This window comes from Delphinapterus leucas, chromosome 15, assembly GCF_059928025.1.
Source record: "Delphinapterus leucas isolate spDelLeu-1000000601 "Yukka" chromosome 15, BTC_Dleu_Yukka2, whole genome shotgun sequence".
Taxonomy (NCBI): Eukaryota; Metazoa; Chordata; class Mammalia; order Artiodactyla; family Monodontidae; genus Delphinapterus; species Delphinapterus leucas.
The window spans coordinates 7,369,327-7,426,187 of NC_143143.1; the positions used below are offsets into that span (position 1 = coordinate 7,369,327).

General features: G+C 54.3%; 4 protein-coding genes and 1 pseudogene across 7 annotated transcripts; 2 read left to right on the plus strand and 3 right to left on the minus strand.

The window, feature by feature from the left end:
- The first annotated feature begins 11,039 nt into the window (after positions 1-11,039).
- On the plus strand, positions 11,040-20,644 carry SERPINE1 (serpin family E member 1). 4 transcript variants are annotated; one of them, XM_089895739.1, is made up of 8 exons: positions 11,040-14,191; positions 14,838-15,130; positions 15,775-16,008; positions 16,544-16,738; positions 17,351-17,549; positions 18,997-19,097; positions 19,214-19,300; positions 19,832-20,644. In XM_089895739.1, exons 2-8 carry the CDS (start codon positions 14,860-14,862, stop codon positions 20,026-20,028), a joined length of 1,284 nt encoding a protein of 427 aa, XP_089751865.1. In that variant the 5' UTR covers positions 11,040-14,191; positions 14,838-14,859; the 3' UTR covers positions 20,029-20,644. The 4 variants fall into 4 exon arrangements, with proteins under 4 accessions (XP_089751865.1, XP_089751866.1, XP_089751867.1 ...); XM_089895740.1 differs by having other exon boundaries at positions 14,859-15,130; XM_089895741.1 differs by having other exon boundaries at positions 11,042-15,130; positions 19,832-19,915; positions 20,241-20,644.
- A 10,792-nt stretch (positions 20,645-31,436) lies between these two features.
- On the plus strand, positions 31,437-37,597 carry AP1S1 (adaptor related protein complex 1 subunit sigma 1). Its single transcript, XM_022587978.3, has 5 exons — positions 31,437-31,540; positions 33,376-33,554; positions 34,197-34,305; positions 35,292-35,429; positions 36,688-37,597. Exons 1-5 carry the CDS (start codon positions 31,538-31,540, stop codon positions 36,733-36,735), a joined length of 477 nt encoding a protein of 158 aa, XP_022443686.1. The 5' UTR covers positions 31,437-31,537; the 3' UTR covers positions 36,736-37,597.
- Positions 37,598-38,427: 830 nt separating this feature from the next.
- VGF (VGF nerve growth factor inducible) lies at positions 38,428-41,553 on the minus strand. The gene is made up of 2 exons (XM_022587973.3): positions 41,317-41,553; positions 38,428-40,810 (listed from the first exon to the last, which is right to left on the minus strand). Exon 2 carries the CDS (start codon positions 40,788-40,790, stop codon positions 38,940-38,942), a length of 1,851 nt encoding a protein of 616 aa, XP_022443681.2. The 5' UTR covers positions 40,791-40,810; positions 41,317-41,553; the 3' UTR covers positions 38,428-38,939.
- A 3,233-nt stretch (positions 41,554-44,786) lies between these two features.
- Positions 44,787-46,608, minus strand: LOC149747380 (uncharacterized; annotated as a pseudogene).
- A 1,255-nt stretch (positions 46,609-47,863) lies between these two features.
- NAT16 (N-acetyltransferase 16 (putative)) lies at positions 47,864-49,610 on the minus strand (the record flags this gene model as incomplete). The annotated part of the gene is given in 3 exon segments (XM_089895819.1): positions 47,864-48,515; positions 48,518-48,658; positions 49,284-49,610. Coding segments are annotated over 3 exon segments (900 nt in total), but the record flags the coding sequence as incomplete, so codon positions are not given.
- Positions 49,611-56,861: the final 7,251 nt, after the last annotated feature.

Genomic DNA, 56,861 nt, shown 5'->3' on the forward strand with positions numbered 1-56,861 from the left:
ATGCTGGGTGTGGGCGAGGAGCAGAGCCCTCCAGGAGTGCCTCCATGCCCTGTTCACCTCTCCGCCCAGAGGCCTGTCTCCTAACACAGAAGCACATGTGCCTCCCCTCTTGGATTCTTCCTCCCTCTCCTTCAAGAAAGGGAGTCACAGGGAAGAGATCCACATTTAGTCCCAGCTCTGCCACTCCCTGTGCAGAGGTTCACTTCACCTCTCTGAACCTCCGTTCCTCATCTGTACAAAAGATGCAGTAAGACAGCACAGTGGTTCCCAGATGAATAAACAAGATGGAGAACACAAACACACTCAGTGCCTGGCACATGGAGGTGTTCGGTCCATGGCCACCCATTCACTCCTCCCCTCACCCAGCCCTTGGGACCACGGGCCTTCTCTCCATCCTTTTAGAGGCAAAACACCCCATGCATCCATCACTCACTTCGCCATGCAGCAGGTATTTACTGGACCCTGCCCCTAAATAACCAGCGCAAACAGCAAGTGCAAGAATGTCCAGGGGGAGCTCCCCTGGTGGTGCAGTGGTTGAGAATCCGCCTGTCAACGCAGGGGACGCAGATTCGATCCCTGGCCCGGGAAGATCCCACACGCCTCGGAGCAACTAAGCCTGCGCGCCGCAACTACTGAGCCTGCGCTCTAGAGCCTACGAGCCACGACTACTGAGCCTGCACACCACAACTACTGAAGCCCATGCACCTAGAGCCCATGCTCTGCAACAAGAGAAGCCACCGCCATGAGAAGCCCGCGCTCGATGCAACTAGAGAAGGCCCGCACGCAACAGTGAAGACACAACACAGGCAAAAACAAAATAAATTAATTTTTAAAAAAAGTGTCCAGGGACGACATGGCCGGGGCGGAAGGTGGCCGGTCTCCCAGACAAGGCAGCTTTATCATGGTGCTTCATCACAGCCCAGCACCTCCTTCTCGGCTACATGTGCACACCTTGGACAAAGCAATCTCAGGTCCAATCAACATGAACCGGACGCAGGAAGAATAGCTTACAGACCCCAAATGCTGGCTTATTAATTTACAAACAGAGTCACATCCCCAGGCACCTGGACACATCTCTCCTGGGGGCCTCGGAATGTGGCTTTAGTGTGGAATCAGAACAAAGTCGGGACATTGGATGATCTTAATGGCAGGATGATAGCCTGAGGCATCCTCTACACCTCCGGACACACCCATCCTTGGTCCTATAGCCACTGAAATTTGCGGGACGGGACACCGATTGTCCGGCACAGCCTGGAACCCCAACACCAAGTTGGGTCTCCTTGGATCCCCCTTTATGATGAAGAGGAACTTTCCCCTCGCCTGGGCATTTTCCCTCGGGCAGAAGACAATGCAGTTACTTTGCTGAAATGCAATCACAATCTTATCTGCTCCTCTATGTCTCCTTAATTGGATTTGGGATATCCACAGACAGACAGTCTCCTAGGTAATTTCTACAGAGGGCTAATATCCTCTCCTAAACTGAGTTTCTTCTTAATTGAATTCTCAGAAGGCAATGTTAACTTCAAGGTACTTGGCTGTCAGACCCAAGTCCCGCCCACGTGGGGCAGTATTAAGGGACACAGGAAGAAAGTTTACACCCAAACAGTTCCTACCTCTAAACGATGTACAACCCAGGAAAACAAAATAAACACATACAATGCAGTCGACGAATAATCCAGTGCTGAACGTGTGATTGTGTGGGTCTGATCATAAGAGGGATCAAGTTCAAAGGACAGACAGCTCAGGATGGCCTGGAGGAGGCTGGGAAGGCTTTGGGGAAGAGGCAGAGCTAAGGCATCTTGGGAGGCTCTGTGGACAGCTGACTTACCTAAGAAAAGCAGGGGAGGGGGAACATTCCAAAGGCAAAAAATGGGTGGGAAAAATGGAAATCAGATGGTCTAGATGGAAGGGGGCAGATGTGACCAATTCACATCCCGCCCCTGTGATGAATGGCTTCCCGGTTCCCTCTTTCACCCCGACTACTTCTGTTCCTCTTCCCCGTGCATGAGCTGGGCTTGCGGAGGAAGTCAGGGACGCCCATCTCCCCCACCCTCCCCAACATACACAAACACACGCGTGTCCAGACGCAGCAGGACTAACGGTCTGCTGGACAGGAAAGCCCTGTCGGAGTGCAGGGAACCTCCACCCCAGGCCAGGAGGGACAGCCCTGGGCTTTCCACCTGATTCAGCCTGAAAACCAGCCCCAGGTGCTAGACACAACATGACCTCTTCCCCTTTCCTACCAGCTCCTTGGGATTCTCAGAAGTGATAACAGGGAGTTCCCGAGTCAGGGGCTTTCCATCCGGGCTCTGCTGCTGGCTCCCACCTCCACCCCCATTTCCCTGAGTAAGCTACCAGCACAGGCAGATAAGGGCAAGATGGAGTTTGGCATGCCATTTCCAGAAAGAGGGAGGACTGGAGGAGAAACCCCCTCAGAGCCCCATTCTGGTGGCTTAGGTTCAGGACCAGACCCTTGAGACACCCAGAGCAGAATGGTTTCCATTAGTGCTGGTCTAAAGCAGGAGCTCAGAATGAGAAGGGGTGACCCGCAATTTCCTGGTGTCCCCTCTGAAGGAGCTAGACCCTGGAAACCAGACAATGGCCCCTCTGCTTCCCCAGACAGCCTGGCCCTTAGACAGAGCTGGCCAGTGTGGAGCTGAGGACTCAGGAGGGCGAGGTCTCTGCCTGCGAGGCCCGCAGCTCCTGCCAACCCTGGCATGACTGAGGCTGTCTGCGTCTGGGACCAGCCTCACAGAATGGTGAGCTGGCAGGCTGGGCTACACCCTGGGGAAGAGGGAGTGGGCCCCAGAGAGCCAGTTGTTGGTCTAGGCTGTGAATAACAGAGGCCTCATGAGAGCCCCAGAGCCACGGGGCAGAAGCACCCAGCACAGGGACTGACTAAGAGCAGGTCCGGGCGGGTGGACGATGACAGGTGAGTCGGGAGGCTCTGTCAGGCTACACACACACACACACACACTCTCACACACAGACACACACTCTCACACACACACACACACACACACACACACGAGCAAATCTCCCGGCCTGCTCTTTGGGGTCCTTCATTTCCAGGCCCTTCTACCCACACAGGCTGACTCATCCTCCCTGAACGCCCCTTTGCCCTATCCCAAAGGTTGGGGCCCTGGACTTCTCCCCACCTGCCCCAGGCCTTGGCTGTATGCCTGATTTCATGTGTCATTCAAGAGGCACTTGGCCCAACCTTCCTTGGAACTGCTTATCTTTAGAAATGCCTGTTTCTCCGGAACAGAGCCCTGAGTCCCTCCAGGGCTGGAGCCAGATCTCCAGCCCCAGCACTTTTATATGCCCAGCGGGCAGAAAACACAATGAAAGCAGCTCTGCAGGAATGCCAGGAGATGACAATTAGGATAGTGACCTTCATTCTTCACAGGCCATGCCCCACAGGGAGCCTTCCCGAGCGGTTCACAGCGAGCAGTTCACAGCCGAGCAGTTCACAGCGTGGCTCTTTCAAGGCATTCGAGGCATGTTCTGGCTCCTCCAGCCCTGAACCAGCTTCTCATCTCCTCTCTCCCTCTCCACCCATCTCAGAGTTGAGCCTGAAGTCCAAGGTCAGCAGAAAACCAGCTCACAGACATGAACAGGGCAGGAAAAGGGCTCACGGAGCAACTGGGTCAAAGTTCAGCACACCCATCCTCCTCCCCAGCTCATCGCCAGAGGCTGCAGCTCCCTGTCGCCAGGTGACCCAGCCTCCAGGCCTAGGGCAACACTGACCAGCTGTCAGGTGTGATAAGGGGGCTCTGCTTCCAACAGCCTCCCCAGGGCCGCAAGTGCCTGACATTTCACATCACTGGCTCACGGGGTCTAAGGTCATAGTCTCAATCCTAGAAGCACCCGAAGAGCTAGTGAAAACAAAACAAACCCCAGTGTCCCAGGATTCCAGTTCAAGATTCCAATCATCAGGGTTGAGTCTGGGTCTCAGGACTTTTCAAAAGCTCTTGGCGGGGGTGGGGGATGAATTTGGAGATTGGGATTGAAACATACACACTACTATATATACAATAGATAACTAATAAGAACCTGCCGTACAGCACAGGGAACTCTACTCAATTCTCTGTAATGACCTATATGGGAACAGAAGCTTAAAAAAAAAAAGAGTAGATATATGTATATGTATAACTGATTCACTTTGCTGTACACCTGAAATTAGCACAACATTGTAAATCAACTATACTTCAATCAAAATTTTTTTTAAACTTTAAACAAAACAAATGCTCCTGGGTGAGCCTCGGGTGCAGTGGGGGGCTGAGAACCACTGGATCAAGGCACAGAATGTCATAATTCCAAAGTGAGTGTGACTCGGGAGGGTTTAAAACAGTGAATCCTTAAGACCTGAGTTGGAATCAGTTCCTTGCTGGGCAGCAGATCTCGGGGGGTGCGGGGAGGGGAGAGGGGATGAGACCAGGGTCAGAAGAGTTCTGAAGGAAAGAGTCAAGGGTGGTGGGAAGGGGGCAGTGGGACATGCAGTGAGGGAGGGGCATGGACCCATCCTGGGTTGGGAGGTTAGGGGGGACAGCTGTGCAGGGGACAGCTGTGTGGACAGGTGAGGCACTGAAAAACAGAATGGAGTTAAGAGCTGGGGGCTCTGGAGCCAGCTCCTCTCATTAGCTGAGTGAGCTTGAGCAAGAAATCCGACTCCTTTGTGTGTCGGTTTCCTCATCTGTAGAATGGGGACATCGCCACTCCCCGACTCTGAGCCACAGGAGAACGAACTAAGGTGATGAGTACCAAAGAGGGTCTGGCAGATGGCAACCACTCAGCATACCTTAGCCATCATTACTGCTGTAGTTTGGGGAAGAGAGCAACTCCTGAAACCCTAAAGAAAAGGCATGCAGACCCCAACACCTTAGAAAAGAATGGATTTGCAGATCAGAGGCTGCCTCAACACACCAACAGGGGCAGTCACAGATCCAGGCTGTCTGGCACGAGTTTTCAGAGGCTCAGGATCCATCCTTCCTCCAGGCTTACCAGCATGGGAGTCCGGGAGGCTAGGGGCCCTGCAGCCCTGACATGGGGGTTGCTTCTCCTCTAGCTCTGGGATTTGCCACACTCTTTCTAAAGGCCCTGAAAGAGGATGGAACTCTCCCCTCTGGTATTGCACACAGTGGGGGACCCCGGGCAGGCCTCCACCCTGTCCCGGCCATGACCTCATTCATCTCTAATGAAGTTCCTGCAGGTTCCAGCTTCTGCAAATCCTGCCCTAGAACCTAGAATTGTCTTACTTGATTTCCAACAGCCAACTGGCCATCTGGGGGCTGTGACGGTCCCAGCATAGATGGTCTTCTTTACCAGATGCTCCTTCGGTTCTCCCGGGATCCGCCTGACCTTGGCAGGGGACCCTGTTTTCCCCCCTAGGAGCTCATCTGCCTAAGAAGGCCAGCAAAGGGGGCGGGGACCATTTCTCCCAGTCACTACACAGCGTGACTCAGACCTCCAACCTTCCACTCCAGTGCGCATACCTGGAAGCCAGTTCACGCTGGGGCATCCCCAGGGTTGTTTACCTGACTGGAGCAGGAAGGCCCAGTCTCTTTCCTTTCCCCCTTCTTCCCTGGAAGGTGACTCTGTCCCTCGTGCATTGTTTTCTTTCCGGTGGAATTTCTGCTCTTGAAGACCCAGCATTCTGCGTTCCTCCCACCGCTGCTGTTCCTCACATCCTGATTTCCTCCTGTCCAGACAGCGCTGGCCATCGGCCAGGACCTCGGCCATTCGTGGAGAGGACAAGGGCTGAGGACAGCAAAGGGTGGAGGCGGGAAGTGGGAAGCTGATCATTCCTCCTTCATTGGAGCCTCAGGCCTCTTCTGCAGGGCCTGTGGTGGTCCTCCATGGGCAGTGTGTCAACAGTGGGTGGCATGTCCACTATGGGTGGCGTGTCCACCATGGGCGGTGTGTCCACTGTGGGTGGCATGTCCACTATGGGTGGCGTGTCCACAGTGGGTGGCGTGCCCACTGTGGGGGGCATGTCCACAATGGGCGGTGTGTCCACCATGGGCAGTGTGTGCACAGTGGGTGGTGTGTCCACCATGCACAGGCAACCCCTGCCCCCTGCAGTGGGCAGAGAGGCCCAGAGAGCAAGCCTGGGGTGGACACATGGAGAGGTTCTACACGGACGGGGACAGACCTTGGACTTCCCACTCCCAAATTAGTTCCTCCCTGGATTGGGTACAAGACCCACCTGGCACTAAGGCAGGCAGGGAGCCCAGACGGTCAGGCCAAGATTGAGGCTAATCTCCAGTGTGGTCTCAGGACAGGGGTTAGGGGTGGGCGCAGCGGGGTGGCAGGCAGTACCGCCCAACTTGTGCCAACTCGCCTGCCCATGGCGCTCCCTGTGGGGTTGTGGAAGGTGCTTGAGACAGGGTGGTGCATGCTTCCCCTCTCCTGACCTGGACCCCAGCCCACAGGCCAGTTCCAGGAAAGGGCCCAGGTCTGATTCCTGGGTGTTAAATGCAGCCCAGGTCAACCTGCCCTTCCAGCCATGAAGCAGAAGGAGCCCCAGACTTTGTCAGGTCTGGGCCGCCTCACGTCTGCCGCCTCAGCTCCCCTCCCTCCAGCAGCCCAGCCCCTCCTCCACCCCGTCCCCCCAGGCAGAGCTGCGATGGGAATGACGGTTACGCGTTTGCCTGCATCACCCTTTAATCACACAGCCCTGTTAGTTCCTGACACTGATGGGAGTAGGGGCCACAGCGAGGCACCACCAGGCAAGGGACTCAGGACAAAGTCACGTTATAATTCTGGGTCCTGGGGACAGGCGGGACGGCAGGCGTTGCCAGCTCCGAGCACCTGCTTTAGGTCGAACTTCCTAACTTGGTAAAATGATGTCTTTTTCAAGCATCTGCGGGAAGCCTGGTCCTGCCCTGCCAGTGCCAGACATGGGCCTTCCTTCCCAGTGCCCCGGCCCCACCTGCTGAATTTCTGGGGTTCCTTACCTGAGGACCTGATTCTCTAATCCCTTCTATCACAGGAGTCTTGGTCTCTACCCTCTACCCTCAGGAAAGCAATGGGCTCAAGAGAGGACACACACACACACACACACGCACACGCACACGCACACACACACACACGCACACACATTTTTTAAAGTCAGCTGAAGGCTACTGATTGCTTTCTTCCTATGGATAGATAAACTTGGTCATTTCATTCAAGCCATCTTTTGAAACCCTACCTAACAAGATAGTTCTGGAAGTGGCATCATTCTCCCCATTTTGCAGAAGAGAAAAGTAAGGCTGTGGGGAGTAAAAAAGTTACCCAGAGTCTCCTGCTAGTCCTCAGGCCACATCTGCCTCTTTCTACAGAAGACATCTTGTTCATGCCCATGGTGTCTGTCTAGAGAGACTGAAGCATTAGGAAGGGAAAATGATTTGCTCACGACCATGTGGATAACTGGAGCCAGAATGTCTGGTCACAGTGATGACCACCGGAGAATCCTGACGTGTTGAGAGCAAACACACGTGGCTCAGTAAGCGGGTCTGATTGAATACAGTCTTCCCTCGGTATCTGCAGATTGGTTCCAGGAACCCCGCAGGTACCAAAATCCACAAATACTCTAGACCCTTATATAAAATGGTATAGTATACTCTGTCCTCCGTATTCACAGCTTCTGTATCCACAAATCCTGCATCAGGGGATTCAACCGACTGCAGATATGATCGGTTGGTTGCATCCACGGGTATGAACCCGCAGATATGGAGGGCTGACAAGAAGGGAAGGGGAAACTTCTGGTCGTGGGTCTCCTTGGGATGCCTTTCCTAATCAGGGTGGGGTCTCTGAGGTCAGGAAGAGGCAGCCACGGGGATCCAGGAGAGAAAAAGCAGGTCTCCGAGGATAACGTAAGGGACAGGAGCAGTTGCAAGGAAGAGCTGGGTGCTCTGGAGAAGGGAGTGGGCCCAGGAAGCCAGGAATCGGGAGGCGGGTGTGGACGGAGTCGGGACAGTGTTTCTATGTGGCCTCCAGCCTGCAGCGAGTAGAGGGTGCTACTTAGGGCAGCGACTGCGGTGCAGTGTCTGAAGGCATCTCTGAATGTCACATCAAGCCCATCCCAGAAGAGATTCAGAGAAGCTCCTTTCTGAACACCTGAGCTGGAGGATGAGGGGAAGGCAGCCGTCCTGTGACTCCCCTGATCAAGCTGAGGTCGTCCTGTTGCCTTTCCTTCAAACGCTGCACTGCTCTCCCCAGCCCTTTCAGCCGCCGCACGACGTGGAGGGGCACAGGAAGGGTTCTGGGTCCCCCACGGATCCAAGCAAGCCAGCAAGATAGACGCCGACTGCCTTCCTGCTCACCAAGCCAGCTGAGGCAGCCCGGGGTGACTCAGATAGACAGACATGCAGAGAAGGCCTGCTTCCATATGGCGACGAAGTAAGAGAGAAGGAATGGTCAGTGACTCGGGACGTCCCTGGCTCCCCACTGGCAAATTCCATCTGTGCTGCATCACCAGGCTGCTTCGTTCCTGGGACCTGTGATACCCACAAGTTCCCCACTGACCCAGGGTCACCACCACCATCAGAAGGTTCCCCTTCCCTTCTTGTCAGCCCTCCATATCTGCGGGTTCGAACCCGTGGTTGTTTATCTGGGCGTCTGCCCAGCTCAGTAAACTGGTTGCGTCCAGAGCCAGGATGCAGACTAGAGCAGGAGCCTCTACTTCAAGCACCTGGGAAGAGGTTGCAGTAAGAGCAGACCTAGAACACGGCCCATTAAGAGAGCAAGACGGAGATGGGATGCCTCAGGTAGAAAGGGTTGCTGCCCAGAGATGGAGACAGGTGGAGAGAGGATGAGAGCATTGTCTCCCCTCCCTGTCCTGGGATCTGTGACCCGCCCCCCGCTCCCCCGCCCCATCCAAGCTGCCCTCTGCTTCTCCCTTGCAACCCAGCATCAGTACCTCTTCCTCCGGGAAGACTTCCGTCCACATTTGGGCCTACACCCTGATAGCCTGAGTCTTACAACTTTGTATACAGAGTTTGACAGATGGTTTTAATCTAATCATTGCATGATGTTAATCTTCTGTCCCAGGACGTGTGTCTGTGCCTTCGGAGAAGGGAGAAGCTTATGTTTCTCTGAATCACACCATTGGGCATTGATTGTCAATAACAATTTGGCCATTTGGGGGAAGATTCACACAACAGCCAGGGTAAAATGAAAGATGTATCCAGAGAAAGTGATTAAAGGAGATTCAGGAACGCTGGGAATGAGGAACAAGTTCTGGTAAACAGGAAAGAAGTGAATCAGAGTTAGACAATCTATGTACGTGGAGAGAGAAGTGGAAGCAGGGTTAGGATCTGACTGGGGTAGACCCAGTGGGAGTGGGAGGCTCCCAGGCCTGCACTACCTCATTCTGGCTGCCACCGGCAGGCTCTGCGGTCACACCAACCCCAGGAATCACACATGCCATCTGCCCCATACATCTCCCTGTGGCCACACTGGGCCCCCTTCTCTCCCTCTGCCTCTTTCTTCCAAGAGAACAGGCTCTTTCTTGCCTGGGGTCTGTGGGGGGTCTCTGGTGCTCACTGAACACTGACATTATGAGAGGCCACCCCCAAGGGAATACTGCCCCCCAACGCCCCTCCAAGAAATAAGGACACACAAGACATGGCGACGGACACAGTAAAGTGAAGGATAAGCACAGAAGTGACTGTAAGAGAAGGGGATGTTTGTAAAAGTGGTTCAACTGTTAGGGGGTGTTATAGGGGAATCAACAGGACGTAGGGGATGTGGGTGGCAGAGAAGGGGACAAAAGGGCCAAGACCAGAAGAGTAGGTCAAAGTCTACTCCACTTTCACCTGCTGAGAAAACAAGCCTCCGTCCTTCCTGGTATGCTGGAGGGTTCAAGACACGTGCCAAATGTCAGTGGCGTCCACATGTGACCCCACAGCTCAGAGAGGAAAATCTTCCCAGGATCTAAAGTCTGTGAAGTCGGCCAGTGGGAGCATGTCAGGCTCAGGGTGAAACCAAGAGGACCTGGCCTGAAATGGACAGAGGGGCTGGCAGCCATTCTCGTGGGTGACCAGCCAGTCCGCTTCCCAAGGCATTTCATCCACTCTGCTAATCACCGAGAGACATCAAAATATATAACAAGGCGCTTGCCTTATGTCAAAGTTAACAGCTCAAGCTGCCTGGGTTCCTGTCCTGGTTCTGCCCCAACCGAGAGTGGCTGCCACTTAGTGAGAGCCTGGAATATGTCAGACGCTTACAATATTTCATTTAATCCTCACAAAAACCCTGAAGGGTGGGAATGAGTGTCCATCTACATACCTACCTCACATACAAAAACTGAGACCCACAAAGTTCGGTTTTGCCCAAAGACACATAAGTAGCTAAGTGTCAGAGCCCTGACCAGGCCGGCTCAATGGGCACTGTTCTCCCATTTATGGTATGTCGCTGTGTGTTCTCAAACACATCCCACGGCCTCTCTGGGCCTCAGGTCTCTTACCTGAAAATTCAAAGGACCGGGCCAGATGGTTCTTAGAGCCCTCCGCTCTGAAACCCTAGGACATGATTGGAGAAAAAAGCATCCCACGTTGGGGGATGCAGGTTTTACTGTCACGGGAATTTAAGGCGAGATGGCTGGAGGTGGCGGCTGGAGAAAGCGTAAAGGAGAGGGGCTTATGGTGGCAGATGAGGGGCGAGTCAGGCTTGGCGGCAGTGTGAGGAGGGACCTTGGACAGGCCGAGGTGGCCCATGTCTGTCGGGCTGTCCCAGGGCCGTGATCTTCAATGAGAAAAAGCTGACACACAGCCCAGGCCTCGGCTCACTCCTACAAGATGGGGCCGAGAGCCCAGCCCAAACACCAGCTATTTTGGGTGTTGTATTCTTTGGAAAACCACCAGGCCAGAAATAGCACTGTGAGTTAGTAGGACCCCGGCCTTCTGCCACCCCCGGCTCTCCCAGTGAAATTACCAAGAGTCAGGAGGCCGGCTCTTGACATTCCAGGGAGCCTGTGTAACTGATAGGAGGCAGCCTCTTCTTCCCACAGGAAGGCCTGGAGCAGAGCATTTGACTGTAAAAGGGATTCTGCACAAGGAGAGGAGAGGGAAAGAGGGATTGAGTCACGGAGAGCAGAAAAGAGAGAGGGGGAAAACGGGGAGAGAGCTCACATGGCTGAGACTAGAGGAGACGGGCGGGAGGGGATGGAGATTCCCAGTGGATGGAGGGATGAGTAGAAGCGATAAGAAGAGGGAGTCTCAGAGGGAGAAAAGGAAAGAGAAAAAGAGGGTGGGTACCTGGGGCTTGGAGAGCAAAGGGGAAGCAAAGCGGAAGAGCAGAGAGCTAGAGGGCAACTGCGGGGCAGGAGGTAAAGCGTTGGAGGGAAGACCAGCATAGCGGAGGCCCCAGTGGAAGCAGGGCTACTGGGGGGTGGGATGGGGACAGGGTAGGGGGACAGTCACGGAAAGTGTGAGTCTGATCTCGTCACGAAACACCTGTTCAGAGCAGATGAAAACATCTTTCCCAGTTGGCTAGAACCGGAACTTTCCCCAGAAATCCACAGCCCTGTAACTCATCCTCTTACCTCTGACCCGCCAGGAGTCAGAGATCCAGTTATCTCAACAGTAGGGACTTTTGACCCCTTAAGAAAGAGCCAATGCTTGAAAGAGGTGACGGGGTCAAGGCTGTTTGGTGTTCAGGGAAAGTGACAGCTCCTTGAGTCAGGCTGGATTCTGAGAAGGACGTTGCAGGGAGGTCTGCTTTGGGGCAGCGGGCGATTGGACTGCACCCTGGTGTGGAGAAGATCCCCTGAGGGCAGACCGGGGGAGGCAAGGTCGTTTCACGGAGAGGAGAGGCAGGGACCACGATCAAGTCTGGGTTTAGATCCTCTGGCGGCCCCAAGTGATCAGAAAGTCAAAGGGAGGGTCAGAAAACCCAGCATGGCACAGTTACACTAGGCTTTGCCTCAGTTTCTAATCCACACCCACTAGACACCTACAAGTCTCCTCCAGTTTGGGAAAAGACCCCTCAGTAAGTCAGCCCTTTCTGTTTCCAAGGTAAAGCGTACCCCTTCTCTCTCCAACAGGACATAGAGCTGCTCCCAGGTGCTCCTGTGCCCAGGGACAGAGGGGCTTTTCTGGAACGGCAACAGGATCATTCAGGTCCAGGGGTGGGGACAGAAATGGTCACTGCCCTGGCAGGACCCAGGCGGTCCCAGAAAACAAAAGGGCTTTTATGGCTGAGGCTGGGCGAGGAGAGAGACAACAGCTTCTGGAATAGCCCATGGAGGAAGGCATGAGGCTCAGCTGAAGTGGCTGGAGAGGCCAGACAGCGGGGCACCTGGAGGGCAGGTCCAGCTGCCTCTTTTTTTTTTTTTTTTTTTTTTTTTTGCGGTACGCGGGCCTCTCACTGTCGTGGCCTCTCCCGTTGCGGAGCACAGGCTCAGCGGCCATGGCTCACAGGCCCAGCCGCTCCACGCGGCATGTGGGATCTTCCCGGACCAGGGCACGAACCCACGTCCCCTGCATCGGCAGGCGGACTCTCAACCACTGCGCCACCAGGGAAGCCCCCAGCCGCCTCTTGACCCACTGCTCTTCCAACTTGGGGCTTGGCACTCCCAACACAGACTCCCAGGTCCCTGTCCCCCTGTGGCCCCCAAGGGTGAAGGGCAAGGCATTGGGGCCTTTCTGGGGTTAGGAGATGGCTTGGAGGCTTCCCCTTCTCTTCGTGCCACCCCACATCCCCACCTGGTTCCCAGGGGCAACAGGGAAAACAAAGGTGGAGGCAGAGTGAAAATGGGAAAGTCCTCCAGCTGCAGTTGCCCTTGGTATCTGTTTACTTAAAAAATCCAAAACAAACATCCCGACACATCCACCCACTTAAACTTCCTGTGATTCTGCTACCGGCTGTCTCCATGGATACTCCCAGTTGAACCCCAACACCTACACAAAACATGACAGTGTGTGGACTCCGCCACCCAAGTCAAGGGCTCCATCCCCCCCAGGACCCCTCTGGAACTACCCTGTCCACAACATCAGGCTACACAGCCAAGGGTGCCACCAGACCCCTAAATGCACCAGCCCAGTCCTACAAACTGGCCTCTAGCCAACGTCCACCGTCTATAGAATTCTTTGGCCACTTTGCCACCCCTAATCCCAGTGTCCTAGAAGCACACCCCGTAAACCCGCCATGAATTGACGCCCTTAGTTCCATCCCTACCGCCGCCACTCCAGCCCTCCAAATGTTTGCATCTGGAGGAAAAGGATAAGACGTAATCCTCCCCAGTCACAGCGGGTGGCTCAGAAAAATGAAACCTACACACTGGGCTCCTAATTTCCCACCAAGGCTTTACCCCTTTACCCCGGTTACCCACCACCCCACCCAGCACACCTCAAATCCCAGCCATACAGGACTGTTGACACAAAGAGAGCCCTGGGGACACCACCAGAGTCTGGACACGTGGGGGAGTCAGCCACACATCACCCGATGGACGGGCTGGCAGGCGCTTGGCAGGGAAGACGGAAAGGGGGGAGGGAGTTCTCCACCAGGCTCATGTTCTAGACAGTCAAAACCCAGACAATCACATGGCACGCTCCGGGCCCTCTGGCTGCTGGGATGTAGTCAGGAAGAGGGAGGGGTGTTCTTCCCAGTTTGGCCAGTGCATGGAGCTGGTGGACAAAAGTCTGCAGGATCTTTAGTTTCTTTGATAACTCTGCAGCGATCTGTTTCTCCAAAGGAAAAGGAGGAAGTGTAAATCATTTCCCTACACTGAGCACTGGGGAAAGTGAGCACTGGGTGCCAGGGATCAAGCTGGCATAACATCCCGAGGCAGAGGGCAGCAGAATCAAGGGAGGCCCTGGGGTCAAGGCAAACAGGATTTGCTCAATTGTTCCAAGCCCTCTCTCTCACATGTACACACACAGGGCAGCACGCACACACACACAGATGCCTCAGCAAGTCCCACAGAGGGAGGTGCTGAGGGGGCCCGGCTGCTGTTCAGACAGACTTCCAGAGCCAGAAAGTGGGCGGGGCCGGGCCATGAGTTAATCTACTTCCGGCCCACATCTGGTATAAAGGGAAGCCGCAGCCTCCAGAGGAGCACAGCTGCATCTGGCTGAAAGACCAAGAGCACTGTCCAAAGAGCCACACCCCCTCCCCAGCAGAGGAGTAGCCACCACGGTCAACACCCGAAGCCCCAGCAGCAGCAGGACAAACTGACCGTCACAAGGCACCTTGAGAATTTCAGGTAAGAGAAAAGCAAACTCTCTCCATCTCCGGACCTCGGGCTAAGGCAGGGAGCACCCCTCTGCAGACGATCCCCAGTGTTCCTCTTTCTTTCCCCGGAGACCTGCAGCCCTGAGATGATCCCGTCATATCAGTGATCACAGGAGAGCGGGGAAGATGCGCAGGACCCCCCAACAATCCCACCACCCAGAAGCAAGGGCCTCACTTCTCTTGGACCCTCTCCATTGAGACATTCCCCCTTCCCAGCGCAGGAAAGGGGTTTTTCATGCCTGCCAGCTTGAATGAAGCCATGATTGTGAAAGCATCACAAGAGAATTAAAAAGCATCGTGTAAATCACAGATGTTATGATCATTTCATCTTTCAGCCTCCTGGAAGGGAAAGGAGATCTCTTGGAGGGTGGAGCCAGCGGGTTCCAAGATTCCCACAGGTGAAAGCGCACTTAAGACTCCCTGGGAAAAAAAAAAAAAAAGACTCCCTGGGGCTGAGACAGAGGGGAAAAGACTCAGGATCTGAACCCGCCGCAGTTTCTGTCTTGCCCCCCCATTCACGTATCTTCTGCTAGCGGCAAGCGTGGGGAGCCCGGCCGTGGCTGGGGTCCCACCACCCCTCCCTACTCACCATCCTTCCGGAACTACTCCCTCGTCAGATCCTTCTCCACTGGCTCTAGGATGCCGAGGTCTCCTGTCTTTGCCTGCCTCGCACTGGGCGTGGCCCTCATCTTCGGTGAAGGGTCTGCCTCCTACCATCACCAGTCTCCGGCGGCCCACCTCGCCGCAGACTTTGGAGTGAAAGTGTTTCAGCAGGTGGTGCAGGCCTCCAAGGACCTCAACATGGTTTTCTCACCCTGTGGGGTAGCCTCAGTCATGGCCATGTTACAGCTGACCACAGGAGGAGAAACACAGCGGCAGATCCAAGAGGCGATGCAATTCAAGGTGGATGGTGAGAGATGGGGCAGAGTGGGAGGCGGGCATTCACGTGGTCTTCCCAGGACAGGGGTGTAACCGACCAGAGGCAGAGGAAGGGCTGACCCCAGCTTAGCTGAGCCAACTCCTGTCCTCCCATGCCACAGGGATGGACCACTGCATCTTCTTCTCACCACACCCTGTGTCACTTGGTTATTGGACAGTCACAAGGTGTACGGGCCAGTGGATCTGGTATAAAACAGCCCTGCCTCACCACTCATATACTGTGTGACCTTAACCCCTCCGAACCTCAGTGTCCTCATCTCCAAAATGGGGACAATAAAAGTATCCACCACATGGGGCTGTTGTAAGGGCCAGCTAGAACGATGCACGTGAAGTGCCTGACAGCTACTGTTATTATTAAAAGAAAAAATTAGGGTTTATAACTTAAAAACAGAGAAAAATATTCCAAGCCAAAGAAAAGGGTTAGGACCTAAGATTTTTGAAGAAAAGAGGGAGATGCAGGAAAGATTAAGGTTTGGAATGAAATCTCCATCCAGAGACCTCCGGGGGAGCAGAAGAGTCCTGTGCATGTGGGCAGGGTTAGGGGAAGTTAGCCCCACTGGGAGCCCTGGGTTTGAGATGACCTTAATGTGTCCTTTCCTCCCCGCTTTGGCCCAGAGAAGGGCATGGCCCCTGCCCTCCATCAACTGTACAAGGAGCTCATGGGACCATGGAATAAGGATGAGATCAGCACGGCTGATGCCATCTTTGTGCAGCGGGATCTGAAGCTGGTCCAGGGTTTCATGCCCCACTTCTTCAGGCTGTTCCGCACCACAGTCAAGCAGGTGGACTTCTCAGAGACAGAGAGAGCCAGGTTCATCGTCAACGACTGGGTGAAAAGACACACAAAAGGTGAGCAGGCAGGGAAAGGAGGCCAGTTCCCAAGGGCCTGCAGAGAAAAGGGATTCAAATCCCAAGTGTCCTGACCTCTCCCTTCCCGCATCTTCTGCTCTGTAGACAGGTCAAGTGCTTTAAGAATCAAAGCATCATGTTTTTCCATAATTAGGCTTTCCCCGTGAACCAACTCTAAAGTCATCCCTAAAAAGTATTGCGAGGTGTTATAAGAACAGTAATAACCATGACAAGGGTCACGCACAACCCGTCAAGACTGCAGCTTAGGGAGCAAAGTAAGGGGAGACATATTTCCAGGTCTGATCCTGGACAGGATCCCAAGACCACGAAAGTGTGGTGAGCTGGAAGCCTTTCTGAGACTCTTAGGAAGATGAAAGGGGTTGAAAGCAACTAGATAGGTTCACTAAACCTTACCCAGCCTGTCTTCTGACGGAATCCCTTCTGACACATATCCATTGGAGGACTGGGCGCTAAAGAGGACCATCTAAAAGGATTTAAAAATATCTAGCCTCCTGATCGCCTCGATTTCCCACAGGCATGATCAGCGACCTACTTGGCGAAGGGGCTGTGGACCAGCTGACACGCCTGGTACTGGTAAACGCCCTCTACTTCAACGGCCAGTGGAAGATGCCTTTTCTAGAGTCGAGCACCCACCACCGCCTCTTCCACAAGTCCGATGGCAGCACTGTCTCTGTGCCCATGATGGCTCAGACCAACAAGTTCAACTACAGTAAGTGCAAGACCCTCCCTTCCCCAAGTCCCACAGTGACTGCACCTCATCCCTGGGGGGCATCCCCTCTAAGGGAGGAGAAACCCTAGAATACACCCCAGCTGTGACAAAGACTCCCCAGGTAGGAGACACTGGGATTATCAGAGCAGCAGAAAGTAGCTTTTACCTTGTGCAAGATGAAGCTGAAATCCAGAAATTCCCTCAGGCCCATATTTGACCACTTTGACCCCATCTCTCATCTTCATGTGGTTCTAGTGTGATAACCTGGGGTTCACAGATCCTTCTGGGGAAGAGTGATGTGAAAGTTGAGATTAAGGAGATGGGGATTGGAATGAATTAGTAGCTGGGTACTGGGGAGAAGGCTGTGAAGGTGAAGAAGGCCAACAGGAGACAGAGAACCCAGAAGACACTGTGATTTAGCAGAAGAGAAGGGAAATGGGAATAAAGGCATTGAACAGGGGAGTGGTGGGGTGGGGGAGCCTCAAAAGCTAGTATGGAGAGCTGGCTTCCAAAGAGTGGAGGGGACAGGAGGACCAGTTGAAAAGCCAGTGCTGGGTTAGAACCAACAAGAGCTGGAGCCATTGCCAATGCGCCATCTTGGTGTCTTCACAGCTGAGTTCTCCACCCCCGACGGCCATTACTACGACGTCCTGGAATTGCCCTACCATGGGAACACACTCAGCATGTTCATTGCTGCCCCCTACGAAAAAGAGGTGCCTCTCTCTGCCCTCACCAGCATTCTGGACGCCCAGCTCATCAGCCAGTGGAGAGGGAACATGACCAGACTGACCCGCCTCCTGGTCCTGCCCAAGTAAGCCACCCTTTGCTCTTGCCACACTTGCCAATGCTCTAGTCCCCTCTGCCTACCCCCTCCCCTCTACCCTGGTTCCCTGAAAGTGCCACCTCCATGTGGAGTTTCCCAAACGTGACATCTGCAGGGTAGGGACAGGGACATGTGTGGGTGGCTGATGGGAAACACTCCGGCCTGGGTTTGATTAAGATTCCTCTCATCATCCCTCTTCTGCTGGAGGGCAGCGGGGGAGTTTTCTAGACCATGTCCCACATTTACCACCCTCTGAATACCCAGCAAAAGCTAGCCAAAGGAAGAGCCAGAGAGATAGATGATGCAGGGTTGGGGTGGAGGGGAATACGTTGATCTACACTCTTTTAGGAATGCCCCTCACTCCCACCCCCATCTCTTCAAGTTAGCATCTAAACAATGGAGACAAAAGGAATCACTTCTGCAGATGAAACAGCCAGAACTACAGCTTCTAGCTGGCTTCCAACGAAGCAGAGTTTTAAAAATCCTTCTGCAGAAGCAAAGAGGGTGCCGGAGGCTGAGGCTGGATAATTCCAGAATTGTGGGGAAGCTTCCCACCATGCTTACCCCAAATTCCCAGATGCCATAATGCCAGGCTTAGGGAAAGAGGATCATTTAGTTGGTTAGCACACACTCTCTCTCTCTCTCAAAAAAAAAAAAAAAAAATAGAGGTAATTAGCTGTGCCCTGATGGGAAGCAGAGCGAGAGCCCCAAAGCCTCGCTGCTGGAGTCCTCCTCAGGCTCAGCTCTCAGAACACAATCTACAGACAAGGTTTTTGTTCAAATATCCTTGCAGAAGAATTTGCCCTGCCCCCTCCCTCCCCAGTCAGGCTGAGTATAATTGTGCTCAAACTACTGCCTTATTTGAGGAAAGTAATTAGTCATAGGTTCAAGGGGGTGGGGAGATTGCAGGAAAATGTTCATTAGTACTAGAATCTCCCAGCAAGGAAGAGACCTTGCAAACGGATTTGAAAAAACAAGCTTCCCACTTCTACTTTCTTTTTTTTTTTTTAAATCAATTTATTTATTTATTTATTTATTTTGGCTGTGTTGGGTCTTCGTTGCTGCGTGCGGGCTTTCTCTAGTTGCGGCCAGTGGGGGCTACTCTTCGTTGCGGTGCACAGGCTTCTCAGAGAAGCTGCGGAGCACGGGCTCTAGGCGCGTGGGCTCAGTAGTTGTGGCTCGCGGGCTCTAGAGCTCAGGCTCAGTAGTCGTGGCACATGGGCTTAGTTGCTCTGTGGTATGTGGGATCTTCCCGGATCAGGGCTCGAACCCATGTCCCCTGCATTGGCAGGAGGATGCTTAACCACTGCACCACCAGGGAAGCCCCCACTTCTACTTTCACATCAGTCCCCATCCTGTTGGTCTGTGGGGACGGAGATACTTGGTGGGGTTAGAGGTGGCCTGAGCTTGAGCTGTGTCCTGCTCCTGTCTGCAGGTTCTCCCTGGAGAGTGAAGTTGACCTCAGGAGGCCCCTGGAGAACTTGGGAATGACCGACATGTTTAGGCCAAACCAGGCAGACTTCTCAAGACTTTCAGGTAAGAGGTTTTCCTTTCACTTTCTTCCCCTGGTGGACAGTGGGTCCTTAAGAGGACTAAGGAGCTTCTCACTGAGAACCAAAGCTGATGTGTTTTGGTATCCACCTCTGTTTCAGATCAAGAGCTTCTGTACGTGTCGCAGGCGCTACAGAAAGTGAAGATTGAGGTGAATGAGAGCGGCACGGTGGCGTCCTCCTCCACAGGTGAGTCAGGCTCAGGTGAGGTCTGGCAAGTCTCAGCCCCAGGCTTCCAGGAGGGGCCGCGGTCTGGCACCCAGACCCTGGGTGAACCGGGAAGACCCCACTGCCCACGTCAACCAGGTCTCTCCTGGTAGAGCTTCGCTTCCTGTGTGGAGCGCATCACCCCGATCCCACTAGAATACAGGCCTGCTTTCCCCGGCACCCCGCCCCCTCCCCACTGGCTCTGAGGTCCTCTGACTGTGAGGTCCTGGCTTTGCTCTCAGTGGTCAGTCACGAGGCACTTGCTTCCAATACGCCCTAAAAGGGTTTAGATAAACGTGCCTGCGAGTGACTACCTGAGAGATCTCTACCCAATTCCTGGAGGAAACCAGGCCTCAGAGGACATCCCAACACTTTTAGGGTTCACATCCAGGAAATAACTGAGCCTCCTAAAACGCCCCCATCCCAGTGCCACTGTCACTGGATCACCTGTGAACAATCCAGGCTTCCGTGCCCACGTCCCTCCGCTCTAAGACGTGGTCCCTTCTTTTCCAGCCCTTACAGTCTCAGCCCGAATGGCCCCCGAGGAGATCATCATGGACAGACCCTTCCTCTTCGTGGTGCGGCATAACCCCACAGGTGAGCCGGGGGCCCGGGAGACACCCCCCCCGCTCTCCTGGACTCGGGCACTAGTCCGGGCAGGTGTAGACACCCCCACTCCCCCCAAGAGGACTCCAGGCAAGGAATCATAGCTCTGTTCCCCTTACCCTCCTCGGAGGCAGTGCTCTCTCCAGACGGGGTGCTCAGTCTGTCCCCCAGTCCCAGCTTAGTCACTAGAGCAGCTGTGCCTCCAGGCACTCACTCATCTCCCTGTATCTCAGTTCATCCGTAAACACCCAGCTGGGTGAGCTGTGCTGTTCCCCTTCCCCCCCCTTCTCATCTCCCATGATTCTTCCGTCCTCAGGAACTGTCCTTTTCATGGGCCAAGTGATGGAACCCTGACCATGGGAAATGCAGCCCTCATCTGGGACGGAACTGGAGATGTCCAAGAAGAAGAAACTCCAGAGCAAAGAATTTTTATTTTAATTCATTTTTCTGGAGAAAGAGAAGATATTTATCTTTTTTTTTTTTTTTTAATGGTAAATCTTTCGAATCTGTCTCTTAGACCTCCGGCTCTCCCAGGAGGGGGAAAGAGGACCTTTGAGTTAAACTCCCCAGCGGAGACCCTGGGAGAGACTTCGGAAGCACAATGCCCCGAAGGTCTCCCAACAAGACTGCAGAACTCCCAGGATCATTTACGCGGCTGCTTCAGCCCATCGCTCTGCCTGTTCGGGTCTTCGGACCTGGATCCCACTGAGGCCCTGGCAGGATGGCACCACAAGGCTTACAGGAAGGAGCTTTTGTGTGTTTGCTAGAAATAATTTGTGTTCCGGTCACGTTGCCGTCACTCTTGCACTGTCTGCTACTGCTGAGAAAGCTGGCTGCAGGCCAAAGAAGGCCAATGGGAGAAACACTCTTTCATGTCAAGGTCTGTCCTCCCCCAGCTCAGAGGCACGAGACCCACCCAGGCCTGGCTGCTCCCTCCCCAGAAACAGTGTGCATATATTATTTTGGAGTGTAGGTGACTTGTTTACTCAGAGAAGCAGCTTTCTGCTTCCCACAAACTTTATGTTGCAGAAATAGAGGGAGAGAGATGAGATTTATGCCTCGTTCTTGGCGCCAATATCCTGGTGGGGAGGGTGGGATGCCAGGGGTGTCCTTGAGCATTTATCACATCCTTGTCCTTGTGTGCTTGTGAGAGAGAAAGGACTATGGAGAAAACATATTATTTAAACTTGTTCATAGTGTTCCTTTGTGGTCTGTGTCATGGCACCTCAGGAGTGGCCACTTGCCTGTCATTCCCCTCCTGGCAGCGGGAGTGATAGGGCCCACACTGCCACCTGGTGGCTGCCCGAATCCCATCGCTCCTCTCCTGGCCTTTCCACTCCGTGGAGCAGGACCCCTGCCAGGACTGTCCAACTTCAGCCCACTTTAGGGACCAAAAGGATGTGGTAGGTGAAGGCAGACAGAGCTGTTGTTTCAAAATTTTCCAATATACTTAGGAGCAGGAGTGCAAGGGGCTACACGACCTAGCAGGACAGAACTTTCCCCAATTACATGGTGACTCACAGCCGCATTGGTGACTCACTTCAGTGTGTCATTTCCGGCTGCTGTGTGTGAGCTGTGGACACGTGAGAGAGAGAGAGAGAGAGAGAGAGAGACAGAGAGAGAGAGAATGAGAGAGACAGCAAGAAGCTCGGGCTCAATTACCCCCGTTAGATAATCCTTCTGAAAGCCAACTAGCTGGTGGGTAAGGCATGAAGACCAATTTATTGAAGAAGTGCACATAGGCGTCGAACGAATGCAACCTCATAGAACCCTAATCATCCCACTGCGCCCCTCAGTGAAAAATCTTCGTTCTTTGTGTGTTTTTGTTCTTTTTTCATGATGCACTGGACAATGAGAGCCACACACAGTACCCTCAAGGATGCCCAAATGTGGGGTCCAACGTTCCTGAAAGTGTGTTGAATTCTATGCTTTTTCACTTTTGATATAGAAGCAGCTAAAAAATGTTTTTTTAAATAATAAATAAATAAAAATACTCCAAAATCGTCCCTGGCCTTGACTTTCCATGTTTCACACGGTACAAAATCCAAACCCTGTCAGTTCACAGACCTCTCGGGTGAAAGGGATCTTTATGAAACACACACCCACAAGCTCAAGGCTCACTGTCCCGTCATGGGTGAATCCACAGGGCTGGCCACCGGGCTCTGCAAGAAGACCCCCAGGGATATACTGTGCAGGACATGATTCTCCCTTTGGGCATCATCCTCAACAAGGAAAGAGGGTTCCCCAAACACCTGCCACCTGCCCAGACACACCTGCTCACTGCCCCTGTCACTTCCCATCTCTGTTCATGCCATTTCCTTCCCCACCAAATGTTCCCACCCTCCCCCATGCCTACCCCACTCCCCATTTCTCAAAACCCAGACCAGATCCATTTCCCCCACCATGGATAGCCCATGGATCCAGTCGACGTCATCGGTCTCTGCTTGGCATGTGCCCATCTTTCTTTCTCCTGGTGTGTAACAGTGCGTGCATGTGTGTATGCTCTTTGAGTGTGCATGTTATCCTCCCCACCCCCACTGACATAGCAGGTTCCTTGAGAACAAGGCTCTTTTGTTACACAGATTCTTTTTTTTAACATCTTTATTGGAGTACAATTGCTTTACAATGGTGTGTTAGTTTCTGCTGTATAACAAAGTGAATCAGCTATACCTATACATATATCATCCCCATATCCCCTCCGTCTTGCGTCTCCCTCCCACCCTCCCTATCCCACCCCTCTAGGTGGTCACAAAGCACCAAGCTGATCTCCCTGTGTTATGTGGCTGCTTCCCACTAGCTAGCTATTTTACATTTGGTAGTATATATATGTCCATGCCACTCTCTCACTTCGTCCCAGCTTACCCTTCCCCCCTCCCCGTGTCCTCAAGTCCATTTTCTATGTCTGCATCTTTATTCCTGTCCTGCCCCTAGGTTACATAGATTCTTTTTTTTTTTTGGTTGCGTTGGGTCTTTGTTGCTGCACACAGGCTTTCTCTAGTTGTGGCGAGCGGGGTCTGCTCTTTGTTGCAGTGCGCAGGCTTCTCATTGCAATGGCTTCTCTTGTTGCGGAGCACAGGTTCTAGGTGCACAGGCTCAGTAATTGTGGCTCGTGGGCTCTAGAGCGCAGGCTCAGTAGTTGTGGCACATGGGTTTAGTCGCTCCGCAGCATGTGGGATCTTCCCAGACCAGGGCTCAAACCTGTGTCCCCTGCATTGGCAGGCAGATCCTTAACCACTGTGCCACGAGGGAAGCCCCTACATAGATTCTTAATATCCTCCTTAAAATGTTATCCTGAACAGTCCTTTATTGTCTTCTTCCAGTATCTTGAAGGCTTTTGCCAGAGGACATACTTCCCCCAATTATTTTCCATTCGTATATTCAAAAATAATTTTTAAATGGAAAAAATACCAAGAACTAGCTGTCAAAATTGCATGCTATCCAGCTCCAGAGCCCTGAAGATGGAATTGATAGACCCAGACCCCCCCCCGCCCCGGAAACCTAGATCATGTCTTAATAGGCACTAATTATTGTCCAGAGGCTCTTGATCAAAACATTGTCTGATAGTTAAGCGGTAGTGAGTTCTCCATCACTGGAAGTGTTCAAGCACAGCCAGGATGACCTCTTGGTGGGGATGAGTCAGCAGTCAGGGTAGAGGTGATTTTTTTAAATGACAAGGAACACCTGCTCATACTAAGACATTCAAACTGTTTGAAAGGGTAAAAGTGGATCACTGATTGACATTTTGGTTGTTTCGTGGCTTTTTTAAAAAATGTCATTGTTATTACCAACAATGCTGAGACGGACATCCTTACACATTTATCCCAGTGCACACATGCTCGTATATGCATAAGATAACTTCCTAGCAATGGGACTAAGTATCTTTTAAGAATCTCCTAATCCCGCAAGAATGTGATTATGTTGGTGACACCAACATTTTCAAATGGTACAAAACAATCAAAGGTGATCCTCTTGCCTGGTAAGAATCCTACGTTTTCTGAAGCTTAAAAAAGCCTTCACAACTTTCCTGAATAACCCCACTGCCATGAATAAAGATAGATTTTTAGACCTTGAACTGAAAGAAGCTTCACATTATAATTTTCCCTAATATTATGTTAGACTTCTTTGGAGCAAATTTTGATTATAATGTTTTGGAGAGTAAATCTAGAAAAGGTCTCCATTCACTGACTCCCTCCTCAGTCATTCAACACGTACTAAGGCCTTCTCACTGCCCTTCCGCTCCTGTATCCCTCTCAAGGGTCAGTCCAGGGGCATTCTTGGGGCCTCCAACACAATGCACTAGGATGTTCCAAGGAGATGCGGTTGTTACACCTCCTCCTCATGGTTTCCTCTCTTTACATTCAGGATTTCTTGTCTCGCACGAGGCTGTTGTAGTAAGAGAGGCCCCAGAGTGCAATCAAGCCTGGAAGGAAGGTCTTCCTCTCCCCTTAGAAAGCCAGTGGGAACAAGGGCAAGACCCAGAGGAACGAGGCCTAGAATGAGTAGCTCTCCAAAGCTACTCTCAGCTTTAGAGAGAGATGCTCTCCTTTAACCTCAATGACTTCTCCGTCTTTCCTTTCCTATTCTCACTGTGCAACTGGCAAGCCTTGAAGGACTAAGATATGGTTGTAGAACTACAGGGAAAAAGGCCAGAGAGGCCACTTTGCCTCTTCCTAGCCTTACAGCCCAGCCCGTACACAAAAACTAGATGTAGCCTGAGCCAGTTCACAAGACACTTCTACGCTGAGGTTTATGGCCAAAACTTCAGCTGGGGCTAAAGGATTCCTCTCCCTGCAGGAATACTTCCTTCCTCTCATACAGATCCCGATTCAGGCTCATAAAGGCTCATGAAGGCCAAGAATTTAGGACACCAGGATCCAGATTTATCTTTTGTCCTCCTTATACCCTGAAAATATGACCAATGCCAGGCACTGGGCTAGTTGTTGAGGAGCTACCCATCTGTGACAGATTTGCTTAGAGACCAAAAGAGCCTCCTTTTTGCACAAGATGCTTCCAAAAGCAGAACACATTAGAGCCTTAATTCTGCAGAATGTAATTCAAACACTGTCCATACATGCTGAGAAGGCTCAGAAGAAAAGAGTTCTTCAGAAGGTCTCTTCGCCACCAAGGGAGTTTGCCCCAGGAAGTGCCCCATTTAACAGTACCTTCTGTTCTTCTCAGATATTTTGAGGACAAAGACGGTGATGCAGCCTCACAGTGTGGAGCCCACCCAGTCCTCCTTGGCCACTCTTCCTCTGTCTATTTCTAGGGATGAAAATTCCACAAGATCTGTCTGCATCTATCATAACTGCAGATTTCTTGTTCACCTCACCCATTGGAGTTATGTATCTGCCCAGGTGTGGGCAATGAGTATGGATTTTGTAAATCCCTCAAGGGTAAAAAGATTCTATCAGAATGAAGCTTGTCAAGGAGACACCGTTTTCCAAATCATTTCTTTTTCCAGGCGGTTCCTCAAGTAAGTTTCATTGTACTAATCATGGCGTGCACTTCTGTAGAGATGAGGAAGGTAAGACACAGGAAGGTTGAATCACTTGGCCCAGCCATGCCTGTGCTCCTGGCCACTGCACTGTACCGCCCTCTCCGTGGCATTTGTGAACACAGATCTCCCTGAACACAGAGGAGGGCTCAGACGCAGTCAGGAGCAAAGGTGCTGCCCTCGCGGGCCTGTCACCAGGGCATCCTGTGTGCACACCTGTGCCTTACCAGCTGGAACACCAGCGTCCTGAATGTAGCCTTTTCTCCCCTGGCCACCAGAGGTCGCTTTGGCGCCAGTGGAAAGCTTCTGAAGCAAAGCAGCTATGGCTTCAACCGAAATCTTGCCAAGTCTGAACTCCAATTTAACAAGTTTTTCTTTAAACGTGTAACTGTATACTGGGGGCGGTGAAGGACTTTTAAAACAGAGTAAGTGAGGGACTTCCCTGGCGGTCCAGTGGTTATTAAGACTCTGCAGAGGGAGCGGGTTCCATCTCTGGTCAGGGAACTAAGATCCCTCATGCTGCTCAGCGCAGGCCAAAAAAACAACAATGATGTAAGTGATTGATGTTTCTTACTCTCAAGTACAGGCATACCTCGGAGATACACTTACTTTATAAATACTTTATTGCTAAAAAATGCTAACCATCATCTGAGCCCGTAATTGTAATCTTTTGCTGGTGGAGGGTCCTGTCTTGATGGATGGCTGCTGACTGATAAGGGTCATGCTTGCTGAAGGTTGCGATGGCTGTGTCAATTTCTTAAAATAAGACAACAGTGATTGACTGCATTGATTGACTCCTCCTTTCACAAACAATTTCTCTGTAGCCTGCAATGCTGTTTGATAGCATTTTACCCAGAGTAGAACTTCTTTCAAAATCGGAGTCAACTCCCTCAAATCCTGCCGCTGCTTTATCAACTAAGTTTATGTAATACTCTCATTCCTTTCCTGTCATTTCAACAGTCTTCACAGCATCTTCACCAGGAGTAGATCCCATCTCAAGAAACCACTTTCTTTGCTCATCCAGAAGAAACAACTCCTCACCATGAAAGTTTTATTGTGAGATTGCAGCAGTTCAGTCACATCTTCAGGCTCCACTTCTAATTCTAGTTCTCTTGCCATTTCTACCACATCTGCAGTTACCACAGTGGTAACAAAGATCACTGATCACAGGTCACCATAACAAAGATAATAATAATGAAAAAGTTTGAAATATTGCAAGCATTACCAAATGTGACACAGAGGCATGAAGTGAACAAATGCTGTTGGAAAAATGGCGCCAGTAGACTTGCTCAGTGCAGGGTTGCTACAGTACAAACCTTCAATTTGTAAAATACTCAGTATCTGAGAAGCACAGTAAAGCAGACCGCAGTTAAATGAGGTCTGCCAGCATCTACGGAGAATACTCACCAAAATGCTGAAATGTTACGGGAATCACTGCAAAAATGGTTGAAAGAAACATTCTAGAAATGATCACTGGAGTGTAAAGGGTCATCAGGACCGGCTGCTTTGTTCCATCTTAAAGGATGAATAAGGTGGATTTGGGTCTGTGGGGAGGGAATGGCAGGGCATTCCAGAAAACAATATGAACAAAATCACAAAGGAAAAATAATAGCAAGGCAGGTTCCAGGGACGTGCCTGAGAATGAAGTCGCAAGTCATCAAGTTGGTTTTCAGACTGCTGCCTCCCTCCTCTGATAACCCAGCCCGTCTCCCCTTTTTCCATACGCTCTCCTAGTCTATCAGGCAGGTCTGATCTATGTCCCTTGAATAAGCCATGCTTTTTGTGATCCTTCATGTCCCAGGCTGATAGTCTGCAAACTTAGGAAAAGGCGGCGATGTTGACCACAATGGGAAACCAAGAAATGGGATGGTTTCAGGGGAAGGCGGAAGGAAGTTACTCATTTGGGGCAAGTGAAGGTTGAGATGACAATGAAATTTTCCAGTGGAGGATCCAGTGTACCTTTCTTCAACAACTCTTGGGTACCTGCTGTGTGCTGGGCACTGTGCTAGGCACAGGAGAAACAGCAAAAGAAGGCAGTCTATCCTCTAGCAGGAATAATAGATATTAAATATGTACTAATATATAGAAAATTAGAATTTAGCATATTTGGGGTGAGATGTAAGATTTAAATATCTCGATTAGGTAACCATGTATACCAATCATAATTGAAGCCAATCAACAGGCACTGTGCTAGGTGCTGTAAAGAAATAAAACATGAGTAAGACACTGTCCCAAGAGGAGCTTACAACTCACATGTTTCATCAACAGACAGTGTGGCATGATTACCTAGTTTACCAGTCAGAGTCCTTTTTACCAGGAACTGAAACCAACTCTGGCTAAATGAAGCAGAAAAGGAAACTGGGGAGCTCAGGGAATTGCCAGGAGGGCCAGAGAACCAGCAGGAGGTCTCACATTAGAGACAGAGCCCCAAATTATAAATCACCAGGTACCCCCACCCTACCTCTTACTGGTACGGGACACTGCCATTGGCGCCACTCCACCTGCGCCCTAGGTTTTGTCCTCTGACCCTCTGCCAGAGTCTTACCTATCCTTATCACCCCATCCCCCCTCATTCCTTCCTGGACCAAAGTCCAGGTGAGAGTAAAGATTGGTCGAGTCCAGCAGACATGCCCATGCTGTGGGCACAAAGAGGGCTGCCAAAGGGAATATCTGGGAAATTCAAATGCTACACTGGGAGGTTGCTCTATCTCCCCCTAGACTCGTAAGGTGGGGATTCTGAAACCCTAGGAAGGGGGTTTAGAGCCAGGGAAGTGAAAAAAATGGCAAACATCTACCACAGAAAGTATTCAGGACCCTTAGGAATAGCGTATGATAAGGTCCCAACTGCTTAGTTAAAAACAAGAAGTTAAAAAAAAAAACCCAGAGATGAGTGCAAATGACATCATCAGGGAACAATGAGTACTTAAAGAATACACCAAAAATGGTGGCGGGGGCTTCCCGGGGGCTTCCCCGGTGGCGCAGTGGTTGGGAATCCGCCTGCCGATGCAGGGGACACGGGTTCAAGCACTGGTCCGGGCGGATCCCACATGCTGCGGAGCAGCTGGGCCCGTGCGCCACAGCTGCTGAGCCTGCACTCTGGAGCCCGCGAGCCACAACTACTGAGCCTGCGTGCTGCGGCTGCTGGAGCCCGTGTCTGACAACGGGAGAGGCCACCAAATGAGAAGCCCGCCCACCGCCGCGAGGGGTAGCGCCGGCTCGCTGCGCTAGAGAGGGCCCGCGCGCAGCAACGAAGACCCAATGCAGCCAAAAATAAATAAGTGAATAATAAATTTTTTAAAAAGGTGGCAGGGAGCATCATCACAAGAGAGAGAAACACAGATCATAGACTCAGAAATGAAAGGCTTTGAGGCCACGTGGATCACCCTTCCACCCACCGCAGGAACCACCACTCCAACCAGATGAGGGAAGAGGGAAGGCTTGGGGAGGTGTCAGCATGGGCTTCGCAAGATAACAATAAAAACACCATCCATACTAATGAGGGAGAATCTCACCTCTTCTATTTTTCCATTTATACAAATGGCACCACTAATTCTCCAGACTCATCTTTGATTCTTCTTCCTTCTCTACTTAGATGAGTTCTAAATTCAGGTGACTGGCCCATTACAGGTATCTCTCCAATTTGTCCCTCTCCATTTCATTTTTGTGCCTAGATTCCCAAAACTGCTTCCTAGATGATCTTCCAGCCTTCCATCTGTCCTTTCAAATCATCCCCCATATTACTATAAGATTAACTTTTTCAAAGCTGTTTTCACCAAGCAGCTCAGACAACTATAATGACTCCCAGCCGCCCACTGCATCAAATCCGAACTCATCTGCAGACACAAGCTCATTGGACCCCCTGACTCACAGATTCTCTACGTGTATCATTCACTAACCACGAAGAGATAAATGAGGTCCATCATCTTCTAGTTAGTTCAAACCACTTGAGTCTATGATTCTACGTGAGCAAAACCCCTATTTCTCACCATTCTCTCATGGATCTTATCTTCCCTGCAGCTAGGCATGGCATGTTGAGACAAGGAATTCTAGAAAGTGTCATCTTTCCAAGGAGTGTAGGAATTTACATCTCTAGATCTTCTACACTTCCTCAGGCTGTTGCCCAGATCTCTGCTTTACATCTTTTTTTTTTTTTTTTTGCGGTACGCAGGCCTCTCACTGCTGTGGCCTCTCCTGTTGCGGAGCACAGGCTCCGGGCGTGCAGGCTCAGCGGCTATGGCTCACGGGTCCAGCCGCTCCGCGGCATGTGGGATCTTCCTGGACCGGGGCATGAACCCGTGTCCCCTGCATCGGCAGGCGAACTCTCAACCACTGCACCACCAGGGAAGCCCTCTGCTTTACATCTTTACCTCACTGCTCATCACTTCTTTATATACAACCTTCTCCTCTCCCCTATGAGCACATTTTATTATTTTGCCTTCTGCCCTTCTCACACACTCCCACTCCTTTTCACTCCATGATGACAACTTGCTTTATTGATATGATTCTTGACCTAAAAAATAACACCAAGATAGTTCAGCCAATGTCTATGCCATTGGCAAGCCTATGATATAGGCAGAGGAAAAAGGGAGATGAAAAAGAAAGGAGGAAGGGCTTCCCTGGTGGCGCAGTGGTCGAGAGTCCGCCTGCCGATGCAGGGGACACGGGTTCGTGCCCCGGTCCGGGAGGATCCCACATGCCGCGGAGTGGCTAGGCCCATGAGCCATGGCCGCTGAGCCTGCGCGTCCAGAGCCTGTGCTCTGCAACAGGAGAGGCCACATGAGTGAGAGGTCCGCGTACCGCCAAAAAAAAAAAAAAGGAAGAAGAAAAAGTAGTAGACCAAAGAAGTTGGGAAAGGCAAATAGTAGTAATCGCTACCAATATCAAGTGTTTACAGTGTGTCAGATACTTTCTATACAGCCTCAAATCGGACTTGCAAGGTAGGTATCTTCATTTTTTAAATGAGTAAACGGAGGGTTAAAGGACCCACCTGAGACTATACATCAAGTAGAGAGCAGAGACCAGATTGCATCCCAGGTGATTAGGCCCACCCCCTTGCAACTAAAGCATATGACCTCCATAACAAAGAGTAAGAAGAAAAGAATGCAAAGTGGAGACAGGTAGAGCCTTACCAACTTTTGCTTCAAGTGCTACTCAAAAACAATAGCATCATTAGTTACCAACAATTATCTAGAAATGTGCCATTAAGTTTTCGGCATGACAAAATTTAAGATTTTCCTCTTATCCATTTATATGCAAACTCCTTTACTACGTGGACACACACACACAAATATACACACTCACACATGCACATCCTCAGTCAAAAAGCTTGTATTACAATTTACATCCTTCTCATCTTTACACTTGTGTCTGGGTTACGACTGTCCCTTTTTAGCTTTAACCCATGCCAACTTTTTAAGATTCTCTTTACTTCTTTCTCTTTCGCCTTAATCATGCTTCTCCCCCTCTTCCTAACATCACTTTTCTATCAGCCCCTCCTTTTCTCTTTTTATTTCTCGTCTGCCTCATTACCTACACCTTTCTCTTACTTTGACTGTTGCTGCATCTAGCAGGTTCCCAGTAGATGTCTATTCTGAGCTCCATACTTCTCTCATGCCTGCCCCACCACCACCCTTTGTCTTTGCCTTCCTCGTCATTCCTCCTTCCCTACAGACAATTCCCACCCTGCTCCCTCTCAATCGCCCACGCCCCTTCCATTAAACCACCCTACTTCCTCACAAACTCCAGCGGTCACCTTATCCACCTCTCACCCCTTTACCCGCCTTTCTCCCCCAAGGTTCCAAAGCGCGAGGACCTCATTGTCCTCCTCCCCCATCCTCCAACCAGCCCACAAGACAGCCTTGTTACCATGACGACAGGGCTACTCAAAGCTGAAGTCAAGGACCTGGTTGCCATGGCTTCCGCTTCTCCACCTCCAGCCCCGCCCGCGCGCTCCGCAGCGTTGGCGCCTGCGCAGTACGCAAAGCCTTGGTTCTCTGAACCTCGGCGGACGGGGCGGGGCTTCAAGAGAGAGGGAGGGAAGGAGGCAAAAGGATAAGAACGGGAGTGGAGCTGGCGCCTACGGTGGCCGAAGAGGCACGCGCAGGGCCAGAGGCTGCAGGATGGTAGGCTGTGCAAAGAGGGAGGGGAGGGGGAACCGAGGGGCGTGGGCTGCACCTGCAGGGGTCCTTGGGGCCGACCTCGGTGTGAGCCGCTCTTTCTCCCTCCGGTCCTCAGAGGCCCTCACTTACCTGGGCGGGTGGGCTAGCCGGCCTCGGAAGGAAGACCAGCTGGAAATGGCTTTAGGGAGAAGGCGCGGAGAGGGGGCGCATTTGTGGGGAGAGAGGGAGGTGACTAGGGGGCGGTGGGACCGTCCGGAGCCACGGGGAGCGCGCGGGTCGCGATCCAAGGAGTCCCAACCACTGCCGCAGGGAAGTCGCCCGAGGAATGGGGGCTCCGGGGCCTGTTGGCGGAGGGAGGCAGCGGGGGTCGCAAGTCACCAAGACCCTCTGTCCACGTGCAGCCCAGAGCAGCGGCGGCCGGCGGGAAGGGCGGTGTGTGCGAGGGGATAGTTTCCGGGTCCGAGGAGTGGACGTCCTGCCTCACCTAGGGGGTGAGGTGGGGAAGCCAAGTGGGCTCGAGGTTTTGCTCTCGGGGACCCAGGCTTTGGCTTCCCGGTTCCGGTGCTCTTGGCTCTCCGGCCCCCACCCCATCCTCTTTCCGGAACTCGGGCCTTCCGTCTTCCTGCTCCCGGCCCACCCCCCATCGTAGCCGCACACGGCTCTCTTGTGTCCCTCTGTTGACCACCCACCACGCTAGAAGCGCTTCCCCTTCCCCGCCACCAAAAAAACCCCAGTTCTCTCGAATTCTGATCCTTAGCCGTCTAAACTAGTGCTGTTCCGCACACCCAGGACTCCGGCCCTCGTAATGTACACGGAGAGAAGAGCTCCAGGGAGAGGGATATGACTTCAGGATGTGGCCCGGACCCGCCCACCCCCCCGAACTGGGAAGCTGTGGTTGCACGGGGTAGTGAGGGCTCTGCACTCCCCAGTCCACCCCCCTGGGCTTGTTCCACAAACATTCCCTAGGCGAGCCACCCTGAATGGCTGTGTCCAAACTGAGGGACCGAAAGGGAAATTGGTCACCTGGTATCTGGGGAGGTGTGGGCATTCAGCAGGAGGCACCCTAAAAGGAGTAAAAGAGGAATATGTCTGGCCAAATGCCTGGAGGGCCGAGGAGAGCAGAGGGTGGAATCCGGGGCTCCCAATACCATGTGCTAACGTGAAGAATACCCCTGAGCACAGGACTGGCACTGGAGGGCAGTGTGCTGGGGACATCAGCAAGGGTGTATGGCTAGGATGGGGTGGAGGATTGAGGTAGCTTCTTGAGAACAAAATACCTGATTTCAGCGTGGTGGTGGATAGAAAGAGCAGGAAAGAAAGCAGATGTCTCTGACATCAGCTATGGGCTTCTTGTCACCGTGATAGCATTTTACCCACCTTTGGAAAACAGGATTAGGAAACAGGAGGTCAGGAAATAATAATAATGATACCTAATGTGTTATAGTGCTTCCTACGTGTCAGGCACTGTTTCACGTATCAACTCCTTCAATCCCACCTAACAACTTGGGAAAGTAGGTACTTTTATTATTTCCATCTTACACACCAAGAAACTGAAGCCCAGAGACATAAAGTAATTGCCCAAGGCAAATTACTCAACTACTAGAGCCAGGATTTGAACCCAAATGACAGACTCAGAAGCTCTGACACCCCCTACAAGGAAAGGCACCTGCTGGTGGGAGTAGCCAGTGTTGACAGCAAGGGCTGATGTTTTGAAGAAAGTAGGAGCCGTGAGTAGAGAAGAGGTAGATGGGATGGGTTTGGGGCTGTGTATTTCTGGAGGAAACCAGCTCGGAGAACCACATCTCTGACCCTTGGCTCTGACTCCCCCCCACCCCCAGATGCGATTTATGCTGCTGTTCAGCCGGCAGGGGAAGCTGCGGCTACAAAAATGGTACCTGGCCACCTCAGACAAGGAGCGAAAGAAGATGGTTCGGGAGCTTATGCAGGTCGTTCTGGCTCGCAAGCCCAAGATGTGCAGCTTCCTGGAGTGGAGGGACCTCAAAGTTGTCTATAAGAGGTGACTCCCCACCTACTTTCAGACCTGCCTGGATCCTGCTTGATTGGGGTCTGGGATGGGTTCACCTGGCCAAGAAATAGGCAGTCCCTTAGGTCAGGAAGAGCTAAGGACATCCGGAGGGCAGCGATGAACTCCAGCCGCCTTTACTTTCCAAATTCACCTTGAAGAAATTCTTGTTCCCTTTTGGCTTTGCTCAAGCCTGACACCTACTTCATGCACCTACCTCTGTCCCAAAGGCCCCATCTTGTCTATTGCACATGTCCCTGGCAGCCTCATTCAACAATCATAGATCCTGCACCACGTTCCTAACGCGTGCGCACACACACACATACACACACACACACACACACACACGTGCACCAACCCTTTCCAGTTCCTCCTCTGAGCAGGTGAATTCGTGGCTCAGGTTTTTGCTGAGTCAAACTGAACAGGTCAGAGGTCGAGAGGGAAAGAGCTTGCGTCTGTGAGAGGCACTAAGGCAGAGTGAGTTACTGTTTGCATACCCTGGGGCCACCCCGCCTGTGTCCAGTAGGGGCACAGACTGGGAATGGGGGAAAATGAGAGGTTTGGGCACAAAATGCTTGGGTCCCAAAGCAGCCCCAGGAGCCATCCCAGCCATCCCTCCCGTGCCCCTGTCCTCAGATATGCCAGCCTCTACTTCTGCTGTGCCATCGAGGGCCAAGACAATGAGCTTATCACGCTGGAGCTGATCCACCGGTACGTGGAGCTCCTGGACAAATACTTCGGCAGCGTAAGTCTCCCCATCCACCATTTCTATACGCAGCAATCCCCTCTTTTTACCAAACTCTGGGGTCCTTCCGGTCTCTGCCCTGGAAGACTCAGGAGAGGGGAAGCTGGAACGGTGAGAACAGTAGTTAATCTCCCTCTTTAAGCCTTAAGCCTATTAGCCATGCCCCTTAATCAGCCCCGGGGGTGGGGAGCGGAGGAGGGGGGGGACCAGAATCTGCCACTTAGTCAATCCATCTAGAGCTCAGCTCAAACTGCTCACACAAGGACAGAGGCCATGTTCAGATTTTTATCAGTGGTTCCTGACCTTGACTTTGCTTTGGAATCTTCTGGAGAGGTTTTTTTTTAAAAAAATAGCGATGCCTATGTCTCACCCCTGGAGATTCTGAATTAACTGATCTGGGCTATAGTCTGGGCACTGGCAGTGAGCTCAGATCTTAGGTGGGGAATAGTAATAACTCCATAATTTGTATTCCACTTAATAATTCACACAGTGCTTTCAGGTTCTCCTGATTGCTCCTCATTCCGTCCTATGAGTAGGTGTTGGTGTCTCCATTTTCAGATGAGAAAACTGAGACTCAGAGAAATTAAATGACATGTAGAGTTAGCTGGTTAGTGTCACAGTGCTGCTTGGAACCGAAGTCATTTACCCCATGATCCAGAATCTCCTTCCCTGCCCTGTCACTGTGCCTAGGGAGGGAAGCTAGCCCAGCCTCTGGTAGGAACTGTGTCACAGATCTGGGGGGAAGGCAACAGGAGTCAAGGGTAGACTAGAGCAACTAATGTCTCATGATCACAGAGAAAGAGGCAAGAGAAGGAGAAGGAAAAGCCGAACCAAGGACTAAGGCCTAGGGGTTGGGAGGACATAGACCTGGGGCAAGAACCCAAGGTGGGCAGGAGTGGTCACGAAGGCCATGGAACCGTGATGAGAAAAAAGTGGGGTGGAGATGCACCTTGACACTCAGCTCTGCCTCCCCCCCCTCCTCCCAGGTTTGCGAGCTGGACATCATCTTCAACTTTGAGAAGGCCTACTTCATCTTGGATGAGTTTCTGATGGGGGGTGACGTCCAGGACACCTCCAAGAAGAGTGTGCTGAAGGCTATCGAGCAGGCGGACCTGCTGCAGGAGGTACGGGCCGGGACGGTGAGGGGTAGGAGGAAGAGGACCAAGGCCAAGGGCACCCTCCCTGCTCTGGACACCTTGCCTGCGGGCCCCAGCTGCCCCTTCCCACCCTCCCTGTGACGTCTGGCCCCCAAGGCGCCTGGTTGGCCGGCCAGCTGGCCCTCAAGCCCTAACTGCTCGGGGTGGGAGGTAGTGGGGGTGGCGGACGGCCGCCTGTGCCAGTTCCCCCCTCCTTCTCCCAAGACCCAGGGTATCTCATCCCAGCCAAATCGCCTTTGTCCCACGCTACTCTTGGCATTTAGGGTTGCTTAGAGAATTGGAGAAGGGGCACATGATAGGTCATTCTTTCTTTCTTTTTTTTAAACACACACATACTCAAAGCCTCTGCTTCTCAGAAGCAAAATTTTGCCATGGGGATTTGGGGGTTGGGGTTGAGGGCGCCTGGTTGTTGATTCTCCCTTCTATCCGGCACCCCCGCCCTCACGCCATTACTGCCTGCCCCCTCTCTGCTGTGCCACTGCTGAGCCTTGGTGCAGGGAGATGAGTCACCGGAACCTGCAATGATGAGCAAGCCGGCCTGAGCTGGCTCTGAGGAGGGGGAGAGATGGGGGGCGGGGAGGGGGGGGCTCATCCCTGCAGAAGGAGAAAGGGCAGAATCCAACTTGCCATCTCACTGGTTCAGCTCCCCCATCACACACACACATGCACACACACATGCACACTCATGCACACGTGCCCTGGCACTCGCACACCCACCCTGTTGCTACTGCTCTGCTCAGACCCTGATGGCTCATCTCTCTGCAGTCTGGTCCACCTTTCCTCGGGGACCTGATGCCAGCTTCTTACTCCCTCCCCGCACCCAACCATCTGCCGCCCCCAGCCCTGGGAAAGCCAGTTTCCCAGCCCCCAGTCCCAGCTTTACGCCCTCCCCTTCGGATACTAAGGCCGAGGCCCTTGCTTGCCAGGCTCCTGGCTTTGGGTTCTCTGGGTGGCGGTGGACTCAACCTGGATCCACTCCTTGCCATGGTTGGCTCTGGGGGGTGCACCTGGGAGGTGCTCCTGGAGGCTGGAGAGCTCCCCTGAAGGGTCCCCAGCTGTTCCAGCCTTGGGCTCACGTTGGCTTCTCTCTTCCCTCGCCGTGTCTGTCTGTGCTTCCCCCTCCTCTGTCTGTCCTTACGATTGCTGTCTTGCCCACCCTCCACTCCCTCACCCTGTCTGCCTCTCCTGGCGTCTCCACATCACCCTCTGTCTGTCTCTGCCTTAGGAGGATGAGTCGCCACGCAGTGTGCTGGAGGAGATGGGTCTGGCCTAGCCTCCGCCCGGGGCCACGTGGAGATGTGGGGAGCTGGTGGAGAGGCAGGGCATCGGTGGCCCTTTTCTTGGTGGGACCCAGCTGCCCCTCCTCTGCTGCCTCACCTTCTTTTGCCGTGAGCTGCGGGCTCAGGACCCTCAAACATTCCCTCCCTCCACCCCCTACCTCCTGTTTCCCCTTTTCCCACTGGAGGTTTTAGGAGCTAGGAGGCAGGAAAATGTGACCAAGTTGGGGGTGCTATTTGGCTTTCATCCCCTGCCTTTGAAGAACTAATGTCACCCCAAACTCCCCCCCCACCCTTATAACTGTAAATATATAAATATGTCAGGTTAAAGGGAAAAGGTTTTCAGGGCTCTTCTCTTCTCCCTGCCCCATAACCTACCTCCAGCCCTCCCCGCAGCCAGCCAGGGCAGCTTCTCTGCCTGGGAGGGGGACCTCCGTGTCTCCAGAGGGAAGTCCTTTTCCCTCATCTGTCTCCTCCCCTTCCTTCTTGGCTGCAGTGGGGCCTCCGTTCAGTTCCAGGGGAGGAGCAACATAGTTAATTTTTTTCTAACCTTGCTACTTTGAGGAAAGGGAGGGCTGGGGGAAGGGTAGGCTTTACAGAAGACTGGGCCCTGTCCCTCCTTCACTCCGAGTTCCCAGTGAGGCAGGAGCTAAGTGGGTGGGGTGGGGAAAGTGTCTGATTTTTTTTTCTTTTCCTCTAAAATAAAAGGAAAAGCATTTCTGGACTTTGCCTGGCTTAGGCTCTGTGAAGGAGGGCTGCTGCGATCAGTCAGGACGGGAAAGCAACACTGCCCGTTCCACTCATCCCTGGAACTAGGGTTGCCAGATTTAAGGCCAAAAAAAAAAAAAAAAATGAAGATACCCAGTTCAATTTGTTATGATAATGAATAATGTTTTTAGGATAAGTGTGTCCTGTGCAAATGTATTCATTGTTTATCTGAAATGCAAATTTGACTGAGTGTCCTGTATTTTACCTGGCACCACCCTCCCTCCAAACAGATTTGTGAGCTCAGTGTCTCTCTGACCTCAGTGACTGCTGACCAAGGTGCCTCCAGCTCCCTGAGCTGCCTTCAGACAGGGAGGAGCAACTCCTGGGGACATGGTTTCACTCCTCTGAAGTTTCTTTGTGGTCATTCACCTGGTTTAGTTTCATTTGGGGAGGAGACTCAAGAGTTCAAGGATGTATCCCAGCCTCTATGCTTAGAAAAGGCTTGAGAAGAAGTTAAAAGCAGGATGTTTCCGTGGCCGCCAACCCCTCCTCCCCATATGTCTTGTGAGGTACATAGGACCAGGGAATTTAGGGAGCAGTTAAGGGAGGTGGGTGGGTAAGGTAGAGCAGGGGTGGTGGGAGCCACCAGCACTGCCTAGGTGGCCCTGAGATCGTGCAAAGAAGGATTTACTAGGTGGCTCAGAGCTGTGGCACCGTATTCGCTCTGCATCTCTCTGCCACGGCCTGGGGACCTGTGACTTTAACCCCCAAGCTGGAAGTGGAATTTAGGGTTTCCTAAAGGATGTGAGCCTATTCTACGCCCCCTCCCCCACGCCGAATACGGTTGAAAGAGGTTCTGTCACTCAGCCTTCGCTGTTGAGCAGGAGATGGGTGTTGTGGATGGCGCTTCCCTCACCGCCCCTTGGGAAGGACCACGCAGGCCCAAGGGGACGGGTGAATAACCGAGAACAAAGTCCTAATAAAATAGTCACTTTTATTTCTTAGCAAAACTATTTCCTCCGTGAGGGGTATTTACAACAGAGTAGGGAAAGAAGGGGTAAATTCACAGCGATCCGGAGAGGGTGGAGAGGCTCTTGGGAGGCCCAAAGGACGGGAGACAGACACTTCTTCACACAGTTAACTGGAAATCCTTTTTCCGGTTTCAGACCGGGACATCCCGAGAGGGACTAGGTGGGGACGGGGCCCCGCGGGGGCAGGGAACTCGCACAAACTACCCGCCCCCCGTGCTGGCCCCGAGACACCCGTGAGTGAGTTTGGGATTTCGGGCTTCCGACCGACGCACGAAGAGGTCTGACAGGTCCCGGCGTAGCCCGGGGGCGGGGCGGCCCGCGGGCGGAGGGGTGGACGGGGGCGGGGCTGGGCGGCGGCCGAGGGCGGGGCCGGGCGCATGCAAACACTGAGAGGGGAAAGGAGCGACACGGAGGGGGGTGGCGGCGCGCGCGGCGGCGCGCGGGGGCGGGGCCGGGGCCGGTCACGGGCGCCTGAGCAGCACGTGCTCGATGTAATTCTCCAGCTCCTCCTGCTCCTGCAGCCGGCGCTCCTCTGCCTCTGCCTGCTCCTGAGCGCGCCGCGCCTGGGCCTCCCTGTCGGGATAGTGGCTCGAAGGCGGCAGGGCGTGGTGGTAGTGGCGGCGGCGCGAGGCAGCGGGTGGCTGCAGTGTTCGCGGCCGGATGTAGTTGGGAAAAGGGTGGTAGGGCCCCGGGGGAAACACCTCGTCCTCCTCCCGATCCCAGGGCGGGAGCACCTCGTTCCAGTCGGGCAGCTCGTCCCGAGCCGGGGCGGGGGAGAGGGGCTGGGGCTGCGGGGAGCGGGCGTGAGTGGGGACGGGGGCGGCCCGGGGGGGCGGCACAGGCTCGGGAGGGGCGTTCTTCTTCCGCTTCCGCTTCTCTTCCACCTCCTCGATGATGCTGACCACGTCGTCCGCTGGCAGGTGGAGTTTGGTGGACAGCTCAATGAGGCTATCGATTGTCTGCGGGTCCATCTCTTCGTCGTCGTCGTCCTCCTCCCCGCCCTCCTCTGCCCCTTCGGCCTCCTTTCGTCGGTGGCCGGGCGTCTCCTCCTGGGAGCGCTTGTCTTCGGCTCCGGCTTCCCCGTCCTCCTCCTCGGCGAACAGTAGCGCGTTCTGTCGCGCCCTCTCCGCCTCCTCCGCCTCCGCCTCCGCCTCCGCCGCCTCCTCATCCTCTTCCCCCGCCCTCTCCTCCCCGCCGCGTCTCTCCTGCTCCGCCGCCTCCTGCCCCCTCTCGGTCTCTCGCTCCTCCTCCTGCTGCAGCCCCCGACCCCCCAGGCCGCGCTGCCGAGCCCCGCCCTGCAGCAAATACTGGAGCAGCAGGTCGGAGGCGAGGTCGGCCAGCCGCTCTTCCTGGGCCGCGGCCTGCCGTGTGGCCTCCGCCTGCCGCCGCCCGGCTTCCACCTGCGCCAGCCCTTGCTGTAGAAGGCGCTCTCCCGCCTCAGAGCCGCCCAGGAGTGAGGTCTCCGGCCGGCGCGCCTTGGTAAAGGGAGCGCCCAGGCCTTGGTACGCCTTGGACAAGGGTGCCAGTGCCTCACCTAGGTGTGTTTTGGGGGAGGACACTCCTTCCCCGAACTGGTGGGCTTCGGGAAGGGGCCCGCTCTCGGGCATACGCGCCTGGAATTGCGGGGGAGCAGGCGGCGGCAGGGCCGCGCGCTCCGGGACGCGCGCCTGGAACTCTCCCCAGGAAGCCCGCCACACGCGCTCCGGCCCGGGGCTCTCCAGGTTGACTCGGGTCAGCGTGTGCGTGCGGGTTTCCGTCTCTGCTGCCGCCGTCTCTTGCTGGCGCTTGGCACTGCTCGGACTGAAATCTCGCAGTTCCTGAAGCAGGGAAGCTAGCGCCTCGAGCTCCTCGGAGGGGTCGGCCGCCTCGGGACCATTCTCCTGAGTCTGAGGGCGAGGCGGGGCCGCGGGCGCCTGGGTCTCTGGCGCTGGGAGACTGTGGGTCTGGCTGCGCACGGTCTCGGTCAGCAGAGCTTCTGCTGCTTCTTCCTCTGGCCGCTGCTGGGAACCGCCAGGCGCTGGGGGCGAGGCCGGGCGGTCGAGTGTCTGCAGCAGCACCGCGGCCAGCGCCCGGGGATCCACGCCCTGGAAAAGCTCTCCCTTGTCCTGCGGCTCTGAATTCCTAGCGGCTCGGACCTCTGGGGCGCTAACATCCTTCGGCCCGAGCACTGCGTCCCCGGCTACCGGCTCTTTATGCTCAGAGCTGGGGGGAGGTGGCTGAGCCTCAGGGTGCCCCGGGGGCGCTGCTCCCAACCCCTTGGTCAGTAGAAGGAAGCAGAGGAGGACAGGAGCCGGCAACCTGAGCGATTTCATGACCGAAGGGCTGCCGGAGACTGTGAAAAAATAGAAGTGACCAAAGAAAGAGAGGGTTTCTGTAAGAATTTTCCGCTCTCTGATTTTATATTCCCTTCCCCCACCTTTAATCAGGAAAGCCGGGGCTTCCCTTATCCCCCTAACCTTACCCTGAAAAGGGACGTTTAGGAGCAAAGGAGGAAGATGTGCCGATCTCTGGAGTCGTGTAAATGGGAAAACGCCTGCAACCCTTGCTCCCCCGGTGCCTCCTCGCCCCCCTTCCCTGAGCCAGCTCACTGGCAGCGCCCACGTACTAAGCAGCAAGGATACGGGGGAAAAAAAAATCTCTGCTCCCTCCCCACAGGACTCCCCGGATGGTGCGTGGGCGACTTCAGCAGCAAGAGAAGAGCGGCGACTCCCCCATTTACCAGGGACCCTTCCCGGGGGCTCCCCGCTGTGTTTTCAACACTCCCAACTGGGGGAGAGAGAACCCTCCCTCACGCCCACGGCTGCTGAGGGTTTGAGGGACGGACAGCAGAGTATTTACCAGCTGGTGCCACGACGCGGGAGGTGGAGAGGAGGGTCGGGGCGGGGTGGGGACAGGGGAAGATCGGGACTCGTCCGCCTCGGCTCCGAGCGGTGGCTAGGATACGAGCGATGGTCGAGGTCTGGCGTCCAGTGGGCTGGGCTCAGCTGGGTCCGCGCGGCTCCGGGAGACTCGCTCGCTCAGGCTTCAGCACGCTGGACAGCGCCCGCGCCGCTACCGCCTTATAAAGAGGAGCGCGCGGGGTCACGTGGGAATCGCCCCGCCCCATTGACGTCAATGTTCATTCATGGGGAAGCGGGCGGGCGCCTAGAGGCGGGAGGCCGCCCAGCGATTGGAGGATGCGTGCCTCTCCCGGCCCGCGCCTGCGCGCTGCAGGCCTCTTTGGAGGGGTGTGCGCTATCCTGACACCGGGGAAATGAATGAATGAAGGAATGAATGAATGAAATGCTGAGGCGGGCGGGGCAGGGGGGCTATGAATGAATGAAGGAGGGACGAGGAGAAAAGGATGAATGAATGAATGGCAGAATGAATGGAAGGGTGGATTCAGAGACGCTGCAAGGCGGGAGGGTGGGTTACAGAGCAACTTGCAGCGGCGGGAGCCCGACGAGCGGAATAGGGTGGGGGCTCTCCCAGCGTCTGACTGGGCCCCATAGGAGATCCACACTGGGAAGGGGGAAGAGAAGGATTCCAAAACTGAGGAGGGGGCCAGACTCCCCATTCCCCGACTGCACGGTGCGTGGGGAACACGCCCAAGGACGGCGTGAACCTGAGAGAGGAGGGATGGTTCTGCGCGCCTGCGGGCGCTGTCCGCGGATCTGCGGTGCGGGATGCGGGCCCTGGGCCGGGGCACATGGGTGGATCTTGAGGCTTGGGTATGCTGTCGGAAAGGATCCGAGTTGGAAGAGATAGGGAAAAGATTGAGGATGTGTGTGCCTCTGTGTCGTGTCTGTTCATGGTCTGTGCGTGTCTCGAGAAAAAAATGTGTGTCTGTCCTGTCCAGCTGACTCTGTTGGCCCCTTTTCAGACCACCTCTCCCCACCACCCTCCTGCTTCTTCCCCTCTCGCTGCTACCCCCCAAAGGACGTTTGGAGGACGAGAGCAGACCAGGTGGGGAGGGGGGTGCGCAGGTGGGGGGTGACTCAACTCCATCTCTCTCCATTGCTTAAAGGGAAGATTTAAACGCGATGGAGGGGGGCGTGGAGGGTGGGAGTGCAACGTCAGAGATCGCCGCTCTCTGCCACCAGACCCCTCGTCCGCATCTCCTGTCAGAGGGGTTGGGATTGGGGGCTTGGACAGTTAGAGGTTCCGGGGGGATGGGGGGCGATGACGCACAGATTGCGCAAAGAGAATCCATCAGCGAGCCGGGTCCAGTGAAGGGAGACCAGCCGTGGGCGGGGGTGGGGGAGGACGGAAATGAGGAGGGGGGCAGGGGAGAGGGGAGGGAGGCAAGGGGAGCAGCCACTGCAGAAATGAACGGGAGGGAGGGAGGCTGGAGGGGGGCTGCGGTGCAGGGAGAGAGCTGTGCGGGGGCGTGGGCAGGGAAAGGGGGGGGAGTGGAATGACACATGCCAGACACACAAGGACTGCGGACACGGGTGCCTGTGGGCACACACAGGGCACCCGCGCCCTAAGACTCTGGAAACCGGGATCAGAGCTGTATGTTAGGAGCTCAGAGACTCTTTCAGAGCCAGTCCTCAACCCCTTCCTCATCTCTTCCTAGCACTGACCCTCATCCTCTCCTCTCTCTCTCTCTCTCAAACTCTCTCTCTCTCTCACACACACACACACACGCTCACACACACACACACACACACACGCTCACGTGCTTTCCCTCTATAGCCAGCAGTGGCTTCTCGGTTCCATCAGTGACTCCACTTTCCCAGAAGAAAACCCATCAGCTCTGTGGGGAAAGAGGTGGGGAGAAGTAGAGAGAGAGGAAAGAGAGAAGAGATGGGGGCAGGAGAGGGAGGCAGGCAGGCAGGCATCTGGAACAGGTAAAGCATCAGACTACAGAGAAAAAAAATAGGAGAACCAAGGTGACTGTGAAGATGCCAAAGAAGGAGAGGAGGGGGCAACAGACCTGAGACTGTGCCTCATCCCCTCCCCAGACTATCTAGGACATCCCTCTGCCCCTATGGGTTCCCCTCATTCGTCTTCCTCCTCAACCCACTCCCCTTTATCCTCCCTGCCTGGTTACCGAGAGCAGTGGAATGGGGGGGGTCACGTTACCTTCCTGAGGAGGATGAATCAGAGAGAGATGGCTCAGACATCTGTTGGGGGGAGGGGAAGCCATCCAAGAGAGAAGGAAAGAGGGAGGGAGGGAGGCGAGGTGGGGGGGGGGTAGCCTGAGAGGCTGTTGGGGCTAAGAGACCAAGTATGAGATGACAGAGATGGGCATCTAAAGAAATTGTTTGTGTTCCTGTGGGCTTGTATATGTGCACATGCATGTACATACGTGTGCATTGCGTTTGTGTGTGTCCCGAGATTAGTGAAACATAGGGGGAAAGAAAAAGAAATGGAAAATGGGGGGACCAATTGTGTATTTAATCAGCTAGAGAGTGGATGGGCATGGTAGTGTTCCAATTTAAATATGTAATTTTCTCTTCCAATCTGCGGAGCTGTGTTTTTGCCTGTTTCCAGGTGTCTCTGTAAGTGTGGGTGTGTGTAGGTCCTGATCCCTCTGAGTGCCTGTATGCCTGTGCGGTTGGGAGTTTGAGTGCATCCAGTCTGGGTATCTGCTGGTGTCTGAAAATTGTGCCTGGCTTGGTGTGTCAATAATACGTGTGTCTTTGTGCACTTATCTGGGTCCTTCCATGTCAGTTGATATATGTTACAGGTTATGTGGACTGCTATGTGCTTTTGATCTTTCCTGCCCCTCCCCCACTTACCTTCACCTCTAGATTTCTGTGCAGAAAAGCCTCAGTATCCTAGCCACTCATCTGCAGCCCCCAAGTTCAAGTCTTGCCCCGCGTTTTTTAGAGTGTTCCCTCATTCCTGCATTCTTCCCCAATGCTTTCCTCCTCCACTCCTCCCAGAAGTCCAGGGGAGCTTCTCAGAAATCGACATCCCAAGAGCCTCAGTCATTATGACACGGGGGAGGGGGCAGTGAGATGGAAGCCAGGGCAACAGATTTGGTGATTCCACAATCTGGATTGTGTCTGCATGGACTCTGAATCTCTGGGTCTGTTTCTGCCTCTCTCTATCCCAGTTCCCTGCCTGGGTCAGCTCGTTCACACGCACCCCACCTCTCAAAAATGTGCTATGCCCTTCACACCTGGCTGCCTCTAGGGGCTTCTGGAAAAGAGCTGGACTGGGGACAGGTTCCTGAAGTTTGGGAGAGGAGGGAGATGGCAGGAAAGAAAGAGGGATGAGAGACAGAGCTGGGAAAGGCAAAGCTGAGAAGGGGACCAGGAGGGGATGCCTGGTGTTTGCTCTGAGATGTTTGTGTAAATCCGTCTCTTTATCTTTGTTTCTGAATCTCTCATACTCTCCAGGAGGGTAGTAAGAGAAGATGGGCTCCAACCAAGTAATGATCCAAGCTGAAGATTTGGAAAACCCAGGGAGGGGGTAGAGCACTGGGTCTTTTCCCTGAGAAGGTTTGGGAAAGAAAAAGAGGGCAGGGGCTTGGGGGTCCCCGCAGCTCACCTCCCCTCTCTTCCTCCCTTCCCCGCAACTGGTGACTCACCTCTGCAGCCTTTCAATGCGTCAGCTATGGGGGGGGACAGGCAGGGAGGGGCACTTTATGAGAAAGGCAGGGGTCTCCACCTTGAATTGAAAGAAAGTGCTGAAGAACCCCGTGGAAATGACCCCATTAGAACACATCATTGCCTATCCCCTGCCCACCCCAGTTCAGGAGGGTGGGGAGTCCTGGGAAGGGGACTGGGAGAGGGCTACGGGCCACTGGTGGGTCTGGGAATGATGAGTAATAAAGGGGTGCTCACCCTGATTTTTACTCCCAGGGTCCCATTCCTTCATACCCCCACCCACTCCTGGGTGGGGGAGGGGAGACCCAGCAAGCTGGGGGAGGGCAAAGCCGCAGAGATGAGTCACCAAGAAAGGAAAAGAGAAAGAGGGAAAGAGACAGAGATGAGGAGAGACACAGAGACAGCCACTGGAAAGACTGAGAAAGGAACACACACACACACACACACACACACACACACACACACACACACACACCTGAAGGTGGTATCCACAAGCTAACAGGAGAAAGGAAATTTTGTACTTCCATAATCCTGAACCAGCCTCCTCCAGCATCCACCTGTCACACAAACACACACACAACAGTATCATTCAGAGTTACACTGATATCCTGAGACACACCCACTTACACAAACACAATGTCACACCTAGTCCAGCAGAGTCACCTGTCCAGGCACATGCTGAAGATGTGGCCAGTGCAATGGAGGCTCAGGTTGAGAGCCCTCGATTCCTTTTACACAGGATGGTGGGAGGGCATAAAAGCCCTAAAGGAATATAACTTCAAAAATCCAAGACTCACAGGCTATGCCTTGCATACGCGACGATACACACAGTCCCCTGCTTCCCCATCCACACGTACATAGTAACCTATCAAGAGCCTCCTCGTCAAGAAGCCACTTGAAGTACCTGATTTTGGGGTACGCCAGGCCCGTAGCCCCGAATATATCCCACCCAGACACCCCCTGATTCGTACACACATGTACAGAAACACAGACACACAAAGACGCCCATGGACACACTCACACGGATGGAAACCACCTTGCGCTGCCTTGCCCGCGTCCGCACACGTCCTGGCGCCCCCGCGTGGTACTTTTCGGGATCGCAGTCTCCGCCGCTTCGGAGCTCTGCTCCCGCGGGGCGGCGCCCAGGCTCCCTCCACCTCTTCCCACTCCGTGCGGTGCCCACCCAGGAATGGGGAGAAAGCAAGGGCGCTGGCCGCGAGAGAGCCGAGAGCTGGGAGTTAGATGCCTGGATCGTGGGAATGAGGCAGGCTGGTTCTGGATGCCAAGGGGAACTTGCGAGAGAGCAAGAATTTGGAGCAGCAGCAGACTCCCAGGTCCAGGGGAAAGCGAGGCCGGGGGCTAGTCCAAGCGCCGTGCCGCTGCCCGCCTCGGCTCTGAGCAATCAATTCTTTCTGCCGCTTGGCTGGTGTGGGGGGTAGGGGCGCGCAACGGCCAGCAGCCCTCCCCAGCTCCCCTCCAGGAAGTCATTAGCCCCAGTGCCACAGGGCTTAGAGATCCTCTCTGATACAGGCTGCTGGGGAAGGGGGAGAGGACAATGCAGCTCATCCCTCCCCACCGAGAAGAAGTGAAACAGACACAGAAGGTGGGCCAAGGGCCCGTTTTATTGCAATACAGCCATGGTTGAAGTGACAGGGAGGCGGGCAGCTTGGTCAGGTGCAGGAGGCAGCCAAGCAAGGCACAGCAGCACAGCCGGAACGGGGGGAAAGAGGGGAGCAGCGGCTGTCTGCTTTGTCCACCTTCTTCCACCTCCTGGCGCCCTCCTCTGTCCATGTCTTTGATTCCATCCCCAGCGAACCCAGTGCTCACTGTCCATTGTCCAACAAGAAGTTCCAGCTACAGTGAGGTTCTGAGGTATACTCTGGGCTGGGGACACCTGGTTTCTAGTCTCTGCCAGGCTACCAGCTATTGTGAGCCACTTGGAAGGCACTTGAGTCTGAGCCTCTCTCTCCTCCCTCTGCGGGAGATGTGAGGATCCCGTGTAGGAGACATCGCTGTGCAAATGCAGCTGTTACTACTTGCATTTAAATAGAAGACTGTCAAAGTCCACAAAAAGCATAAAGGAACAAGAGGATGGGAGGGGTGTCCAGAAATATCTGGAGGAGGGGGTTCCAGTCACGCTAGGAGGCAGCCCGGGTAGAAGCAGGAGACAGACTCGCACCAGGCTGAGCGACCTGCCCTCCACTACACCAGGCTCTCCACCCAGAACCCTCTGGTTCACGGGCCTGCTTCGGGCCCCTGGTTGGGGGCATAGGGAAGGGAGTCTGCAAAATAGCACCATTGTGCAAAGTTGGAGGAAACCCCAGTCAGAGGAGGCAGCCTCAGAAAAGTGCATCACCAGAGCGTAAGCAGGGGCCAAATGGGGGTGGGGCATTATAAATCTATTTCCTTTACAGGTCCTTCTCCATATTACACACAGGGCGGGCGATGAAGAGACCATGGAGAAGGGGAATGGAGGGGCAGACAAATGGACAGCGGAGAACTAAGAGAGGTCCAGGCACGGGAGACTGAGAGGACGGTGAAGAGAGGAGCAGAGGGCAAGCTCTGGGGGCCTGAGAAAGATCGGGAGCAAGAAAAGTAATACGTATTGGGCAACTGTGCTCCTGGCCGGGTACTGGGCATTGCACACACTCTGCCAGCTTCCATCCACGACGGGGCAGGAGGGAGAAGCCACAAAGGGCAGAGTACTCTCCCAGGCTGGGGCACGGACAGGGAAAGGCTCTGAAGCTGTGAAGGAACCCATTCTTTGGCAGGGAAAGGGAATGGGTGGACAACAGAAGCGCGAGTGGCTTCCCCAAACCCGGCGGTTCAGATCAGGGTGTGGGCAACTGCGTTTGGGGGCGCTAGAGTCAAGATGGCAGACAGAGATGTAAGGGGAAAAGGGAAGGGAAGGATGGACTGCGGGTAAGTGTAGGCGGCAGAGCCGATGACAGAGGGCAGGGGGAGGGGGCGGAGCTTGAAAAGAGCAGGGGCGGGGCTTTCGGGGGATACGAGGAAGGAGGTGGGTCTAAAGTGCATCTTCTCTCCCCTCCGACTGGAGAGGCCTTAGATGTCGGCCTCCAGCAGGTATTGTTCGGTATAACCCTTGACCAGCTCGAGCCCCAAGCCAGCCTGGCAGAAATCAGCCAGCTGTAACCACAGCTGGGGCGCCAGGAAGAGCTGGCACATGACGTTGAGGTGGACGAGACGCGGGGCCTGGCGCTGCAGATGCCACAGAAGCTGGCTCTGAACCTGCGCGCCTTCGCTGACGAAGGTGTAGATGTTGACGTAGCGGCACGTGCCGTTGCCGCCAGGTGGGATGGGGAAGGGGCGCGTGCACAGCGTGAGCACGCGCGGGCGCGCGCGGTTGTTCACGCGCCACTCCAGGCCCTTGGCCGCCAGCAGGCTCAAGTTACTCTCGCTCGGCCGGTAGGGCTGCCAGTCCTGGATGATGGTCCCGCCCGGAAGCACGTCGCGCTGCACAGAGGGCGACAGCAGGGGAGGCGTGCCACGACGCCGCCAGCCTCCGACACGGCCTCCGTGGGCAGCGGCGAGAAGGTGCCGGAGGCCCGCAGAGCCGCCAGCCGCGCGCCCAGCCCCTCCAGCAGGGCCGACACGTTGAACTGGACCAAAAGGATGTACTGGCGGGGGGGGGGGGTGGCACGAGTGATCGCGGGGCGGGCGGCGGGAGGGCTGCGAGCCCGGCTCCTCTTGGCACCGTCACTCCCACATTCACACCCACGGGCTCCCACCTGGGCCCCTCGAGGGCCGACCGTGCGGGGCCGGGTGGAGTGGGGTATGCGAGAGCATGCAGGAACCAGGGGCAAGGCCTCCGAAAACCTGGATCCCCAATGAGAGTGGAGATCAATGTGGAGTAGTCAGGGTCGTGGGGATGTGGACCCCAAGAGTGGAAGTGAGGGAAGCTGATCAGTCAGTAGGATGCGGGAGACGGAGGGGAAGGACAAAGGCTCAGATTAGGATGTTTGGGTCCCTGAAGAGAGGCGGGGACACCAAGTCGGGACGCCTGGGCTCCAGCCTCCTGGAGTAAGGATGGAGGATTTAAAGACGGGAAGTCGGGAGCTGTTTGACTTTCCCTGGGCAAAAGGGCCTGGGTAAGGACTGGGAGTCCCAGGGCAGGGCTCATGGGCGCCCCCACTCGGCAGAGCCGGGAGCGAAGGAAAGCCGGCAACTGGCTGCATATAGGGTGATAAAGCCCGGAGGCTTCGGGGACAGGCCCGCCCATCCGAGCTCCTTTGTCCTTCTCACCTGCTTGGCGATTAGGTGGTATTGCTTCAGCTCCTGGGACCCCATCTGGTCGTCCCGGGTGAGTCGTGCCACTTTGATCCCCGGGTGCCTTCGCTTGACCAGTTGCGAGCAGAAGCGCTGCAGCATCCCAGCCACACCCTTGCCGCACTCCCAGGGCGCCGCGCGCAGCCACTCCACCAGAGCCGTCTCCCCAGCGTCGATCACGTGCACCGACCCCAGGGCGATCTGCGGGCCAAGGCCGTTAGGGGGCCCCCACCCCGCCTTCTCCCCTGCCAGGGCTCTCCGTTCAAAGGGCTCGCCTCTTCCCACACGCTGAGCACTCCGTCGTCACCACCCCGAGCGCTGGGCCAGACCCGGGGCCTGCCCAGGGAGCTCTCCTCAGCACTTGGGTCTTGGATTCAAGAGCCCGCGGAAAGATCATTCGCGGGCGTCTCTTCCACCTCTTGAGATGCTCCATACCCCTGAGCATCAGGTCCTTGCCCACTCGCCACGCCCCCTTTCTTTGGCTCCACTCCCAGGAGCCTGCTACTCCCAGCTTCCTGTTAGCTCCGCCCCGGAGCCCATCTCTTAGCTACTCCTGCATTCAGGCCATCTTGTGCGAGAGTTCAGTCTACTCAGGGGTCCAGACCCCATTCTAGCTGCTCCCAACCCCAGACTACCCCCTCTTCTCTGCTCCCCTCTTTCTGTGCTCGGAATTCTAAATTACAGAGGCTGTCAGGTTCCTCCGCTATTCCGAGTTCTACACATCTGCCACGCACCCTCACTGGCTGGGCCCCTGGATCCACACGCCCTTCTCTCTCTCTTCTTTTCTTCTTTTTGGGAAATTTCTTCCTGTAATCCTTGCTTCATCTCCCACTCAGGCTACCCCTGCTCTTCCCATTCCTCAGAGTTTCCTTTTTGGGTCAATGGCCTGTGGATCTGGTACCCCCTTGGCATCCAGCTCTTCTTTTTCCCCTGCCCAGAGACAGGACGAAAGAGAAAGGCCCATCCCCAAGTCCGGATGACTCCTCATTTCCAGATCTCTCTCCTCCAGACCAACCAAATCAACCAATCAAATCCCCTCTTCTCTCTTTCAGCCAATTAGAATTGTCCACTCACATAACCTACATAAGCCTCAGTAACCAACATCCCAGGGGACACACATACCAGCTACTTTGAGGAGGGTGATTTGGGGATGATTAGACTTTTTTTTTTTTTTACAAGAACATGACCTAGGTTTAGGAGATGGGACCAGCAGGGGCACCAAGGGGTGGGTTAGGGATAATTTTAGCTTCCATATCACAAACATGGCTTATGTAAGCACAGTGTGGTTCCAATACAAACAAGCTTCAAAACCAGGGCTCCATCTCCCGCTTTCTTTTCAGTCTAATTCTTAGGCTTAAGGCTCTCCCAGGTAAGCTGGGGTGAGGTAAGACAGCTCAGGCCAGTATCATCAGAGGGCAGGGAGAAGCACAGGCTCAGAGGATCTTAGAGCCCCTGCTTTGGCCACTAGGGACCGTCAGGTTCAACCCATTCCTTTCACAGAGAGGAAATCAATCAAGGCCCAAGATGGTTAAGATCTTGCCTAAGGTGAGTCAGCTTGGACAAAGCTGGGCTAAAAGTTAAATTTTCCTGGATCTCAGGCCAGTGGGGAGATCTCCGACCCCAGCCTGAAGAGCAAGGATAGGCATGACTGGGTCCTTGGCAGGAGTCAAAGTTTCCAAGTGCTAAGGGTTAAGCTGACTCAGAAGCAGAGATGAGATTGCGGGAGGAACACACACTGCCCTCTCCCCTCGGTCAATAATTTCTATGCCAAAAATGAGCTCAGTCAGATTACTTGCGCCAGGTTCTGGGGATGATGAGTCCCAGAGAGGAGCATGTTAGCTTGTGGATCCCATCTGGATCTCCAGACAATCTCATCAGCTGTTCATGGGTCCCTGGAACATACAAGCTGGTACTTCAGGGATATTCCTGCAATTCCCCACTGCCCCCGTAAGGGGGCAGAATGTGAGCAACTTGTAGACCGGAACACATCCTACTAGGTGCAAACATTAGGCTCCATTTTCCCTCTTACTTTCAAGATGGGGAGACTATTGCCAAAGAGTGTCTGCATCTCAGATAAAGATGTGTGTAAGGGGAGGGGATTCCCAGGGTCACAGGAAAGAACGGGGAACTTGCTAATTCACCCTGCATCTTTTCTTCCCCGGCACTCTACTCCTATTCCCTTTGTGGGAGATGCAAAAGTTCTAAGGTCCTTCAACCCTGGAGGAGGTGGGAGCTGGGAACAAAGCAGGTCAGGGGTAACAGGCCAAGTGAAAGCAGCCAGCTGGCCCCACAGCCCTTGCTCCACACTCTGATCCCTTCCCACCCTCCAATGTGGCTCCTTGAATTCTAACTCCCATTAGGTGTCTAGGCAGAGACAGAGGCAGCCCTGTGCCCCTGGGCACTATGGGAAATGTAGTCCAAGCACCCCCTGGACCAAGCTCCAGGAAAGGGGGCAGCATTTCCTTATCATCCTTGTATCCTTTCTCTCAATCTCATAAATATGAATGATCCACTCTGGCGAGAGGATGATTGGAGTCGTCGCTGGGCATGCCGGGAGCCCATCCCCCACCCCATCTCTCTCCCACCAAACACACCTGAAATATTGATGGCCCTGAGGTCGCAGCTTCTCTGAGCTGGAACACGGAGCAGAGGAAGCAGAGAGAGGAGAGGCGGAGTCAAAGAGACCGCAGCTACACAAAGCGCCCAAAGAAGAGAGCGAAAAGGACTGGAGCCGAGGCAGAAAGGAGACCAAGGCAACCTGGAGACGATGGGGGGTGGGGGAGAGGCACGGATACCAAGTCACAGACATGACACCTCGTGACACAGGGCACAGCAGACGCCAAACAAGTCCTAGCACGCGCCCCCTCCCCAAGGAGACCAGAAATAGAAAGCAGCTTGACACACCCCCTTCTCCCCGTGGTGTGTGGTGGGGAAAGGGGTCACGGGGAGGAGAAAATCAGCAGAGGCTGGAAGAGAACAGAGACTTGAGAGCAGAGGCAGGGGAGACAAGATGAAGTGAGGCAGGGGCAGGGGATGAGGAAGATGGACCAACGAACTGGGGAGAGGGGGTGCCTCAGAGGGCCACGATCATGGAGAAGGGGAGGCTGTATTGGAGGGTGGTCCCCGGTCTTTTGGGGAAGCAGGCGGGAGGGAGATCCCGAAGGAAGCTGTCTTCTAGGCAGGGGTCCCCCTGGGCGCCAGTCCCACCAGACTGGGACAGGTGGGAGCCAAATGATGATGGGAGGCGGAGGGAAAGCGCCTCTGAACACCTGGGCGAAGTCGGGTCTCAAGTTATCTGGGACGCGGGGCTGGGATGGTTTGGGCGGTAGGGGGCGCAGAGGCCCTCTTCCCCTGAGGGGCGTGGCTTTCTGCTGCCCCCATTCCGCGGGGGAGGAGCATGCCAGCCCCCCGCCCCCAGGCCTGGCTGCCCCCCTACCTCTCTCAAGCCAGGGCCAGGGACTGGCTGCTGAGAAGCCGATCGGGGCCGGCCGCGCAGACAGCGAACGGTACCTAGAGCGGGGTCACCTCGGAGCTCCGAGGGTCAAATTCCGATGACGCGCGGGGACCCGGCCGCCGCCGTCCGGTCCCGACTCGGAGTTCCGATGCGAAGGCCGAGTCTGCTCAGTCCTGCACGCGGGGTCGGGCGCCCAGAGCTTCGGGATTCGGGCGGTACGCGCGGTCGCTGCTCTGCTCGGGCTCGGCCGAGGGGAGGAAACCCCAGTGATGCAGAGGAAACGTGGCGCGGATCTGGAGCGGACTAGGTTGCCACCGGGGGCTGGCGGGCGCTGGGGGCAGGCGGTGGGGTGGCGGGGCGCCTGGGAAAGCGGAGTGGCCCCTGGGCGGCGAGGTGGGCGCTGCTGGGTGGCCTCTAGCCTTGCAGACGAGAATCCGCCCCTTGTCCCGGTGGGGGGCGGGACTGAGGGTGGGGAGGCATCTTGAGCGTCGGTGGAGGGGCCTGATTGCTGTCTTAGTTATGGCCCCATGCCCGCAGCATCTCTATGTTGAGTCCGGGAATACCCCCCACGCCCAGTCCCCCTTCTCCGGGAGCCACGCCCCTACCTCCCGCAACGTCAGCCCCATTCTCTGACCTCCGGCTGCTAGACAAGTAACAGCGGCTGGAAAGGGGACGCGGACCCCAACACCCTGGGGACCTGGTCGGAGAAACTGATAGAGGAAATTGGAAACCCATGAAGATCAGGAAGGGTAGAGGCACCAAGTGGCAGAAGCCAAGAGCTGAAAGGGGCAGAGCAAGGCCAAGACGGGTCAGCCGGGCCACCACTGCCCGGGGGTCGCCGAGCAGCCTCACGCCCCCCTCCCAGGCCTCCGCACTGGCAGGCTCAGCTCCACTCAACCGCGGACATCTCAGCCGCGGGCATCTCACCTGCCATCAGGCAGCAAGGCCCCCGCGGGGCAGCACGCAGAGAGAAAGACTTCAATGTACAGCTGGGGACACCCGAGTACAAGAACACAGACCTCTGTGCACACGGCTGGGCACACGTGCTAACCCGGTGGGTGGACGAAGGGTGGGAGGGAGAGCGCAGTGCAGACCCGGAACCGGAGTGGCTGCAGCTCTGCTGTTGACTCTGGACAAGCTGGTGACCCAGGCTCTTAACTCCTGGGGGCTCCCCACCCCGTAAAGTGAGACAAAAACGCCTGCAGTTCTACCTGCAAGGAACCAGGAAAGGGATGGATGCGAACGTCCTTTAAAACCTGTAAAGTGCTGCGGAGGATGGGACGCCACCCCCTTGTCTCCACTTTCGTTCCTGCCCAGCTCCCATACCCCCCGCTTCCCACAGAAGTTGACCTCTCACCTACCTCATCCCAGTTTTATACTTCCCAAGGTAATCACTCCATAACCTGGTAATCCCACTGGCTGTGCTAATGTGAAAAGATGGAGGATCGTGTTCCTGGACTTCCACACGAAGATGTGGAAGAGATGATCAGAGTCATCTCTTGACTTCAAGGCCAATAGGCCAATAAATAAGTCACTCAACCTTTTCTTAAAAATAAGACTTCCCCCCATTTCTGATTTTTTGAAACTGCTAACACACTGTGCATCTCACAAAGCTGCAGTCAAGGTGGAATACATTCCAGTGTGGGAAAGGACCTCCAAAAGTTAAAGGTGTTGGAGGAAAAAGTCACTAGTGGCCGAAAGGAGATGCGATCACACCCTAATTCCTTCTCTTTCACCAGAAGACTCCCCTCTGCCACCAGAAACGCTTGGATTGGTCCAACATTCACCCACCTCTAGTTTCCTCAACCAATCAGAATGGAAAGTTTCCCAAAGTTCCAGTTTTTTCATGTCCAAGCTATAGGTGGTGTTGCATTCCTCCCTCAAAGGCTCAAATATGGTTGTCTTACTGAAATTTTATCGAATATTGATGTTTGACCTAAATCCAATCATTTATTAGGGGTTATAATACGGCGATATTCTTAATCTGTCATTCTGGGTTCCCCCCCCCCCCAGCTGGAATATGCCTATAAAAGGAAACTTGTTCTCTTCTACTATGATTACCCTTAGAGATAGTTTGTTGAAGGAAAGACCGGATAAATGCTTACATTTTCCCCTTTATTTGTTAACTGTTCAACTAATGTGGTGGTTCCTCAGCATCCTTCAGTGGTGATCAATTATTACTTTCAGACCGTTATGAACACACTGATTTTAAACAGGCTGAATGTGGTGCAATCCAATGCTGTTATTGCCCTTATTAATGTTGAAGCTAGCCAGCCTTTTTGATAAGTTGATGTTTTAAAGCGACACAGAAGATCGTGCTAGATCTTTAGGAAGCACTACGTGGATGCAGAGCAGAGAATGCCCTGGACCAGCCTGACACGTTGGCTGGTCAAGGGAAGTGCGTCTTAGAAATTCCCCTCTGGGGACTTTCCTGGCGGTCCAGTGGTTAAAACTCCGCGTTTCCAATGCCGGGACCGGGGAGCTGCTTCGATCCCTGGTCTGGGAATTAAGATCCCACATGCCACGGGGTGAGGCAAGAAAAAAAAAATCCCCTCCGGGTGACAAAGAAGGGCAGGGTCCCTCCTGCGCAAGGAGAAGCCTGAGCAAAGTCCAAAGCTGAGAAACAGCCAGCTTTGCAAGAACAAGCAATTCTGGGTTGCACCCATCCTGTAGGTAGGGGCTGGCCAGCCAGGGGAGGGCTTTAAACAGGAGAGTGACAGATTGGCCTTGTGAGTAGAGGTTGCCCTCTGGTGGCCACATGGACAATGGCAGGGAAGGAAGAAGGCCTGCCAGGAGGCAATGAGCTATGCTCCTAAGGCATATATTCATATATTTGTAAGTTAGATTCTTCCAGATAGGAGGAGAAACCACACAGTGTTGGGGGTTATTATCCAGATACACGGCAGGAGAAATGGGACAGGTAACCTTGACGCCTCTGTACTGTGGAGTCCAGAGCTCTTGAAACTACAATAGATCCTTTAGGCAGTTTAGTGATCCATCTTTTCTCTGTGCACGTGGCACCGGCACTTCCCCAAAGAGAAGATCCCATAGCAAATGTCTGTCACCGCCCAACCTGGAACATTCTTTGTCTAATTTGCACAAAGTCCACGTCTCGGTGGATGCAGCCCCCAGGCAAAAGCAGACAGCACTTTTGTGTGTCTGGCGCCCCGTGTGTCTGCAGGGTGGGGCTCTGTCTGTGGGGTGCCTCAAATGCCGTACTGAGGAGTTCACGCCTTCTGACAATGAGGACCCGGTCCCAGTGAACAGGACGAAGGACATGATGAAAACAGTGCTTTAGGGAGAGCATCTTGCCAGCGTGAGAAGGTGTTAGATGGGAGATGAGAGGCAAGACCCCTCCTCCCTGAGGAGTGGTCCCAGAGGAAGTCCACGGGAGGGATGGGGGGCCTAGAGTAAGAGAAGCAGCTAAGAAGCACTTAGAAGAAGACAGGAGGCCAGGAAGTGTGACTGGGGTTCTGGAAGGTGGGGAGAGAGGAAGGCGGTGAGGGTGATTATGGCATCCCTAGCATGTTACCGGGGAATGATAACGTCTGGTGGCAGTGGGCAGTGCAGGATATTAAGCTCCTCGGATACGCAGATGCTATGTTTTGTCTACAGATGGGTTGGCTTTTCAGGGCTGCAAGGACTAGCAGTAGGGGAGGACCCACTGGGGCTGGAGCTCTGGAAGAATGACCAGAAATAGGTCTGTAGAAGAGCCCACATTAGGGTCTGCATGGGTGGCAGGTGAGTGGAGATAGCCCCGGGCGCAGGGCTGAAGTCTGACCCAGTGGAATTCTCACTGTCTGGGGCTGGAGCTTCCGAAACAGCTGTAATGATGCTCTAACGGACCCTAACCTCCTCCAGCCTGCTGGGTCGACTCCTTTACCCATTCAAAAGGCTCGTCCCCAGCCCAGCCCATCCAAGTGCTGACCGCTCTCTTCTTTCTCTGAAAAGGCTTCCAGATGTTTCCTCCTGGCTCCATCCTGGGTGAGTGGGCACCCACCCAGCAGAGAAATCCAAGGGTAGAGATGGGCGGGAGGACGATGGCTGACAGTTCTCCTCAATCCATACACAAGGACGCCAGTGCAGCCGTCCCATGAGCC

What these genes read in the sequence shown, in the direction of transcription:
- SERPINE1 (XM_089895739.1), top strand. Translation starts at nt 14,860, where the DNA reads ATGCCGAGGTCTCCTGTCTTTGCCTGCCTCGCACTGGGCGTGGCCCTC. An exon ending in GGTGAAAAGACACACAAAAG is followed by an intron (nt 16,009 to 16,543) that starts GTGAGCAGGCAG and finishes GATTTCCCACAG; the next exon opens with GCATGATCAGCGACCTACTT. An exon ending in AGACTTCTCAAGACTTTCAG is followed by an intron (nt 19,098 to 19,213) that starts GTAAGAGGTTTT and finishes CCTCTGTTTCAG; the next exon opens with ATCAAGAGCTTCTGTACGTG.
- AP1S1 (XM_022587978.3), top strand. An exon ending in TGGACAAATACTTCGGCAGC is followed by an intron (nt 34,306 to 35,291) that starts GTAAGTCTCCCC and finishes CCCTCCTCCCAG; the next exon opens with GTTTGCGAGCTGGACATCAT. An exon ending in AGGCGGACCTGCTGCAGGAG is followed by an intron (nt 35,430 to 36,687) that starts GTACGGGCCGGG and finishes TCTCTGCCTTAG; the next exon opens with GAGGATGAGTCGCCACGCAG.
- VGF (XM_022587973.3), bottom strand. Translation starts at nt 40,790, where the DNA reads ATGAAATCGCTCAGGTTGCCGGCTCCTGTCCTCCTCTGCTTCCTTCTA.